Source organism: Coenobita brevimanus, chromosome 42, assembly GCF_032717465.1.
Source record: "Coenobita brevimanus isolate Jiangsu-jjx chromosome 42, ASM3271746v2, whole genome shotgun sequence".
NCBI lineage: Eukaryota > Metazoa > Arthropoda > Malacostraca > Decapoda > Coenobitidae > Coenobita > Coenobita brevimanus.
In genome coordinates, this window is record NC_136995.1 from 1,256,627 (window position 1) to 1,328,715 (window position 72,089).

The following is a 72,089-nucleotide window of genomic DNA, read 5'->3' on the forward strand; positions in this document are numbered from 1 at the left end:
GAGTTCAAAGTGTCTACAGGGTTTACTCAAGCTGTTCATGGTTAAAACCAGATCCCCACAATTTACCTGAATGCTTCACAGCTTAATCGAGCTCTTCTCGGTTCAGTTGAGCTCTTTGGAGTTTAACTGAGGTCTTTAAGGCTCAATGTTTAACTGAACTCATCACAGTTTGATCGATCAAGCTCCTCACAACTTAAATGAACTTCACTCACTTTAATCAAGCTTTTCACACTTTTCTAAGCTCCTGAGGGTTTAATCGAGGTCCTCCTGTGCGGTGCTGATTTGCTCCTCCCCCTCCAAGCTAGATGACGATGGCTGTGATGATGACGAGAGTTGCGAAATGGATGATATGGACATGGGTGTTACTTCTTCCACTTCACCCCCTCCCGCCCCTCCGCTATCAGTGCCGTTCTCCTCCGGGGTGTGGGGTGGTGGTGGAGGGGGGAGGGGCCGGTGCAGGGTGAAGGGGGTGTCCCTGCGGCGATACAGGAGGAGGTATGCCTGTTCATTTACCACACGAGACTCCGGACAGAAGCTGACCCGAGAGTCGTCGAACAATCTCCAATCTGATTTGAAGAATGAGGAGAATTAGACCATACAATTAGATTGGCAAATGAGAGGAATTAGGGCATGCATTAAGACAGCTAAAAGGGAAAGTTAAGGAGCACTGTGGTATTGATGACAATATGCTGGAAAATGTTCAAGGCACACCGGGAAGGTTTGGCCATGCAGCAGCAGACCAGAGAATGATACTGACTAGGAGAATATATGTGACTGAGGTGGATGGGGCAATGAAAAGGGGAAAAATGAAGATAACATGGAGAGATATATGATGTGTGCTGGAGGAAGGGCAGCCTAATGGCAAAAGGACAAAGTAACATGGAGGCAATTTGTTTCTGGCCACCCCTTCCAGGATTATGATCTGGGTACTTTAGAGGGATGCCTTTCATTGTGACAGTGAGATAACCAGGTGGTGGAGCTACCTTGTTATACAAATGTCCCATAGGCTCTTCTCTATCTCTCAAAAGGAAGATGGTGGACTGCTGAAGGGCAATTTCAGTCTGCGGTCCACGAGGGGTTCAAGCGCAGATGAACCTGAAGCAACAATCTAAAAACAAGTATAAATTCTACGAGGAGCACATAACGTACCGATCTCTGGTATGGAGGTGTCGCTGGAGAGGGTGCGTGCATACGCGGTGTAGTGGCCGCCCAGCAGCCGACCCATGTGGTTAATTACGCCATACAGGTCATACTTGGCAGGGCCGTCCTCGGGCTCCACTGACATGTATGGCCTGAGGTTAAGGCCCCTGATGGTAAAACATTATCAGATTTCAACAGCTATAGAATTCTGATGGTATTTATACAGTATAAGGTCACGGTGGAACCCCTTCAATCCCAAGACTTATATTACCGAGCTTCAGTTACTGTCTTCATAGCATTTATGTACAGCCACAGGTTAAAATACTGTTACAAAGGCTGGCCAGAGAGCAGGCGCCAAGACCAAAGTCTGGGCCGCATGCAACAGGTTGGACACATTCCAACTCACGCGCCGCAAGTAACCTGTGTTCTTTACGTCCCTACTCATCATCGGGACCACCTACAGACCTGGGAATACTTTCAATCGCAAGAAGAAGAGTTGCTGAGTAATGTGGTTTTAAATTTTCTTCTCTAACTTCTGTACTTTCCGAGATAGTAAGGTTTGACAACAATCAATATTGGGAAAATTACCCGTACAGAAAGGCTGGCAGCGGTAAAAATCACCCGGCGCCCAGGGTTTAATGGTCATTCTATACTCAGTTCACTTTAACTTAGCATAAAATTACCATCACACCATCACCAGTACTGTGCTGAACCAGGAGACTAACCCTAAAATATCATGCTAGTTCTAAAGATTTGGCAACCCTTTTTAATGTGACAGCATTAGGATTGGCTTTATCAGATTGGTATATGAGAAGCTACAGAACATGGTGAAATTTTTGTAGCCTATCTGATGAAGCCAGGATTTCGAGGGCTTGAATGATGAGTGAATGGTGAGGCCCACTGAATTAGGCAAACTTTGGCTATCTGGATGTTGCTACTTCTCACTCTGCCCTACGATGGGAAAGGAGGTCCAGATGATGATGATGCAAAGATATGTTATGAAAAAGGATGCTGAGCCATAATACTGTCCTATTCTGTCACTGACCCAGGTGATATGAACTGCAAAAGAACGAAAATCAGCGCTAAGTTAAAATGAATGAACTAAAGCATATAAACCTCCCCCCTTCGAGCAGTTAATTCTGTCTGTAACACCCCCAGTGAATGACTACTGCCATATGACACCCACCTTATAGGATACTGCACAAATTTGTCTATCTTGTCGGAGTGGAGGACATACTTGAATGAGAAACGCTTTAATTGTATAATGAGAATATTAGGTAACCTCCACACACTCATCTGTTTGGTGGCCTCCACAGGCTTCTTGCACCTGAAAATAAAGTAAACAGGTGATTAGTTAACTGTGTGTGTGCATCCATGTGTGCTGGAGAGGGATATATCCATGTGATGGCACTTGAAAGACAGTCCCTACTTATTTTCCACACAGCAGTAAGATGATTATGATAAAGATGCATACTGTCTGGAGTAAAACAATGATGAACAGGGTTAGAATTAAGATGATTGTAAGGTTAAGATTATAAATAATGACAATGATGATGACAAGAGTTTGGGTTATGAATGGGGTTGCAAATGATGACAATGATGATAAAAAACAAACAGTGAAGGAAAAAAAAAGATGATGATGACAATGGTGAGGATGACAATGACCATGATGAAGATAACAACAATAATTAAGATGATGCTGATGACAATGAGGATGATGGTGATGTGCTGTGTTTACCTTGGACACCTCCAGGAGTCACCCTCAGACAGATTCTCAGGCTGGGTAAACAGTTCTATACACGCCTCCAGGGTTGTGGGCTGGTTCCTCTGTACCGAGTAGGACCCTTCCACTTCACACTCAACCTGCAGAAAATCATAATACTACAATATATGCTCATACTTCACAGAATCACACTGCCTACATCCTTCCTTGAATCCAGGTGACATACTTATAAGCTCACTTGCTGCTATACTCATTGGACATTAACTTAGTCTAAAATTCTCTCTCCATCTTCTATCCTGAGCTGTAACAAAAAATTACCACTAGAATATAATGCTAGTCTTAAAGATGTGCTATGGAACGGATGTAGAGCCATACTGCTGTCTTATTCTGCCACTCGACTATGTGAAATGACTTCAGTACGACAAACATCTGGACTGGGTTATGGTAAGGGGATGATACCAGTTTAAGTCAACTTATCAAAGGCTTCTCATATTGAAGGGGTTGTAATGGTTGAGTCTGATCCCTCCAGTCCACACAGTATAACCTAAATGGATCTAATTACCAGATGGTAGGAATATGAAAAAAGACATCCCCACCAGAAACAATGACTAAAAAAAAGGGAGGGGAGGGGGAACAGATTATTTTTTCCCTTGCTGCTTAACCCCAGTTTGTGTGGTAAAACAGACCCATTAACCACATGTAAGCAACTTCTTTGGTAAGGTCTATACACTCTGTAAAGGGAACTGGTGCCCTCTTGTGACAGACAGCATTTCACAAGGGCCCTTCCACACAGCTAGGTGTAGAAAAATATGAAATGTGGTTCATGGGTGGAGGTAGGAGTATGTGTAAAAATATACTGAAGGTATTGTATACTGTACTGACATCCTTATTCTGGACTAGACAGTGAACCGGCTGCTTCTCGTTTGTCCTCCAGTCCATGGCGATGTAGTATTTGTCTGTCAGGTCCAGAGGCTCCTCTCCTGCAATGAAAGATTATGTAACAATTTTCACCACAGCAGATGCACTGGGATATTTCATATATTAGACACCAACAAACAATTTATTCAGCCATCAAACAAGCACCACAGGGCCAATTTAGTCTGCTTACCTATACTTACTCATACAGCAAACAGGAACCATAAAGCTAATTTCATCTGTCTACCAAGACAACCATTTATCTATCCATCATCCAATCCTTTTTCTGCCCCATCAAGAATACAAAAACACGTGGCTGAGTTACACAGTCTCAACACTTATGGCAAGGATGAAAAGCCTCACTCACTCCAGAGGGGCATTATATGATCAATATACCCCAACCATCTCTCCAATATAAACAGGCTCAGTCCAGCTGAAGTGCTTTGACCCACTATACCACCAGACACACCTTTGTCCTGCAGTGGTTCGCCAGCTGGGCCGGCCAGATTCTGTGCCCGGTTGTTAACAGGCCTCATGATGAAGAGCTGTGTGGCGTGTGGCAGCTGCACACTGCCCCTTGGCTGCACCGCCCGCACGCTGGGTGACGTGGACAGCTGTGGGGGCTCGTCGTAGCTGCCCCCACTGCCCCCTCCCTCCCCGGAACTGTCCCCACCGGTGGCACCACATTCCTGGTCCACCCAGTTAGTCGGACAGTCTGCTTGCGGTGGCCCATCCCCAAACATCATCACATCACACGGCTCATCATGGTCGTCAGCTTCTACACTGTCTTCCACCTGGCATGGGGGTAGGGTTTTATATTTCTTTTACTTGGCCTATTCTCCATCTGGCATGTGGGGTAGGGTTCTATACTCCTCTACTAAAACTGGCCAGAAGTTGATATCTCTCCATCCCCAGAGTTGAGCTATAACAAGAGATGTATTCCCCTCTCTCATGTATCTCTCCATCTTCAGTGCTGAATATAACAAGAGATTAATCCCCTTCTGTATCCCTCTCTCCACATTAATCCCATTCTGCCTCTCTCTCCACCCCATCCCTCCATCTTATCCTCGGTTTCCCCCTCTTCCTCCTCACACATATATACACTCCAAGTCTCTTATTTTCCATCCTCTACACATGGCCAAACCATCTCAAATTATTACTCCTAATAATTATGGTACATCCACATCAACCAAGCAGAACTCTTTTTACCAGTACTTCCCCAGTTGTCTCTGTCTTTCCAAGTAACTTCACACACTCCTCTCAGATATCTCAATGTCCTTAGCCATCACCTGACTATTTTAAAAGAAGAGGGGAAAATACTGTATCATTAAGTAATCAGAATACAACCCCAGCTGCCAACACACCTCCATATCATCATTCTCCTCGCCAGACAGCTCTATACTGGACGTGGATCCCCGATGTGATGACGATGAGTGATAGACCGGGGGCTGGAAGACATCGACGGAGTAGCGTGCATAGGCCTCCATGATGCGTGCCAGGCGGGAGAACGTGGCGTGGCTCTCTGGAAGCGACACCACAAACGGGCAACCCACCGGATCTGGCACCAGCTTACAGTGGGCCTGGGGAGTGAGGAATGCATGTGACTTGTCTTCATCTGAGGGAACTGGATTACACATTAGGCATCAGTTTGTTGTATGCCCTAGGATGAGAGAACAGTGCACATGAGAGAGAGAGAGAGAGAGAGAGAGAGAGAGAGAGAAAAGGGAGGGGGGGAAGAAGTGGTGTTCACTCATACTTTCATGCATTTAGTTTTCTTAGTTTTAATAACAGTCTCACTGTCAGACACCTTATGACTGGTAAAAATGATGATGACGATGATGACAACAGATACGAGTGACAACAAAGCTCTACAAACACCACAAAGCACTCACCTTATGACTTGGCCAGTGGTTCTTCTGACAGACCTGGTGGCAGTATCCGGCCCTGAAGCACTTGGTGCAGCGGCGCAGCTTGGTGCCGGCAGCGGCATTGCGGGAGCAGTAGGCGCACCTCCCAGGCGGCCTTGGTGTCATCATCCGCTGCACCACCATCACCTCCACCACATCCTCACCAACCTTCAAAAAAATACCGTGTCAGTTTAGAGCTCATCCCAGGGAGGTACTGAACTACACTGAGAGTGAAGCACAACCTTGGTAACTAAACACAATCATCAGTATCAAGGGGGAAGCATTTTGGTGATTCTCTCTCATTCTTTTGTGACTGAACATAGTCAAGGTTGCAGCTGAGGCTCATATTGCTTCACATCCTAATCTATCTATGGCAAACGGTGAACAGTGAGGCACTTAAATGCTCTCTTCATCTGACACAACTGGGCCACTCCCACAAATTGAATACTATGTCATGGTTGCATGGAATTTGTAAGACTTACTACAGGATAGCTATGATGTACAAATGGGCCTCTGTGGTTACTAGTCAAATCAACCCTATACTCTGACTACACCTGGCCATCTACTGAGCTGGGAAGAATTATGGATTTTGTGTCAGATCAAAGTAAGCGCCTTCACATGGATATGGTATCGATACAACCAGGCGGCTCCAAGGCTTCGTTATACAAACGTCCCTGAACTCCCTCCCTATCCCCTGAAAGGAGGGTAATAGGCTGGAGGGGAGGGACAACTTCAGACTACTGTCCTCTGGGTTCACACTTCAGATGAACCTGGGCTGCAATTACTACTACTAGCACACCACACCATGAGTTGATACATTTGTTAACGGGACAACAAAGTGGAAAGGGGGACACTCCTACAGTGGCACCAGTACGACAGAAACGTCTTTACTCCTTCTCTATCCCCAGGTAGGATGATGGTGGACTGCAGAAGGATGACAACCTCAACCTGCAATTCATCAGGTTCAGGTTCAGATGAGACTGCAACTACTACTACCACTCCTTCTACTACTACTATTACTACTGTTGCTGCTACATTAAGTATCTTTTCTCTATATGACCACTAGCCATTCCATTTTAATGATAAAACTGGAACACAATACACACCTGGAGGGAGTTGTAAACTTCAAAAGCCATTAGTGTATCATTCGGACTGACTGACGACAATGATGATCCTTTGACAAATGTCTTGTGGATCTTTGACTTGAACATCTCAAACACCTGTGGAGGAAAGACAAAGCGTTGGGAGGTTATGAGAAGGATGGGGTTGGAAGAATATTGTACGTGAGTGCAGGTTAATCTACTGTTACAACTCGGCATTCAAGTTGCTCAGATAGCAATTTCAGGCCAAGTTAAACTAAATAAGGAATAACAATTGGTCTGATAAAAATAAATGATGGGTTGGCTGCAGCTTTTATAAAACACATCAAAATACTGTACATGTAATAATCACAGTGCAAAAATACCAGTGAAAAGTAAGTTCTGCAAACAGTACAGTAATAAATTAACGCTGTGCAGCCATAATATTTCTCTCTTTGGCAGATATCGGGATGGGAAAAGAAGTATGGGATGGACGATGACACTGACGACAATGGTGATGATAATAATGCAGCACCCGTCTAGCAGCAAACTCTCACCTTTTTTTCTGTCCAACTCTCTAATGCAAGAGTTAACCGTTACTCCCAGTCCTTCATTTATGCAACAGGTCAACTCTGGAACTGTCTCCCTCTGTCTGTATTTCCTGCTTCCTATGATCTCCAGTCTTTCAAACGCAGTGTGTCCAGGCATCTCGAAATGAATGGATCTTGAATTTGGCTCTCTCTTGTATTTTGTTTTTCTCTTGGAAGGAACATTTTTGCGGGCTCATTGCCTTTGGTTCCTTCTTCCTCAGATTTATATTAAAAAAAAAAAAAAAAAAAAAAATGGTGTCTTACTGGATGTACAAAAACTTTTACTGATCCATTTTTATTTTTTTATCACACCAGTCTCAATATCAGGATTCCAGGGGACTGAATGGTGAGTGAATGAATGTGTGGCTCATTCAACTGGCCAGGCAATGGTTCCTAACTCTGTCAATTTTTTATTCCTTTCCTCCAAAGAAATGGCAGATGAATACAGGGCTTAAACAGAGGAGGAGTTAGAAGCAGCGACTTAGAATGAAATGGATCCGGACAGCCTGCGGAATGCATGTAGAGACTGCTGAGTTAGGAATGCTGAAGTGGTGTGTGGTGTGGCACAGGTAACAACAAAGAATAAAGGTACGGCATGGTGGGATGAAGAGGTTAAGAGAGCTGTGGAGGAAAAGTGGATGACAGGGGTTCAGTTGATATAAAAACTGAATATACTGAGTGCAAGAAGCGTGTAAAGAGACTGGTGAAAAGGAACAAGAGTAAATGATGATCTTGGAAAAAAAATTAATGAAACTTACTCAGGAAATAGGAAGTTATTCTGGAAAGAGGTGTGGAAATGTAAAAGTGACAGTGGAAAGAAAAGTGACGGTGTGAAGGACGTAAGTGGTAGATTATTAACCCATGGGGATGAAGTAAGGCCCAGGTGGAAAGAATATTTTGAAAGCCTGATGAATGGGAATGGAGAGTGCAAAGCGACTGTTAAAATGACTTGGTTTTGGGGGTGTACAGAGAAGGAATGCAGTGCCAGGACACGTGACACTTGCACAGGTAAAGAACGCTGTGAAGCAGCTGAAAAATGGGAAAGCAGCTGGGGTTCATGAGGTGTATGCAGGAGATGATTAGGTGTAGTGGAGAGAGTGGAATGAAGTGCTTGTTGAAGATATGCAAGAAGGCATGGATGAATGAAACTGTGCTACCAGAGTGGAAAAGGGCAGCGATTGTACCCCTGTACAAAAACAAAGGTGTGCAAAGTGACTGCAAGAATTATCTTGGCATAAGTGTGCTGAGTGTTGTAGGGAAGGTATATGGAGGAATTATTACAGAGAAAGTAAGACAGTTATACAAAGGCCTAGTGAGTGACAAACAAGATGTTCGGATAATGATATATACATACATACATATCTATATATATGTAAATATTACCTGGATGCAAGTTTCATGTACGCCAGTTCTTTCACACAGCTCGTGTTTCAGTTCCTCGATGGAGGCGTTGGCCGGGACTCGAATGAAAAACTTTTTTGGTTTTTGGTACGGGTCCTTCCAAAAGAATATCACCTGGATCACCTGTGGGGAGGATGATGGAGGATGTTATGAAGATGTTTATCAAGCCCAGAGTCAGACACACACACACACACACACACACACACACACACACACAAAAATATGGCCTCCTTAAGTCACAAAGATTTTGGCCTATGGCTGTCTGACTTATCTGGAACCATCATATCCCTAGGATGAATGAGAACCTTTTTGCTATAGAAAAATCTGTTGGGGGAAAAAAAAAAAAAAAAAAAAAAAAAAAAAAGCACTCCTAGGCAGCTATTTTGGGAAGATTACAATATTTTTTTTACCGAATGGTTATATTTGATGCAAATAATGAACTGTAACATGAAAACAGAGTTACAAGCAAGCCAAAATTGCGTAACACTTAAGGGAGTTTCCAACGCATAGAGGTCCAACTTTAGAAGGTCTTTCTGTAACACCTAATTTATTATTTAAAAAAATAAAAAGTAAAAAAGCTGAATATACATTTTTGAATGAGGTGACAAATGACATATGGCAGTATGGTAGAGAAGGTAATGGCTGGGAGGGGAAAGGTAAATTTAAAGGTTAACTAAATAAGATATATGAAATAGACTGGTAGATACGATTTATAAACTGAAAGGATATTGACGTGCTTGTGAAATGACATAGGATAAGGAATAGAAAAGGAGGGAGATTCACAAAGAACATCACTGATTATTATGTTAGGGGTCCTACAAAGTCAAGCCAGGTGTGGGATGAACTTGTGTCGTGAAGGCAAACCCCCTTAAGGTAGAGTTGTTATGGTGGACAAGCACGGTCACATACATTTCCACAGCAAGTAAACAGAGTCCTACTCAAGACACCAAGCACGAACACAAAACCTTACCAATGTTTGTTTAGCTGCCCTTTCTTTGCTTGCTGATTGAATAAAACATTATGTTTGGTAAGCTTTTTAGACTGTGAAAATTGATTTGGTAGTTTTATCTCTCTATTACCAGACACCTTAATCCCATAAAGAGTGCCCACAAGCACACTCTCCACATTACCCCGTTCTTTGCCATTTGACTGCCCTCCATCTAACTCACCCCCCCTCTCTCATATATCTCTTCATTCCATCCCTCCATTTTATCTGTTCTCTCCCCTTCTCCCTCACCCATCCACCACACCCACATACACTTGTCTAGTACAAAAGCAAAGTGCTAAATTCTTATTTCATACTATAAATATGCTGGATAACCCATTATAATGCATATCCATCTCCATTTAGTCCACCTTCAAGAAGCTTTACTTATCCATATCATTCTTCTATCTATCTATCTATAGCCAGACGCCCTAATCCCGCAAAGGGTGGCCGCAGACAAAATGCCTCCAAGTCACTCTGTCACCCACCATTTGACTACCCTCCCCCCAACTCACCCCCCCCTCCCTCATATACCTCTCAACTCCATCCCTCCACCTCATCCTCGGTCTACCCCTCCCTCTCCCTCCCTCCACCTCACCTACATACACCCTCTTAGTCAGTCTTTCATTCTCCATTCTCTCCACATGTCCAAACCACCTCAGTGTATTTCTCCCAATCTTCTCAACCACATCCACATCTACCCCACAACGTTCCTTCACTTCTTCATTCGTCAACCTGTCCCTCCACGTCACTCCACATGCTCCTCTCAAGTAACTCATTCTTACATGCATATGAGTACACATCACCTTCTGGTCTTTGGGTATGGGTACGGAGAGGCAGCAAAACTCGTCGAATTTGACGGACACCTTGCCACACTCATGGCAGGTCAGGGTAGACTTGAACTGTCCCTTAAACAGATCGTCGATTATTGAGTCATTGCGCTGTTTGTGCAGTCGCCACCACTCGTCTGCCGCCCGTTTGTCAGGCCACCCATCCAAGTCTGGGGGTTCTGCCATGTATGGCTTCTTCTTTACACGATTCAGGTCCTACCGAGTGGGGAAGGAAAAAAAAAATGCAATTAACATAGCTAAATACATAAATACAACACACACAAAAAAATGACAGCTTTTCTTCTTAAAGAATCCCCACAATGAAGGTAGACAAAGTGGCAATTACCACAAACAAGGACATTTTCTGGGAAGAGAAGGGTTATATTCCTACGCTGTCCTTTTGCAGATCACATAGTTCAGTGGCAGAACAAGACAATGTTATGACTCTCCATCCTTTCCATAGCACTTCTTCATAATTAGCACCATATTCTAGAGCTAACATATTACTGTAATTGCGCACTAAAAATAGAGATGTTAATTTTGGGCAGTCCTGGTGGTCTGTAGGAGGATGGCAAATTAAACGTACAGTCCTCTGGGCGTGGGGTTGCAACAACAATTACTACTACTACTACTACATACTACCACCACCACCACCACTTACTTCATGCAGTCCATCCAGCAGCTCCACCATAAACTCCTGTGCGTCGTGCTGTGCAAAGCCGGAGAACTGATTGGCCTTAACAGACATCATAGACTTGAGCTTGGTGGGCGCGTGGGAGGGCAGCGTTCCCGACCACAGCAGCTTCATGAGGATGGCGAATGAAATGGCCAGCTTTCCTCCCATGCCCAGCGGGTTGTCTTTGTTGATCTCCTCTTGAAAGTTGGTGTCTGACGGGGAAAACGAGTGTTAGTAATCATCATCATCATCAACATACAGAGTATTCATCTCCTGGAGGCGGGTGTCTGTCCTCTTAATTCTGTCCCTCAGTGAGGCCTTACCCATCCACCTAAGTAATCAACTTCAACATACTCAAATCTGCAGACACCTATCTTTTGCAGCTTACATTTCACCATCCATCTACCTATCAACTAATCCTTTACTAGTCAATAGTGTAGAGGACTGAGGTCAGGCCACTTAGTGCTGACATCAAAGGCAAGAGAACCAGTCCTTCGTCCCTGGGCCATGTTCCTCACACATGACGAATAAACTCATTCATGCCTCCCACACTTGAAGCCATCTACCAGTTATTACAGGTACCACATTTGAATCACAATTTCCCTTTTATGCATACAGTCGACTAAGATGCCTTCATGTGGTAATACTGATTTATCCAAATAGATCCATTGTTCAATTATATGAAAGTCCTTCACCTCCCTCCATACCCACTGAAAGTATGATGGTCAACTACAAGAGAATGACAGCTTCAGCCTGCAGTCCACCAGGCTAACATCCAGTTAAGCCTGGGGCCACATCAACAAATAACACACACAGATGGTGTGGACCAACTCACCTAAGAAATACTCGCGAAGCTCGTATGTGTTGACGAGGCACTGTAAGACACTGTTCATGAAACATGTGTTGCCGATGTTGTCCAGCCCCGTGGTGCCGCGGGGAATCATGGGGGCGGCGGCCGCGCCCTCACACACACTGAGCGATGACGAGGACGAGGAGAAGGAGGATGAAGGTCCTCGCATCCCTTTACTCACTGGAGACACCAGGCACATGGGTTTCTGCAGATCAGTACAATGTAATAAGAGACTATTTTCAGTCCCAATTTCTATGGTGCCCTTTTCGCCATCATTCATCATCCAATCCTATGTTGCCCCAAGAGAAGCGTAGAAGCCCAGGGTTAGGCAAGTTGGTCCTGATATTTAAGATGAGAGTGACCAGCCTCACTCATTCCTGAGTAGCATTACATAAGTAATAAGCCCCAACCACCCCTTGGATATAAACCTTCAATGGCTCAATCCGACTGGAGCACTGTAATTACCCACTAAACCACCAGGCACCATAGTTTGGTTTTATGGTTACCACCCAGCACAGTAAATGGTTTCCTGGTGAACGGGAAACCTTTTAGCTTATCACTTAGTGTAGAGTCACCTGTACACAAAAGGAAGAGAAAAGAAAGAAGGAAAGAAGGACATTAGAGGAAGAATGGATAGAAGGAAAAGATTATTATTATTATTATCATAAACAGACAGCACCCAACGCTGAGAAGAGAGAGAGGAATCTAGCCCTCTCATCTCCGTACTCTCGGAGGCGCCAAGGCTATGGGTTTCTGCACAGAGTGAATCAATATAAAAGACAGGAGTTTAGGTCCCAATTTCTTATATGTTATTTTTTCCAGTGCACTTTTTTTCATATACCAAAAGAAAGAACCCAAGGCTGAGAGCCTTCAGTATCTGCCCTTTCAAATGGTTAAAAAAATAAAAAAATAAATGGGCATTTACTTCTAGAAGCCTCAACATTTGCATTTAAACTAACTGTACCCTCCCTCCTTTTCTCACACACACATATATACTATACCCCCCCCAAACACACACACACTCTCTCTCACCTTAGACTCGAGTGCCGGTGGTATAGGTGGTGCAAGGGGGATGCTGGGCAGACTAGGGGTGAAGTTGTCTGTCTTACTGGCGGTCATCCATGTGTTCTTGGCCACCTTGTTGCTCACCGCTGAGGGATCAACACAGGTACATACACACATTAACTAATGCTGTCCTTGCACTGATATGGCTGGTTTGTTTAGATAAGGAAAAACAATTCTTTTATCATCAATAAAGCATCGTTGGGTCTGGTTAGTACTTGGATGGGTGACTGCCTGGGAACACCAGATGCTGTTGGCATCCCTACGTGTCAAGTGGGGTTGGTGGAGGATTAGTGCCCCTCCCTGTAAAACAATTAACTCTAAGCCCTTGGCCACCCTGTTTGGGATACATGGTGTCTGGCATTGGATGGATGGATGGATCATTAAGTTAAAGAAACAGTCACGCAGTTGTTCTTGTTGAGTAACCCCAGTCTCTCTAGATAAGCAGACCCATCAACTGAAGGCATGCAACCACACCTGAAGGGCCATCCCATACAGTGAATTAATATTCCCTTGCAGCTAATACTGCCTCGCCACAGCAAGGCGCAGGGAAGAGTATGGGGGTTTGGTTCCCTGACGGACACCGCAGCTGCATCTCTCCACCCAGGTAATAGGGGCACCGTAGTTAGGCTCCACGTGAGCCTGTTTTTTAGTTATATGATTATCACCCAGAGATGTCAATGGTTTCCTTGGTTATATACTATGTAGAAACCATTAGGCTTGTTACTAGTGTAGAGCCACCTAAGAAGAAATAGGCAGCACAAAATCTAGTGAATGTATTGATGGTTGCCTCCGCTTACTGTAATAAGTAGTTCTTGAGAGTCCCCCACAATCAGAGCTAAGGCTAAGACTTACCAGCTTCGGGTGTGACGGGAGTGAGGGCGCCCCACTTTTTATTGGTCTGCTTCTTTAGCTTGATTTCCATGCTGTTTGGGGTGATCTTGTACTGGCACTCCCCAAGCACCACCTTGTCCTTCAGGCTCAAGTCCCACTCAAACCAGGTGTCCTCTGTGCTGTCTGGGTGCTGCTGTAGGAACTTGGTGTCACTGCAGGAGCAACACAAGGGATCTGGTCAGTGTGGGTGTGTGTGGCATATCATCACCAACATCTCTTGACACCCTCTATCAATCTATCTATTGCCAGATACCTTAATCCTATAAGAGGTAGTTGCCTGTATGTCCTATGTTGTGGCTGTCCTCACTCAAACTCACACACTCCTCTCATATAACTCTTCACTCCATCCCTCCATCTTACCCTTGGTCTCCCCCTCCTCCTCACTCACACTCTCCTTGTCAGTCTCTCATTCTCCATCCTCTCCATGAGGCAAAATCATCTTAAAGTATTTCTCTTTACACTCTCATTCTGAGATCTTGCTTCCTCACATACCTCTTTCATTCTCTCAAGCACTCTTCCTCCTCCTTTCTCACTAGTAAACTACTAAACTCTCGTATTACATAAGGTCTGCCTCTAACAGTACTCTCGATCTCACTTTCAAAAACTTCCTCCAGCACTCTAAGTGCAATCTTTTTTAGAGCTATGTCCATACTGACTCAATGTATTTCTTTTTATCCATTCTGTAATTCCACATCTCACTCCTATCACCCTTTCTTCCATTCCAAAATACTCATAAATTCCTTTATTACTCTTAAGGTAATTAAAATAAAAGTATCCAGAGTGAATTTTGCTGTAACTCCACTAAGACCATGACCTACTCTCACAGCTGAGCAGAAGTGTTCTTGATGTACCGTAACCAAAATAAACAACTTCAAAAGAAAGATGCCTTCACACAAAAGCACTGGTATAACTGACTGGCTCTGTCACCCAGTTATATAAATGTCCCTCAATTCCATCCCCATCTCCCAAAAGGAGGATGTGGGACTACAGGAGAAAGGAAAATTTCAGCTTGTAAAAAAAATTTCACCTGGTCTGAAATCTGGCCGATATGGAATCCTCAGTGAATTTGACGGAGGATGCTTCCTTGCTGATATTTTTTATGTATAGGAAAACAACCAAGAGGGACTCGGCGTCGCGTTCCACAAAGTCTATCTTCACGTTGTTCGTCGACATGGCCATAACCTCCTCGCCGGCCGCCTTCCCATTGTCCATCCGGTCATTTATGTTATTGTCCAATATGCTGTTCTCCTGGGTCTGGTTTTTCTTCTCTGGGGTTCTACTTGCTGGTGACGGTGATAGAGACTTGTTCTTTGGCGAGATGAGCTTCTCTGGGCTCGGCTTTTTGGCAGGCTGACATAAGAGGAAGGAGCAATATTAATATACTGAAACGAGTGTGTTTGTGTTTTATTTATAATGATTAAGCTTTTACTTTTCATACCAATTCATCACCATCACCTGTAACATCTCTCTTATCCTTCCACCTCAACCACAACATACGGTACTTTTAAAGGTTCCAAGGTATGTTTGAAAGCACAACCAGAGAAGCACAGGAAAAAACTGTGGAATTCCCATTTCAACTTGATATTCAGTGACATCCTATCTCCTCCCTTCTGTTATCATCCAGTGCCTCATCATCCAATCTTCTTTTGTTCTATCGGAAGCATAGGAACCTTGGGCTAGGCTACTCAGCCCAACATTTAAAGCATGGATGATCAGCTGGACTCACCTGAGTGACATGATGTGAGTGATGAATTCAAATACTGTATCATGAACTTGTCTTTTTTCATGAAGGGATCAATTAATGGAACCTTCAAACATTTGGTTCCTTCTTCCTTGTAAAAAAAAAAAAAAAATCACCAGGTACCTTTGCACAATTACCATACCTCTAAATGGGGCCAGTGTATTTTTGGATCATTTTTAAGGAGCTTGACGATACAGCGGGAGCCCTTGTAGGTAACCGAGGTGATATCGGGTACGACGGGCGCAAAGAGCTGGGTGGAGAACTTGCGGCCATCGTGCAGGGACACCGCCAGGGAGTGCTCATCAGTGTTTATGTTGACAGTTCGGTTGTCGTGGCCTGGACCCACCACCACAAACACTATCACAAACTCATTCTTCTGGTCCCAACCATGAACCAGGTCGTTGGAGATTGAATTTCCTGAGAAGTACAGTGAGGGTAGGATTATTGAAATCTGGACTACAAATGTCTATACAGGGCACCAAATTTTGACATTACTTCTGCAGCATGTTTTAATTTAATTCACAAAGGTTCCAACACACTTGCATATGTTGGTCTTAGTCACCTAATGGTGGCTCTCCAAGCTGCTCGATTTCTTGAAGTCTCTCTGTTCAGGCTCTTGTCCCTGAGGTCACACTGTATGACTGTCACAATTTACTACTACTACTACTACAACAACAACCTTTCTGTACTGTCATACTAGTAGCAGCTGTTGCTGTTGTAGCCCCAGGTTCATCTGAAATGCGAACCAAGTGGACTGCAGAATTAAGCTCTCCTCCTACTGCAGTCCATTATCCTTCGAGGGGTCAGACAAGGAGTTATAGGGAATTTGCAATACCAGACAGCTCCACAGCCCAGTTATCTCAGTGCCACCACATGAAGGTATCCCTCTCCAGCACCTCTGTAGCAGTGCTAACAGCACTCCATAAAAGGGGATTCGGGCTGATCATATCTAACAACTACAGGAATGCCATAACTGACCATCAAATGCATACAAGTGCGTTGGAACAATTAGCTATAAACGATATGGTAGGCTGACCAACAAATATCAGGGACTTGCTTATACTTCCACTGACTCAGCTTCGATAAATTAACCATGAGTAGCTACAATATCATTATCATCATCCCCTAAAAAATGGTACAAGTATTATCTATGATGGGAAATAGAAAGCACAAAACCAGGAGAATATTCAAATAATAGAATTACACAGGTTAAATACACCTAACAAGTCAGTGACACATACGCAAAAGTGCCAGCAGTATGAGTGAGTTTTCGTCTAACTGGCTGTGTATTTTCGTGTAAATAAATAAAGTAATTAACTAATAAAACTTACTACAGTAAAACTATGTTACTGCTACTAACAATAACAATAACAACAACAGCAACAATAATAAATACAGGTACTGTAACAAAACAAAAATAAAAACAAGACCCACTGTTTTCACGGTCTTTTTTCTTCTTGGTGGACGATCCGACATCCTGTTTGTTTTGATGGTGTGTTTTCTTGCTAGCGGGCTCCATGCTGCCGCCAGAGGTGTCGTCAGCTGGCCTGGACGAACACCCACGCTTCCTCTCACCACTGATGTGCACTGTGACCTGGGGGTACCTGCAGAAGAAATACATAATACATATACAGGGTGATCCGTTTACAACACTCCTCTTACACACAGCTGGGTAATTCCTCGTGTGGCGTGGGGATGGCCCAGTCAGTATTATTAACATATATCCTGCACCAGTTAATCATTTCCTACTCCCACTGCCACATTTATGCCCACACCAGCACATTCAACTATCCCTACAACACATACGACAGTGCCAGCTGAGTTTCTCGTGGAACCCTATTTACAGATCACCCTTTATAACACTCTTCTACTCAACTGGGCAAGTTCTCACATGTTGCATGTTGGTGTTGTCAATACCAACATGGGGCAACTTAGGACTGGATGATGGATGGATGGATGGAATAAAGCTCCCACCCACCCTTCAGATATAAATCCTTATCAGTCCCACTTGGTTGAACACCCTGCCTTGCTGTGAGCTGGGGCAAGAACCTGCACAATATGGGGTACAGATATATGTCTATCTATCTATCTATCTATTGCCAGACGCCATAATCCCGTAAGGTATAAGTCAACTTTCATTTATTTTTGTTCAAAATTTTCCTTATTACTACTGTATTATTTTTCTAATGTGTCTGTCCTATAGCAGTGGTTTTAAAAATGTTTAGCCCTCATACCAAGTCAGCCTGATGCCTCCTCTTTAATATTACTATCCCTTTCACTTTCAATTTCCTGTTAAATGGGAAATGAGAATGGCTATGAACAACTAGAATTCTATTGATTTTTTCTCCCAACGAAATAACAATCATACACACATTTTTACTGCCAGTTAGCTGCAGTTACCAGACACAAAACTTTAAAAAAAATTTTCTGGATGCCTTTCTTGTTACCCCCAAGAACCCATTTTGGTAAATTTTTACAAGTGGACAATACACCCCCCAGGTAGTGCAATATATTTTTCTGGCAGTTTTTGATGCGATTTGAATGTTTCTGACCTTCATTTTTGTCGGAAATGCCCCTAATTGAACACAATAAAACTAACCAAACCAAACCCAACATACCTAACCTATCTTAGGGGAGTAATAATCAATTTCCAAATGGGGTAATGGGGGTTATTTGTGATCCTTAGGGACTATATTGTACGATAATGGTGCTAAAATTCCAAAACTGCATATTGTCCACTTGTAAAATAATACCCCCATTTTGATACCCCTAAGGGGTATCAGGGCACTACCATGCTTTCATAACACCAGTGCTACAGGATTGGGGGTTCTAAATTTGGCTATGATTCCACTGCACAACCTTACAGAAAGATACTGACCAAACCAAACCTAACCATAAAAGCCACTGCTGCAGGCTTCACTTTTTCCTTATAAGCCATGATCCAGGTTGAAGGATACCAAGGTTCTGACTAAAGCATCACACTCCCCTGGTTAGGTTTGGTTTGTATAATACCCATATACAAGGCTTACACCTAAAATTTAATAACCTAGATTTTTCACTACTATGTTCAATGGTTAATTGCAACTCATCCAAGCCAACCTGAATGTCATCCACAATGATTCATCAAACTCTCCTTCATTCAGTATCCTGGGATGGTTCGCATCACACTTTCCGATGCATAATAAGACACGAAGTTTTATCACTTTGTTAATTTTCTCACCCCAGAGGAATTTTCTTGCTGTAATTCACTATGGACTTGACTTCATTTACCCAAGTTCCATTTACGTAACACAAACTGCCGCATGTTTCTACTATTCAGCTGCTAAGTTGGAGTACTATCTGTCTGGCTCTGAGTATAAACAACAATTTCCTCAAGTACGTGTCACTGCATCAAAACGTTTTGGGTTAAATACGCAAGTCGAACAAACCCACAAAACAAGTCCCCCCAAGCTTTTCCTATATCATATTTCTCCTCTTCTGTCTCGGCTGAAGTCAAAATGGCCACACCAATGGCATCCTCTTGATGTAATACAACTCCCAAACCCACTCGAGGGATGATTTGTGACCCACCTCCGGCTAAAAAAAAGGAAAATTCAGTAATAACGCGCTGGACTTTCACCGTAGCACAAACACTCTCGTCTGGTGGTCGGCTTAGGGTTGCCATGGCCATCCTGACAAATACCGCTAACTTGCCCTCAAAAACAACTAGAATGTAGCTCAATACAAAATTCTCCTGGAAATTTCTAGAATAATCATGGAATCTCTGTAATATATGAAAGTCTCTCTGGAAACCTCTCGGATATGGCTGAATTTCTTGGCGTTAGACGAAAAATACTGTCGCTAAATGTTAGTGGAAAAATCTCACGATTAAGAATAAAACTGCTAACCTGGCAACTTTGGACCGTCGGCTGCGCTCAGTGTACGCGGGGTTACCAAAAAATCATGAGTCATCTTCATTTAACGCCTTCAACGCTATAACTTAATATTTTCACTTTATTCATGCTGTCTTTAGTCGGTTTCATCCACCTCACGGTAAACTTTCCAATCTCGAGGGGTTAGGTAGTGGGTTTACCGGGGTTCGTTTTCATGACGGATCCCAGACAGTTTTGCGATAAATAAATCTCCGTATCAACTAATAATTATCATGAATCATTATCTTTTATAGTTTTTCACATTCTTGTTTAATCTAGTTTAGCAATGAAATGTTTCGAAGCCACACAAGTTATGATAAAGAAGCAGTCATATACAACAAAATCACAAGAAAGTTTATGAATACCCGATCAAAAATGTTAGTCATCTTGCTTTGATGGTTAAAAATATGAATCCCTTTGTCTCTCACTCACCATTAACTTCTCTAGACAGGTTTGTATACCATTCTTTCCTGAAAATCAAGATGATATGATGCCAAACGGCTTGGTTATAGACTATGGTTTGAAGTTTGTTGCTATAGCACACAAAGAGAGCATAGGTTTGCAACTTTTACTCCACTTTAATAATTTTAGTGGATTTTCTTCATGTCTTAATGTTCTGCATGTGTTTATTTTTTTTTCCATCAACTAATGAAATATAATAAACCAGGCCTCTTTATACCAAGAAATTTCGAGATGAAATGTGTACTAAAAAAATTCTGTATGAGTCCTACTTCACATTATTTTTTTCTTCGCAAATTCAAGCGAATGCCATCTGTGTGTGAAGTATAGCGAGTATATGGCGATTTATCTAATTTGAAAGCATCAAAATATAGATAGGCAGTGTCTGCAATGGCGACTGGAAGTAGGACGTAAATGGAAATCGCTGAACTTATTAACCAGTATTTTCCCGGAAGCCACGCCTACTCTGAGGTTAAATGTGAGTGAAAAACATCTCAGCCGTCATGTTGTACCCTATATTACGATTCCCGCCTGCCGAATGAGAGGAATATGAGTGAAATTGAGGTGTTGATAGGCGGAGGTAGAAGGGTTGTTTGGCCTTGGCTGAGACGAGGTGTGACAGATGTCGAAATAGGAAGTGATGGGGTTTTGGCTCATCCTCCAGTGCCATAGCAGCCCCATGCCCACCGGGGAAATACGGGAGGGGAATATTCACCGGGGTGCGGGTCCGTTTTGGCCAGATAATGGGGATTAGGCGGTGAAATATAGGACAGGGTTGAGGGCACCAAGGCCATGAGAAGTGGTATATCAGGATGGCCCACTTCTCTATTCGTCTTTTAATTTTTTATGCATCTCTTATGAGCACAAGGTCACCAGGTGTCATTAGGTGTGGGCATTGCTTGATGATGACAGTTAAGGTGTGGGAATTGCAGCAGTGTGGGAAATGCCAGCAGAGTTCTTTGGTCGTGCTGAAAATACCAGGTTAGGTTTTTTCTTTTTTCCTTGCTATTATTAAGACATCTGTGTATTGAGTAGTTTTTGGAATTTCACCCAACTAATGGACACAAAATTGATATGCTTAGAGCTGAACTTAAGCACTTTCTTTTCCATACGCATCCGTTGCAAATGCTTTTTTATGTATTTAATATTGAGATGGGGGGAGTCTCCTGCTTCTGCCTCTGTCATTTATTGCATCTACCTGTACACTTAAATCATCTATTCTGGCCAAACCTAACCTAAATAATTTTCTATCTACCTGTACTTCATGGGAGTGTGTTTGTGATGGATGAACTGAAAACTGCTCCTGTGTTTCACTTGCTTAATTTGAAGCATAGCAAACTGACATTAGTAAATTGCATTTGGAGACAACTAAGTAGGTAACAGGATGCTGATTAGTACAAATATGAGTCAGAGAAGACCACAGGAAACAAAAGAAGGGCAAGATGAAAGACAGGGAGGAGGCAGGTGCGTTTGGGGGAGACAAACATGGCAATGGTGATGTGAATGTAAACAAGGAGGCAGATGTGGCAAAATAGTTTAGATTTAGGATAACGCAATCATCTGTGAGGTATGCGAAATGTTGTTTCATATTGAATTTGAAAATATGCCAGACCAAATGTACAGGTATAAAGTGAGTGCAAGAATTATCGTGGCATAGTCTGTACTGCTTGCAAGTACCGTACAAGAACTTGGTAAGCTAGTGTAGAATTTTTCTGTTGTCTGTGAGTGTCGTGCCTTGAGAGTAAATGTAGAAAAGAGTATAATGATGACTATTGAGAGAGAAGGTGACTCCCAGTGTGATGTTACAGTACAATGAATGGAGAGAGACTGGAAGTGGTGAGAGAGATCAAATACCTGAGTACAGTGATAGAAAAGAGAGGAAAATGTGCAAAAGAAATGGAGAGTAGAGTGAAACAAGGAAGGAAAGTAGTTGGTACTATGAAGGCCTTGATAAGAAAGAGAGGCTTGAGTGTTGCAGCTGTATGAGGCTTACAGGAAGGAGTGTTAGTGCCAACTTTAACATGTGGATGTGAGACTATGGTGCGGCGTGAAAATGAAAAGTCAGGAGTGAGAGCAGTGGAGATGGGACTGCTGAGGAATGTATATGGAGTACAGAGAGTGGATAGGATACAAAATAAAGTGATTCGTGAAAGATACGGAGTGAGGAAGTCTGTGGACAACAGAAACGAAGAGAGTTTACTGAGATGGCATGGTCATATGGAGAGAATGGATGACAAGGGAGTGGTGAAAAAGGTATATCTGAGTGAATCTGAAGGGAGGAGGATGCGAGGTAGACCAAGGAGAAGGTGGAGGGATATTGTGGATGAGCGTGTGAGGAAGAGAGGTACGGAAATCGATGAGGCTAGGAGACTGACAAGAGATCGAGCTGGCTGGATGAATTTTGTGCAGGGAAGCACATAACCAGGGATCTGGCACCCCCTTTTTAATGTGACAATGTTCGGTTTGACTCGGCCAGATAGGAATATGTGCAGCTACAGAATGTGCTGTTTTTTTTTTTTTTTTTTTTTTTTTTTTTTTTTTATTCTGATGGAGCCAGGATTCCGTGGGCTTGAATGATGAGTGAATGGAAGCATGGCCCATTGAACTGGGCAAACTTAGGCTGTCTGGACATTGTTAGTCCTCATCCTGCCCTAGGGTGGGAAAGGTTGTCCGGATGATGATGATGATGATGATGGTGTTGAGTCGCAGAGACTTTTACTTGATAACCTAAATATTGTGGAAAGGAAGAGTATGGTATTTAATGTGGCAAATTGGATGAAGAGGGAGAGCAGGGATATCATAGGTGAGCTGTATGTGAAGAATGCTGAAAATTGGTGAACAGTGGGGATAGTAAAGATGCATAGAGAGAGCATTACAGCTGGTTGTTGAATGAGGAGTTTGACTGGGACAGGGAAGGTTTGGAGCCAGCAGATTCAGTGTTTGGCCCTTGGCCTTTGATTGACACAGCCACTGTGGGTAGGGCAATAGGCTGGATGCAGGTGAGGGAGGCAGCAGGTGTGTCTGGGTTGACTGCCAAAATGTTGAAAGCCTCAGGAGTTTTAGGGGTAAGTTTAGTCACTGACCTGATAAATACAATTACATATGAGTGTGTTGGCCCCGATGATTGGCTGAAGAGTGTAATTTTAAATACGTACAAGGGGAAGGGTGATGCCCTGGAAAGAGGAAATTATAGAAGCATAAAGCTTTTAGACCAGATAATGAAGGTAATGAAGAGAGTTCTAGAAGGTTTGAGTAGAGAAATTGAATATTGATGAGATGCAGTTTGGCTTTATGCCAGGCAAAGGGACCACTGATGCCATATTCATTGTTTGACATCTTCAGGAATACTATATAGGAAAAAAAAGGGAACTGTAGCTACTTTGTTTTTGTTGGTTTTGAGAAGGCCTTTGACAGAGTCCCTAGAGAGGTGGTGAAGTGGGCAATGAGAGAGCCTGGGATTGAGGAGTGGCTGGTTAGGGTGGTTATGGCCATGTATGTGGGTACCAAATGGTTTCCTGTAAGCCAGGAAACCATTTATAATGCTGGGTGGTAACCATATAACCAACCCATACATGTTCCCTACATGTGGGCAGGTGAGATGGTGGAGGGTTAGTGCCTCCTTGTAAAACAACTAACTCAAAGACAAACAGCCACCCATTATGGGATTATAGCATCTGGCTATAGATAGGCAGATAGTAAAGCAGCAGTATATTTATTCATTTCTGGCCCCTGGCTCATCTGAAATGTGAAGCTGGTGGACTGCAGGCTTAAGCTGCCCTTCCTCAGCAGTCCAACATCCTCCTTTGGGGAGATAGGGAAGTAGTTACGGGGCATTTTTATAACTGATCATTTGACCACCCCAGCTAGCCTTCACGTGGAGTTAACCACTTCAGGCTGAAAACGTCTTTGTCATTTTATTTTTGAACCAGACAATTTTATTCAGCCTAGGAGAGGCTTTGAACTGGGAGAGGTTAGACTGAGCCTTCATTAACCACTTCACTGCTGCACCCTTTGTATTCTGATGTACCAGTACCGTACCAGATTTTTGTTCTTTTGCAGCTTATTTCGTAGCTATGGCTCAGTGGCAGAAAAAACACTACAAGCATAGTATTCTAGTGCTACTGTATTTTTGTAACTCAGCATTCATGATGGAGAGATGGAAAGTTTAGACCAAGATAATGTAGAAAAGATTATTGTAGGCTCTAGGGTGTTCTGAAAGTAAATTCATCTGGTAACAGCAAGAACAAAATAAAAGTTACTGACTTGTGAAGAAGAGGTTAATCCCACATATTTTCTCCATTTCAAAATGTGGTATGAAGTGTGTAAGTGTGGATGTGTATGCCTTTGAGGTGGAGTCAGGATTCCTTGGGCTTGAATGGTGAGAGTAAGAGTGTGTGGGCCATTCTGTTGGAAAGGCTTTTAGTTAGTCTCTCTCTCTCTCAACCTTGCCCCACTCCATTCAAGGGTAGGAAAATAGGCACTTTTTTTTTTTTTTTTCTGAACCTTGCCTTACAACATCCAAAGGTGAGAAGATAGGTGTAGTATCAGCATGGATGATGATGATTCGAAATGCTCTGTTCTTTTGGTAGGATCATTAATGATGAGATAGGAAAAAATATTATACCTTGAAAAGCAAGTATTTTCCCAAGAAAGGGTCATCATCGAGTAGTAGGGCAAAAACTGGTCTAGCCAAACCTGTGTAAGATGTAATAATTTTATACTAGGGTTGTATTTATAAAGAATCTTTGCCAGTAGTAGTAGTTACCACAGGCTCATCTGGATGTGAACCCAGTGTGCTGCAGGTTGAAGTTACCCTCCTCCAGCAGTCCACCATCCAGCTTTTGAGGGGATAAGGAAGGAGTCTAGGGATGTTTGTATATCCGAACAGTGCACTTGCCCAGCTTTAACGATACCGTCACGTGAAGGCATCCCTCTTCACCACCTCATAAGCTAAATGAAATCATTTGAAAGAAGCAAGAATAAACTACAGAAATGCAGGGTGATCTATATGTGGTTCTTTATGAGAAATTCACCTACTGTAGTGGTATGATATGTTACTGTACTGTATATGTTTGGGGAATGGTTCTTTCTGCTGGTGTGGGCCTGATTGAGGCAGTGGGAGTTGAAATTGAATAAATGATGCAGGATAGACATTGATAAGGCTGACTGAGGTGTCCCAGCAACACATGAGGAATCACCCAGTGGAGTGAAAGTGTTATACATGGACTACCCTGTACATCATCAGCTTGATAGAATGTTATTCACTTTAATATGAGACTGAAAAACTTCATTTGGTAGCTGCAGTAGTAAACACATTCATCACCATCATCTGATCGCTAGTTTATTATTCATTCACCTTAACTTGGCACAGATTTTCATCTTTTGCAGGTTATTTCACGTAGCCCAGTGGCAGAAAATGGCAATGCTTCAGCCCTGGATACTTTCCATAGCACTTACTGTAACTAGCAACATGTTCTGTATTCATTTTGCTTTAACCCGTCACGTCCCGAGCTATTTCGCACCTCCGACACCCCCCAATCCTGAGGTATTTTCGATTTTTATTTTATTTTTTTTTTATTTTATTTTTTTTTATTTTTTTTTTTTTTTTGCTAAAACCTCCGGTTTTGGTGAGAAACATCGAAAATTCATAGAGAAATTGCTCACCTGAGGTTTAAAATACTCGATCCAGGTAGCAGTACCTCCTTACCTTACAGGGTTTTCTATCAGGCTGGCTGCAAAGAAAACAAGTTCTATGGGAGGGTAACTATTTCACACCACTCATAAACGGTATTTATATATTTACTTGGTATGAATTTATATGTAGTACGAGAGTATATTGGTTTTCAAACGGTAATATAGGCATTATAAGCATTGTTTCACTCACTAACTCATCACCATACCTGACCTTTTTTTTTTGCTACATTACCTGATCATCATTTCTGACTGTTTCTTCCTCTAATGCTATGTAAACTTTGTCCTCCACATTGTCATCGACTGGGGAATCACTCTGGCCCTGAATGTCTTTATTGGCCAGGTCACTGGTAACAGGGGAATTGCCGAGACAATGGCGTGCAAAGGGGGGGGAGGTTATGTGGTGTAAGGCATTGTCCCTGCTTGGCATCTTGTACTGTAGAGGAATAGAGGAAGCTGTCCCGTGTATATGTATGAAAAATCACGCGCGAAAATTGAAAATTATTTAAATTATGAACCTTGCAATTGCGCAACGTACCAGTACGTCGTCGGGACTGGCAAATGCAAAATGTTGCAACGTATCCATACGTCGACGGGACGTCTCGGGTTAACTTGGCCTAGAATTGCTCAGTCTTCATCTTCAGTGCCATGTTATAACATCAAATGAACATTAGAATGTTGTGCTAGTCAAGAATAAGTGCTATGAGAAGGGTGCAGAGTCATTGTGTGTCTATTTCTGCCACTGAGCTCTGAAATATGCTCCAAGAGAATAAAAATCTGGCTGAAGTTAAGGTGAAAAGAGTGTACAGGTATTGTTTATCTGTTGTTCCAGCTTATTACAGTATTTTGGATGTAGAGCTGGCAGTTTAGGACAGGTTAGAGTAAAAGAACAAAATCTATAGCATTCTTAACACTGCATAGCATACAAGAGTTTATCAATAGAGCCCTTGGTCTTTTGGTAATACTGTAATAGGTAGATTATGAGCAGTATTTTTTTCAAGAAATAGTTACGCGAAATGCTCAAGCACTGAAAATAGCAGTAGTTGAGGATGTCATTTTTTTTTTTTTTTTTTTTTTTTTCAAGTTGTAGATAAATATGTGTAATTACTGGTGTCTTATGTTTTTCCTCTTGCTTAAGCCTTTGACATGAAGCAGTGATCTGGAGCCCCAGGTTTGTCTCTGTGTGAACCCAGTGGATTGCAAACTGAAGTTTCTCTTCTCCTTCAGTCGACCATCCTCCTGTTGGGGACAATGGAGGAGTTGAGGGACATGTGAATAATTAGGCAGCAGAGCCACACCATTATATCAATTGACCACATAAAGGTGTCCCTAGCCACTACCTGACAACACTGAAAACCCATATAGCAAGTAGTTAATTCATTTTAACTGGGAATAAATTTTCATCCTTTTGCAGCTTTATTTTCTGCAGCTCAGTGGCAAAGTAAGGCAGTGCTCTGGCCCCACATCCTTTCCATAGCACTCCTTGTCCAGCATCATATTCTTTTGTTAATCTCTTGGTACAGCACAACATTGAAGGTAGTGAAATGGAATTGTTACACCCAGTTAAAATGAACAGAATGTAGTGTTTGCCACCACATCATGATTGTGAATATTTTGGTACAATCTCTCTCTTATCATCATACAGTGAAAGTACTGATAAATTGTATAGATAGATATTTCTTACTTTTTTTTCAGTAAGTTATTCCTGATTTGTGGTGCAGATGTTTTTGCACTTGAGGTGTCAGACTACCAGTTTCTGCTCCATTACAACTCATGCCACCAGAAATCCATGAAAGTATTGTACAGTTGAGTTCTTGTTATAAATTGCTTTTTGTGACATTCATCTTTATAATTAAATCCACAATAAACTAACTGCAGAAAAATTCCCTATTAACATTCCACTGGTACCAATATTTACATCCAGTTTGCTATTTTCTCCCAGTTCTGTCCACCATCAGGCTGCCCTCACCACATCACACCACCCTCGCTCATATAGTGCTCCATTCCAACCCATCCCTCCCTTTCGTCCTAAGACTCTCCCTTCCCTTCCCACCATGCATCTCAGTCATGCACACTCTCCTAGTCAGTCTTTCATTCTCCATTCTCTTGACATGGCCAGACCATCTCAGGGTACAGTATTTCTTGGTAATTACTGTATTTTGATTAGCTAGATACTCATGTTAATCAAAATAATAAATGAACACTTAGACTAAGCTAACCCAGCCTAACCTAAGAATACAGTGATGAAGGTACAACTTTTAATCTGAATGATAAACATCAAGAAAGCAACCTAACCATAAGTACAGTGATGTATTGCTATTATTGATCAAAATAATAAATAGCTAAACAGTCTGAAATAATACAGTGTAACCTAACTAAACCCAACCCACCTTAACCTAGAAGAACAGCGATAAAGTACTCCGTTAATCAGAATGTAAATAAACAGGCAGTAACCTAAACTAAAAGTCCAGTGATAAATTGCCATTGTTATCATAATAATAAATATTGTAAGCACTCAGAAAGTCACCTAATCTAACCCAGCCTAACCTAGGAGTGCTGTGAAAAGGAAGTTATTAATCAGAATAATTAATAAACCCAGAAAGTAACATAGCCTAAAAGTAAAGTGGCAGAGTACTGTTGTTGATCAGAATAATAAACATTGTAAACACTCAGGAAGTACGAGATGCATCAGATAAATTATCAGGTTCTTGGGCATTGGAAAGTGAGTACAAGGTCACTCAGTCACGCAACAGTGAACTAGGATAAGTGTACTGTACTGTACAGCAAAGAAACTATGCTGTACTGTGTGACTGTGCAGCTAAGTGTACTGTGTGACTGTAGGAAAGTGTACTTACTATTTGACAGTGCAGCAACCTTTGAAATTGATCTAAAAGATTATTTGAATCTTGCAGTTTTTTTGTTACATGTAAGTTGGAGGGAGGGCAGTGAAATGGCTTGGGACAGGATGAGACAGTTATTATTATTATTTTTTTTGTATAAAGGTTTTGAGACACACACACACACACACACACACACACACACACACACACACACTACAGTATACAATAAATACAGTAACATAAAGTGCTGTAGAGTACTATGGCAAAATGTGCTTGTATAGTTTTCATATTATTTTTTTTTTTTAATTATTATTATTTTTTCCCTTGCAGTGCTGTAATGTGGATATTATCAGATTATCTCTTGTGTAATTTGGTTTCATAACAGAGCTTAGGTATACAAGATAATGTAACTTCCATTGTGTTGAAGGTAACATCCTCAGTCATTAGCCTGTGATGGGTATAATTGTCTGAAGAAGAGCTATAGTTCATTAATTTTACTCATCTTACTGGTAAAAGAAGACAATACTACATCTCTGTCTCCATTCTGTAGCACTCTCTCGGACAATTTTTATATTATTCCACAGTTAACATCTTGTTACAGCATAGAATCCAGGATGGGGAGATTACAGTTTCAAACCAAATGAACTTGGACAGAGCAGCAGCAGCATGATGTTGTAGAGAGAATAGCATCATATTCTAGTTTTTATCTCTTGTTACAGTTGAGCATTGAGAGTGGGGAAATCATGATTTTATGTCATGTTAAAGTGGATGTAGTTATAGTTTAATTCGAGTGTGTCTGGCTGAGCAGACCCACTGAGTTACTGTTGGGCTGTCCAGCAGGTACACGGTACTATATATACACTGTGTTGGAATCCAGTGTCCCATAGTGGTAGACAGTGCCTCACCAGGGTCAGATTAGTGTCCCTCCTCTTGGGGAGGAACAGGGAACTATGAGGAAGTTTGACACCTGGGTGAATGCTGCAGTTGCTTCACTTTGGTTACACAGTGTCACCATGTGTGGGCACCCCTTTAGTGTCAGTGGACATACTATAATACTGTATACTGTTGTAATGACAGTTTGTTGTCTGCCTACAGGATCTAGCACAATGAGTGAGCCTAGTGGCCATGTAGGGTGGGCAGTGCCGGGAGGGGGCGGCGTACGCACCCGCTCCCACCCTCCCCACGCCCCCACGGCAGAGAGAGGGGGTCGGGGCGGGGGCAGCGGCAACAACACAGCCTCCATGTCGTCCTCTGCGTCGTCTTCCTCGTCCGGCTTCCCAAGAATGTCCCTCCGTTCCCTTCTGCTCAACAGTCCGTTCTCCCTCCGCAGTCGACCCAAGAGGCCACGCACACCAAGCTCCTCGTGTAAGTGGCTTAGTAGTAGTAGCTCCATCTTCATTTGAAATGCAAGATGAAGGTCCCCTTCTCCCGCAGACCCCCATTCTCCTTTTGGGGGATGGGGTGGGAGGTGAGGGATGTTTGTACGCTGAGACATTGGAGACTCATGGTTATAACGGTGCCACCTCAGAGTTGCAGAGAAATAGTACTGTGGGCTGTGTTCTAGATAGCGTATGACACATTATGGCACTTGTTCCTTAGTTATTTATTTTTCATGTCACACCCTTTTTATCCTCTTGTACGTTACTGAGGAAAACTGTATGGATACTAGAAATGTACAAATAACTTAGAGAATACCAAGGTGTAATATGCATATTAAATCATGTGGGTGGTGCAGAAGCTGGCTTAATTTCAAGAGTCAAATGAAGGTTGGAGAAATATAGCAAACTGTTGCCTCTGTTGATGGTAAAAGGACATTACCGGTATATATGAGAGGGAAACTAGCTTACCAGTGTATGGTTTGTGTCTGTATGGTGTAATGGTGTCTGGGAGTGAGATGTGGGCAGTAGAGGAGAAAAATGCTCTCATAATTGAGCATAATGGTGAGATGATTAGATGGATATGTAGTTTCATACTGAGCGACAAGTGATTTAGGATGATGCTTGTATTTTGCAAGTGTTAGTGAAGTGATGCACATGGGTAGGCTGAAGTGGTTTGAGCATGTGGAGAAAATCAGAGAATAACTATTTGAAGCACCATATAGACCTGAATGTGTAAAGGACAGCCCTCTGGTAGACCAAGGAAAAGTGGGATGAGTGTCTGTGTAGGAACCTCATGGTTAGGAGACTTGGCTGGAATGCTGCAGGAGATCATGCAACGTGTAAAGAACCATCAGATGAAAATGGCTAACCTGTGCCAACATGGAATACCGCATTACAGAATGTATGCATTTTATATATACTATATCTATAAATTGTACTTACTTATAGACTTTAGATGAATTTGATATGTATTTTGGTGCCATTGCCATATCACCAGAATAAGTTTTGTTTAGATGAATGAATGAATGAATACCGTATTTTTTAACAGTTGTTGAAGCAGAACTGAATTGTTCCTAACTTACAAAGATACTTTTCAAGACCTGTTTACAGCTCATGTTACAGAACTGAAGTTTTGCCCTGTTTTATGGTGGTGTTTGTGTGGTGCCCTTTTTTCCTCTGTCTTTTCTTTTATATGGAATTTCTTAGAGATCTCTTAGTCAGTTGTAATAGCTGTTTTTGCTCCACACAGACAAGCTGACGATAGAACCGGACAGCAACACAGACTCTTCCGCTGGTGTGCTGAGTGATGCGGGTAGCGGCAGTGGTGGTGGTGAGGTTGCAGCAGCGTCATCATCAACAACAACATCAGCACCAGCAGGGTCCAACAACTGGTCATCATCCATCCGTCGCCACCACCACAGCGGCCGCAGCCTCGTGTCCAACCGCCGTGGCTCTGTCAGCTCCAGGGGCACAACCAGGGGGGACTCATGCTCCTCCTCCGATGGCGTGAGTATTGATGTCCCAACAGAGTGTTTTTTGGACTGTGGAAGCTCCAGGGGGCACCACCAGGAGAAACTTAATCCTTCAGTGGCATGAGTACAGTAACTGTATTGGTGGGTGAGGGGAGTATATTATTATGCACTTGATAAACTTTCTGCTGTTTACTCACATTCCAAAGGTGATATAACCACTGGTCACCATTAAATCATTAACCAGTTACTGGTTGTGTGTTCATTAATACAGTTTACCTTTGAGCTCCCCTCTTATCTATTGCTTTTACAGAGTGTCATCATTTTTATCTAGTGTAATAATGAGTGAGGCGAAAAGTGGATCAAAAGTGGTTGTTGTTATTGCTCTGTCTCAGTCTGTCAGGTTGCGCAGATCCATTGACCACAGGTAAGCAACTGCTTCTGTGGGGCCATCCTACAGGCACAGTACAGTACATACACTGTATAAGGATCCAGTGGCCCCTGTGTGTAGTCAGTGCTTCACCAGGGTCAGACCAGGTTCATTTCCATGGTGAGGTGCAGGGAAATATGATGTGGCTTGACTCCTGGGTGAACACTGCATTGCTCCCACAGTGCCACTGTTTGTAGGTGCATTTCCAACATCTTGTTCTTAAAGCTTCTGTTTTTTTTTTTTAACCTTTTCCATGTTTGTGAATATTAAGGTTGGGATCCAGCTTGGGGCTCACATAACCTCCATCAGTGAAATTGGAAGGAGGTTAAGTATTCACCAATGTCTGTTTGTTGATTTATTTGCTTTTATTAAATTTATCAAAAGTTACCAGGTTTCAGCGAGATCTGGTGGATAGGTGGGCAGTGGGTCAAAGATCATTTTATTAGGTTTTGAGGTGGATTTGAATCCAGGAATAAATAGTAAATTGTATTGGCATCAGTGGAGTTATCCACTCAGTGACATTGTGTAACAAGGCAAACTAAGACTGTGGCTGTAATTGTGTGTGACTGTAAATGTATTTGTCTGGTAGCAATGAGGAAATGCGGCACCAAATTATATATTTTATTAGTGTTATTGAAAATCTGCATTTACTGAGTGGTTTCTAGTTCATTGTTGTTCTAAAGGGCTGTTTATTGACTTCTGAAATTCATTCTGCTGGGCGAAGGTTGTATTTTTCAATTTATTCTTACTATTTCTTGATTTTTGGCATAATAAAACCTGCAGGTACTCATTCATTCATTCATTCATTCATCATCTAATCCAGTGCTGCCTCATGAGAAACGTAGAAGCCCGGGGTTAGGCAAGTTGGTCTTGACGTTTAAGATGAGAGTGACCAGGCTCACTCATCCCTGAGTGGCTCTACATGAGCAGTAAACCCCAACCACTCCTTGGATATAAACCTGCACTGGCTCAATCCAAATGGAGCGCCTTAATTGCCCACTAAACCACCAGGTGCCATAATTTGGTTATATGGTTACCATTTAGTGTAGTAAGTGGTTTCCTGGTGTACAGGAAATCATTTGTCTTGTCACTAAGTATAGACAGGAGGAAGTGGAAAGAATGAAGGGAAGAAAGACAGAAGAGGAAGGATGGAAATAAGGAAGAGAGGAAAGGGTAGACTCCCGAGAGCAGCACTACATCGAGTGAGTGCTGGTTCTACCGGTGTATAATGACTCCAGTCAGATGACAATATTTTTATTGTATTAATCTTATTTGCAGATGATTCAATTCAGCTTTTGAGAGTGCCGTAAGAATAAAGAGGTAAATAAAGACTGTATCTAACCCCACCGGTTCAAAAAGATTATCCTAATATGAATCACATCATCATGAGATAACGGAAATTAACTGAAAAATGCATCATCAGATAGAAGGGCTTAATACGGGCTGGATCTAACCCTCCAATTTCAAAAGTCCCCCCAGAGCAGTACAAGAAACACCAGTAACACAGTGATAAAGATGTCATGGTACTGAAGGTGTTTTACTCTTCTTCTCGACTAGGCCTAGATTTTTGTCCTTTTGCAGCTGATTTCACGTTGGTTGGAGGCAGAAGAAGACAATGCTGTGGCTCTACATTCTTTTTGCAGCACTTACTCCTGACTAACATCATGTTCTGGTGTTAATCCATTAATACAGCTCAGCATTCAAGATGGAAAGATGGCAGTTCTCTGCCAAGTTAAAGTATAAAGAGTATAACACGAAGGCAACATTTTATTCCAGGGTGCTTGTGGCACAAGCCTACCCAGCAGCGATGCGGCAGTGTTGGGTGTCGGGGACAGCACTGGCACATCCCGTGATGCTGGCAGCACCTCCTCCGACACCAGTGCCACCACCACTGAGGGGCACATCCCCGGCAAACGGGAGTGTCCGCTGTGCTTGCAAGAAGTATCGGAGGAGCTGTTCCCCACGTTGATATCCTGCCCGCACTCGGCTTGCCGGTTTTGCCTGCGTCAGTACCTGAAGGTGGAGATCACAGAGTCACGGGTCAACATCAGCTGCCCCCAGTGTAGCGAACTTATGCACCCAACAGGTATATATAGGACTGATAGTGAACTGTGTCTGTAGCCATAAAGTGATTGGTAGATTATGGATAGTAAATGATCTGCAGTGAAGTTGGATTGTTTATAAAGTTGTGGATATACAGTATTATGGATACTATTACAGTACAAACTGTAATTTGACGAGCCATGAAGTGCTTGGCATATTGTATGACATTGTATAGTATATGTATTCTACTTTACTCTGCAATGCTCTTCTCTGTTTTCTCCCCTCCTCTCCTCTCCTCTCCTCTCCTCTCTCTCTCTCTCTCTCTCTCTCTCTCTCTCTCTAAAACTCCTTTCCCGCATGTTCACACAGATATCCACAACATCCTACGCAACGCACTGTTATCGTATAAATATGAGGACTTCATGCTTCGGCGGGTATTATCGATGGACCCTGATACTCGATGGTGCCCCGCCCCTGATTGTGGGTAAGTTGCAACACTGGGGGGAAGGAATAAAGGAATGGCAGAGTTTACGGGATACTGTAACGCCACACTTAACCCTGTCAATCCAGTCTTCTATTTTGTTTCGTTCTCGCCTCCAACCGACAACAAAAATTTAGGGAAGACTTGTGGTAGTGTAGGTTTTAACTAATATCAGTACACTGTTCTTGTATGAGACAGCCTTAGCATGTATTCAGTATGGATGGTGGGTGTTTAGTGCCGTAGTGGCAACATTTAGAGATCTGTGGTACATAGGAGGACTGTTAGGCCTCAGGGAGTGGGTGGTTTAGGTTATGCTCAGGGTCAAATGCATAAAAAAGAAAAAAAAAAAAAAATGCCAGTTTGAAATGTCTGTCCAAAGGTAAATAAAAATGTCTGGATTTAACAAGAGTAAAACAAAAATAGCCGTTTGGATTGGAAGGGTTAATTCTGTGGATCAGGTTACTTTTTTTTTTTTTTTTTTCTATCATCACATGATATTGATCAGCGTTGAGAGGGTGTTTAGTAAAGAAAGGAAAGTGAAGTTATTTGTAACCTCTTCTCATTGAAAAGTCTTTCCTGAGCTGAATAACATCACCAAGAAATGGCAAAAATAGGCTATAGAACGTCATTGGATTGAAGGAGTAAGAAAATGTAAATATACAGAGCTTGTATAAGGTGACTCAGTAATGCTTCTCTTCCTCTTCCTGGGAAGTTCTTTTGTATTGTGGGAACAACTCATTCTGCATAATCAGTGTCTGTCCTGCATCATGTACTCATTTCGTGCTTCCATTGCCCCACCCGTGCCCACACTAGTGCATTGAGTCCTCTCTGCAGCATATAAAATTCCATCAGCTGGGTTTCTACTGAAGTACTGTTTATGGACCACCCTGTATTCCTGAATCCTGCTGTGTTGAGTGAAAGCTGCAGAAAGTGAGGGGTATGTTCCAGCAGTAAGAGGTATCATCTCAGAAATTGACAGTACAGGTAATTGTAGTCCCAGGTTCATCTGGAAAGTGAACCTGGTGGACTGCGGGCTAAAGTTGCCCTCCTCTGGAAGTTCACCATCCTTCTTCTGGGGGATAAGGAGGCAGGTGAAGGACTTTCATATAACTGGGTAGCACCACAGGTCAGTTATACTGGTATCACCCTGTAAAGGTATACTTCTCCAGCACCATCTCAAATATTAGAATATCACATTCAAGCCTACGTATAAGAAATGATGTGACAGGATACATAATGCCACCAAGGAAAGTAAGCTGGTCATCTTGCAGTAATTCCTTCACCACCTGCCCCTTGGTACATAGCTGTCTCCCAGTGCCAGGGTATCAGTCCCTTTTTGATATCATATTTATTCATGTGTCTGGCCCATTGCATCAGCTGTGTTGTTGATTAATTCTCCCACTATCATTTTCTTTTGTTTTTCTGGCTTTCTGTACTTTCCCTCACCCCACCTGCAGATGGGAAGAGGCTGCTAGTAGTTCATGATGATGATGATCAAGAATCGTTGGTTGGGAACAGGCACATGTGGAATCTGTAATAGAAATCCTATCACATTATCGGGTTATTATAGCTTGCTGAAGTTGTCCGTATGGAATCCCCACATGGCTTGGCAGATGTGTGGGGGAGACATACAGGTGTCCTGAGGTGGTATTGATGGTCTGGGTGCATACTAGGGGACCCATATGAGGTGCCAAATACCTGTAATCGCTGGGATACATCATGCAGTTTTTGGTAACCTCATCTAAACTGATGCTTTTGGCAGTTTCAGTTCATTGCATCTACTAATGAATTCAACAAAGACAGTTTTTCTTTTCTTTTTTTTAAGCATATAATGAGACTTTTTAATATCCACTTTGTTTGTCAGGTATGCAGTGATAGCAACAGGATGTGCGGGTTGTCCCAAGCTGAAGTGTGAGCGTCCTGGGTGTGGCAGCCACTTCTGCTACCACTGCAAGGCTGAGTGGCACCCCAACCAGACCTGTGACATGGCACGTGCTCAGAGGTCGGCCAACATGGCGTTATCGTCCCTACCTTTCCTTCATGAAATTCAGACCAGTAGGTGGACAGTGGATTTCTGTTTTAAGTGACTTCCAGTGTGATGTTATGGTGAATGAAGAATGTCTTTGATTTGGTGAGAGAGTTGAAGTACCTGGTTGCAGTGATGGTAGATAGGTAAATGTGCAGTAGAAGTGGGATGTGGAGTGGCACAGGGAAGGAAAGTGGCTGGTGCTATGAAGGCATTGATGATGAGCAGAGATCTGAGTATCATGCCTGTGTGAGACTTGCATGAAGGAATTTTATTACCTACTCTAACATACATAAGACTGTGGTCTGGCATGAAAATGAAAAGTCAGAGGTAAAAGCAGTAGAAATTGGGGTGTTGAGGAATGTGTGCGGATAGTGGGTAAGATGAGTAATGTGATCGTGAAAGATTCAGAATAAGGAAGTCTGTGGACACCAGAGTTGAAGAGAGAGTGCTTAGATGGTATGGGTATGTGGAGAGAAAGGGTGTGAACAGAGCAGTGAAAAGGGTATATAGAGCAAGTTGTGAAGGTGGGAGAAGGTGTGGTAGACAAAGTAAATGGATGTGAGGAGGTGAAGTGTAGAGAGTGATAAGGGCAAAGAACCGGCATTGGATCAAGCTGGGTGTAAGAATTTTGTATGGAGTATACTGTACATTAAGAGTTTGGCACCCCTGTTATTTTGCAGTGATGTGATAGTCATTAGATTAACTATGGCTGATTGGAACTGTGGATATTTATGCCTGTGAGGTGGAGTCAGGATTCTGGGGGTTTGAATGGTGAGCGATTGAGAGTGTGATTCATTGACATGGGCAGATTTTTGCAAGTTCTCCATCTATTGGTGTTTTTCATGCTCTGTAGGCCCTACCTCACCCCATCCTGAGGTGGGAAAAGCTGTTATGGATGATGATGATAATGAAGGTGATGATGATGATGATGTGAAGGTGAAGATAATAATGATAATGTTGGGGGTGTGATGATGATGATGGTGGTTGTGGAAATGGTAATGGATGGTGATGGTGGTGTTGGTGATAATGGTGGTTGTGGTAATGGTAAAGAATATGATGGTGGCATTGATGATGATGATGATGATGATGATGATGATGATGGTGGTGGTGATGAAGGTGGTGGTGGAAATGATGGTGATGATGATGAAGTGTAGCATTGCCTACCATTGCAGGTGAGGACGTGAAGGCGTGTCCGAGGTGCCAGGTGCTGATAGTGAAGATGGACGATGGCTCCTGCAATCACATGACCTGTAGTGTGTGTGGCGCTGAATTCTGCTGGCTGTGTATGAAGGAAATATCTGACCTACACTATCTAAGGTTTGTGAAAGATCCAGTTTACACTATATTAGGTCAGTGAAAGATCACTTTACACTTGGGAGTAGTAAGTGGCGGCAACCATCATTCACTCACTTGTAGTGCTGCCTACATCTTCCTCAGATGATTCTAAACTGAATGACAAACCTAATGGTTTCCTGTAGCCTAGGAAACCATTGACAGCACTAGGTGGTGATCATATAAGCTGTAGCAAGATGATACGGAGCCAACTATGGTACCTCTGTAAACTGGGTGGAGACACAATGCAGCATTCTTATAGAAATGAAACCTTCACACTCATCTTCTCGCCTCACTGTGGTGGGACAGTGTCCACCACAAGGGCTGGTACAGCCCTGCTGGGAGTATTACATGCCTGTGGTTGATGAGACTGCTCAGCCAGACAGGCAGGGGTTACTCTGCTGCTACTACTCTATCTCAGGTTAGTGAAGTACCTGATCTTCACTCTTTCAGGGCAGTGAAAGATCCAGTTTGCACTATCTCAGGTTAGTGAAATTTCCATTTTATGTTTGGGTTAATGTTTGTGTTGTTATTGATAAACACAGTTTATTTAGACAATGTTACTTTATTTTCAGAACATCCAATTTTAATTTTTGTCCATGCCTGCAGTTGGTACCGTAAACTGGAGAAAACTGACAGATATACTTGCAAATCTTCATTATAAATCAGTGATGTGTGGCACTAATGAATACTTTTACTTGTATAGGATGGTTCTGTGATGCATACAAGGAGATCAAGGGTGGCCTTTGTTCTGTTTCCTGATGTAATGCATAAGACTTTGCTCTCATAATTTCTTGGACGGATGTAGCCCATGTGAGTTGACTTCCAGGGAGCTCACATGGAGATCAAGGGTGGGCCTGTTTGGTGTACAGTACTTGTGTGCATTAAGCCTGTTCGTTTTGTTTCGTTTTGTTTTGTTTCATTTCGTTTCGTTTTTAAAAGCTCCAACATGCTTGCATGTGTCGGCTTTGGTCACCTAATGGCGGCTCTCCACGCTGCACGATCCATTGCAGCCTCCCTGTTCAGTCCCTTAACCCTAAGGTCACACTTAATGACCTCGTCCCATGTCTTTCTCGGTCTACCCCTCATAACCCCACCCCCAATTCTCACCTTCCTCACCCAATTATCATCCCCCATCCTCTCCACATGTTGCCCATGAGAGTCAACTTCCATGAGATGGTTGGGGTGAATGCTCACGTAATGGCACTTGGGGGAAAAGAAGCTGGCCACTCATATGTTAAATGTCCAAACTGGGTATCTTAGCCCCAGGCTCCTACTCCCCGGATGAGGTGATGCTGGATTGAAAAGTGGATGGATGTGTTCAGAATATCACAGAGCCTTCCATACAGTAGTCACAGTAAATAGGGAGAACCAGCGCTTCGTGGGTAACAATTTACCTGTGATAGATAATTTTTCTGTATTTTACAAAGAGCTTCATACTGTAGCATAAAAGAGTATCAGAAGAGGTGACATGTAACAAAGACTCATTGTATTTTCTTTACAGCAGTGTTGGTGTGAAGGTTATTGGTGATAAGATAATGATTATGATGAACCTCTTGTTTCCACTGCCATAGGTGGGAAAAAAGTCAGGATGATTATGATTATCATGAGGAAAACAACAATTTTTAAGCTTGATAGTGATGCTGATGACCTCTATCTTTCTGTAGCTAGATGCCATAATCCCATAAGTGGTAGGTGTTTATCTTAAAGTTAGTGGTTTTACTGGGAGGGGCACTAACCCTCCACCAACCCACTTGTTGACACACAGGGAACACGTATGGGTTGGTTATATGGTTACCACCCAGCATTGTAAATGGTTTCATGGATTACAGGAAACCACTAGGTTTGTCACTCAATGTAAAGCCATCTGAAAAGGAAAGAGGAGTAATAAAAAGTGACAGGAAAGATGGGAGAAATAGGAAGAGTGGAAGACAGGCACAGAAAAAGTATGATAAAGGTGGAGGATGAAGTAGGCAACACTACATCAAGTGTGTGGATGATGGCTGCCACCACATACCACAAATGATGATGATGATTAGTATTATTATGATTACGATGACCGTTTTGTTTCTCCTTCCTTAGGTAGGAAAAAGAATTAACGATGATGTTGATAGTGATGATTCAGAAGCATGATGGTGATGATATTATGATTATAATGGTGATTTTGATGATCCCAAATGCTCTTGTCGTCTGCATCCCTCGTACAATTTTTATTAACTCACATGGTCAGGGCAACTCTAGTACCGGCATTCTATCCCAGCAGATCCCTAATGATTATATCATGCTATGGGTGGGTTATTGGGGACAGTGTTTACTCAATATATTCTTCCTCAGTAACCCTAATTATTTTTCTGTGCTGTGGGTGGGTCGTAGGAGCCCGAGTGTTAATCCAAATATATTCCTCCTCTGCACAGTCCGTCTGGGTGCACATTCTGGGGTAAGAAGCCATGGTCACGCAAAAAGAAGATCCTGTGGCAACTTGGGACGTTAGTGGGGGCACCGCTGGGCATCGGTTTAGTGGCGGGACTTGCGGTGCCGGCCATGATCATTGGTGAGTTATACCAAGTTAAAACCTTCAGTCTGTTGATATACTGGTAGTACAGTACAAACCCTCAGTGCAAAAATGTTTGCTTCCACAGGCTTTATGGGAAATGGAATATCTTGGAAAATGGAATCATAATGATAACCATGAGGAAACAATGGAATGAAGCCTACAGTCCTGTGAACAGTGAACTGAGTGGAGTACCTTACATTAGTAATGTCATCTGCTCTTAGACATGTCTACAAAAAATCAACTGTGTGAAGACATGTGAGATCAACACCTCTTGGTGGCATGAAAAAATATTTTGGAAAGTGGAGGTTTCCAGAAGTTGGATGTTTGGCTTCAGGAATTTGTACAGTACTATGTAGTCTTATTACATCTCCAGACAGTGCTGGATAGGGACACCTTTGTGCAGTAGAGCTACTTGGTTATATAGACATCCCTTAATCCCCCCCTTATTCCCCAAAAGGGGGATGATAGACTATAGAAGGGGCATCTTCTTTCTGCAGTCCACCAGGTTTTCCTTCAGGTGAGCCAAGGGCCTTCACAACAACAACAACAACTTCATACAGACAATTTTCTTCAGTTTTGGAGAGTGCCTCTGCAGTGGAGGAGATAATGGAGGCTTTACTTAACTACTGCTGTTAAGCACAGCCGTCATATGGTGGAAACCATGTAATGAGATGGCTGGCTGGTGGTCCAGTGGTGTGCCAGCTGGATTGGCCTGTAAGGGTTTTAATCCAGTGGGTGGTTGGAGTTTGGAGTTTACCACTCACATTAATACCACTCAAGGACAAGTGACATAATTTTCTCCAGAAATTTGTGGAGTAAGTAGCTTTGCCCTGGACTTTATGCTCCTGTTGAGGGAATAAAGGATTGAATAATAGACCGACAGCCTTATCCTTTTTGTTATTCTTTTTATTATAATCTTTGTCACTTTTTTTTATAATTTATCACTTTTTTTATACTGTCACTTTTTTAAGTCCTTTTGTCAGAGGGTGATGTTGGCCTTATCTTTACCTGTTATCATGTGGTGATGTGCTTGGGAGGGATGCCTTCATGTGGTGGCACTGATATAACCATGTGGCTCCAATGCCCAGTTAAGCAAATATTCCTCAGTCCCCCTCCTATCCCCTGAAAGGAGGATGGTGGACTGCTGGAGGGCAACTGCAGTTTGCTGTCCACTGGGTTTCTTCTGCTGTTATTACTAGTACTACTGCTAGTACGACTACTATTAATGTTTCAGCGTACTACTACTACTGCTGCTGTTGCTAGTACTATTACTACTGCTACTTCTACTACTATTACTACTGATACTGTTACAATTGCAACTTCTATTACCATTACTACTACTACTGCTACTACGGCACCACCACCACCACTCCTGCTTATCGTGTGGCGGTATGTTATCACTGAGTCAGAACGCAAACAAGGTGATGACACGCTCTTCAAATTTCCTCTGGGTTATCGGTTTATCTCTCCATGCTTTCCTCTTTTCTTATCATGGTGTCTCTTTTATCAGTTTGTTTTCACCTAATGGAACAAGACCACTCCCATAACTAGAGTACTGATTGCTTCATTTTCTCATACTTTTTTTTTTTTTTTCCCACAACTTGAATGTATAAAATTGTGGTTGCTTGAAATCTGATGAGTTAAGAGGTAGGATGAGTTCTTGGTTACTATACAGCATTTTCTTTAACTAGGCATAAAATTACCATCCCTCCATCTTAATGTTAAGTTGTAACAAGAGATTAACACTCGAATATGGTGCTAATTATGAAGCGGTTCTCTTGAAAGCATGTAAAGCCATAGTGTTGTCTTATTCTGCTATTAAACTCCTAGATATAAGTTGCAAAAGGACTGAAATTTCTGCCAGGTTACAGTGAATAAAGTTTAGTCATATTTACCCTCCACTCTGACTATACATGGTCATCACCTGAATTGAACAGGGAGTACGGATCTTTGCTCGGGTAGAATAAATTTGCTATACCCTGTATTGATCCGCTCACTCGATGTAGCACTGCCCTCAGGTGACTGCCCTTTCCTTTCGTACTTCGTTCTTTCCTTCCTTCCTCTTCTATCTTCTTTCGTTCTTTCTTTCCCCTTCCTTCAGTCTACTGGTGACTTTACACTGAGTGACAAGTCAAACGGTTTCCTGTACACCAGGAAACCATTTACCATACTGGTTGGTAACCATATAGCCAGATTATGGCACCTGGTGTTTTAGTGGGCAATTAAGGTGCTCCAGTCGATTGAGCTTGTGCACGTTTGTATCCAAGGGTTGGTTGACGTTCATTGCTTATGTAATGCCAGTCAGGGATGAATGAGGCTGGTCGCTCTCATCTTAAATGTCAGAACCATCTTGCCTAGCCACGGACACGTACACCCCCTCATGGGGCAACACTTGATTAGATGATGGTGATGCTATTATCAGTATCATTTGCTAAGAATTGGCTCTAGAATGACCTCCCTAAAATTTCTGAAATGTCTCATGGGAGACTTAGTATACAGTATTTAAAAACTGTTGCTGTGTCCCAGTTTACAGATGTACTAACATAAGGAACTCATGTGATGGTTCTGAATTTATGCTTTCTTATTTCTGTAATTGAATCTTACACACCTGATGTATTACTGGGATGCTGATGCTGATGTAGATGATGATGATACAGTAATGGAGTTGGCAGTGATGATAACAACAGCTGGTAATGATGATGATGGTGATGGTAAGGATAATAATATTAATAATAATAATGGAGATGATGGTGGTGGTAAGGGTGATGTGATGGTGATGATGCATGGAAATTAACTGTATTGTATGTATGTTTTGCAGGTATTCCTATCTGGGTGGGTCGTAAGCTGCACGCGCGTTACTCTATGAGCAACCCTCACCGGCGCAACCTGGCAGTGGTCGGCGGAGTTACAGCCTCGGTAAGCTAAGGGCGCGTTCACACGTGCCCTCGAACATGTGTTGGTAACACAGCTGGCAGCATGTTTGGATACATGTATGCTGAAGTATTTGGACAGATGTATGCAAACAGGTTTCAGTGCAGCTTCAAACACTGGCAGCAGAGGCGATGGGATAAGTGTGTCCATACCAGGCAGCTGAGACTTCATTGTGATGTTGCCAACATGATCTGGATGCTGCTGTTCCCCACATGCTTGCAGCGTGTTTGTTACTGTGTTGCCTACATGTTGCCAGCACTTGTTCGAGCACACGTGTGGACGCGCCCTAACACAACCCCACACACATTGGTACACTTGGTTTGTTTTCATCTGATGGAATGGGAATTACACAGTGTCATCACTGTCAGGGCTATGGTCATACATCTGAAAGATGTTCTAGGAAAAATGATGAACGTAAATGTGTCTTTCGTGCTGGAGTCCATATATCTGAGGTTTGTAGTAACAGAAATTCTCCCAAATCCATCAACTGCTCTTCTTTATGACATCAAGATGCTAATTCAAATTCACAGACGGTTGCCCATTTTGCATATTGTAGTGACTGTCCAATTATGATTTCTCATAAGAATAGATTGATTGAAAACACCAATTTTGACCATTGAAAAAACTGACTACGTCCCTCTTGAACCAGTTATGGATGGGTCTTTTAAATATTCGTTCTATCCGTAATGAAATAGACTATATTAATGAAACTCTAAATCAACACGAGCTTGACATTTTGGGCTTGACTGAAACCTGGTTGTATGAGTCTGATATCGATGTTATTCGTAATGCTTTGCCAAAGACACATTCTATTATTAGTATTCCCAGGCCTGCTGCTGACTGTCCGGGAAGAGGCGCAGCACTCATATACTTGGCAGCACTTGCAGACGTTTCTCTCATTGACTCATACCTGACCCCATCTTCATTTGAATTTATGGAGTACAGTAAGCTCGCCCCAAACACATTCTCGCCGAACAAGCTTGCAATTATATGCGGTTAGTGCTGGGATACGTATAAGACAACGTAAGATTAAAGAACCATTACGAAAACTATAAATTTACACAAGAGAGGCGGCCTTTGAAAGACCAAATCCTCGAACACCAGCTCAGCACCACGCACGGTTTGTTTTGATCACGTGATCGTGTCCTGCTTTTCCACGGTACTGTATTTGCAAGTTAAATATTTACATTACTGTTCTGGTAAGTTTATGTAGAAGTTAAAGTACTTTTAAATAATGTTAAAGCAAGAAATAAAGCCTTATAACCAGTTTACCTGATAGGCGTCGGAATATTGCCTTTTTTATTTGTTCGTTAAAGATTTGCTACACTGATTTTCCACAGTACTGTACTGTTATGGTATGTAAGTTAAAGCACTTAAATAAAGTTAAAGCATGAAATAAAGCCTTGTAACAGTTAACCTGATTTATATGATTACCCATGATCGGCGGGTTCCTAGACAATTCGCCGTCAGACAATTCCCCGTCAAAACATGGACGATTCCCCATCAGGACAATTCGCACCCTGAACGATTCCCCGTCATTCTATAAATATACTTATTTCACCTTTGAATTATATTTTAGCATCACCCACAGCTGTCATCATTAATGACGATGAATATTCTTGTTATTGTTGTGATGGCGAACTGAATTGACGACAAACTGTCCCGAAACCAATCGGCATCGGAATGTTGCCTTGTGTTTACACATTTGTGTGTTGAAATTTTGCTGTGCAGTACTGTATTTGTAAGTTATAACTTTAAATAAACCTTCTAACCACTTCAAGTGCTTCATATTGATTGCCAATGGCAGATAACAGCAAAACACCACATTTAGGGGGTCTAGGGAGCCAGATAAGGAGTAATTAAAACTTACGCGGTTTCGCGCCGAATGCGCCTTGGTTGGAACCAAACCCTCGTGTTAGGGGTGAGCTTGCTGTATTAGTAAATTTTCATCATAATACCATTAGAATTGCAATTGTCTATTGACTAGGTCATCCGGGCACAGATCGATGTTTGATGGAGGAGTTTGGGCAGTTTCTTGAAGGATTTTCTGTTAAATCTGGAGGACTTCTTGTTTGTGGTGATTTCAATTATTGGGTTGACAGTCCGGAGTTAAAACCGTTTTCTTCAGAATTCCTTGAGTTGATCACCCAGAACAATTTTTTCATTCTTGTGAGTAATCCAACTCATGTCTCAGGACATGTCCTTGACTTGATCTTGTCCCCTGTTGGTTGCAGGTGCATATCAGATGTGGAGGTTGACTCATTTGACCCTCTCATCTCTGATCATGCTCTGATCACTCTTAGTTTTGATGTCCCGAAATCCCCTTCATATAAAAGGTCATCAGGTTCAGAAATTACAGGAATGTTGACCACCAGTGATCTGTCTGTCTATCTATTGCCAGACGCCACAATCCCGTAAGGGGTGGTCATTTGACTTTGAGTTATTTGTTTTACAGGTAGGAGCATTAACCCTCCACCAACCCACTTGCTGACACGTAGGGAGCACGTATGGTTTGGTTATATGGTTACCAGTGGTGTGTCTTGAAATTGATCAGCGTTTAAACTACATTGATTCTTCAGATCTTTCTTCTGATGAATTGGTTGGAGGTCACTTCAAACTGAGATAAATTAAAGATTGAATTTATTAACTACAACCAGATATCAACCCTAAACTGACAACAAATTGTTTGTGGATATCAAGAATAAGATGAAAATTATTCTTCCAGTTTCTGGTACAGTTAAGTCGGCTATGGCACGTACTTCTATGCCACGGTTTTCTATGATACGGCAAGGTGTCAGACCCCCCCAAAATGAACCATGCACATAAACGACCTATGGTGTGGGCGCGGCAAGGTTTGAAACGCGCGGGCAAAGTCCCCTGGCGGCGCGCTACCCTGTTTGTAAACAAAGATGACGACCACTTCAGCTCCATGCTACAAGTGCTCCAACTATGGACTTTTTTCTCTCTTATGAGGAGGTTAAACTTCACCAAATTTATTGTTTTAAATAATGAAACATTAAAGATTATTTGGGTATTGTGAGGTTTATAGGTTTGTTCGTAAAACTGCTACAAACGGGTTAGTGATGAAGCACTTCTCTCTGAGCTAAGACGAAGTATAATGCCTCCCAACATCATCATCATGTATATAAGAATGATTATTAATGTCGTAAATGTGAGTTTTGTTGACACTTGTGCATACAATCTTCATCAAATAAACTTCAGTCAGTGCTTGACCAGGCAGCTTCCGCCATCTTTACTGTGTTGGTTGGTCAGCTGATCTGTGTCTACTTGGCCGAGCTTTTTTTCGTTCGATCTGCAGTGCGTGGTATTGCCAAGTAGACACAAGGCTGATCACCCTCCCGTTTTTTGTGCCTATTGTTACATGTAATACATGCATTGACTGATTGCTTGATTGTGTGTGTGTGTAAAGTGGGGAAACGTGGGGTGAAAAGGGGGACTTTGGGCGAACGTCTAGAACCAAATTCCATTTTTCCCATAGGTTTAGTTATTTGTATGGCACAGGCTCGGTCCAGAACCAATTAGCTGCGCCAACTTGACTGTGATTCAGTAACATCCTTTGAAGATAACAGAAATAAAATACGAAATAAATCACCAGACAAAACAGGCCCTGTAAGTGATCTCATCATTCAGACTGATTACAAAGTAGTGTTACATGCTTGTTGATTAAAAATAGTATCACGTCCTGCTCTGCCCGTCACCCTCATACTTGGTACTTAATCCTGTGTCTTTATTCATGGCAAGCATAAATTATAGACCATATCACCAGACTGAGCAGGTAAATGGTTCATCCTTGAGACTGTGATTAATAAGCCTGTTACTTGCTTATCTCCCCCTATCACCTTCACAGTACCAACTTAACCCTGTGTCTCGGTCCATGGCCTTATCTCTAATGACCTTTGCTCAGAAGGTGTGGCCTGGGCATATGTACTGGACTTTTCTAATTTATTTTTCCTTTGGTGCCGGAGAGGGGTGCCTTCATGTGGTGGCACTGATATATCTGGGCGGCTGAACTTCCTGGTTATGTATATAGCCTTCAACTTCCTGATTCTGTGAGAGGAGGATAGTGGACTGCCGGAGAAGTGCAGCCTAAGTCCGTAGTCCACTAGGTTCACAGTTCAAGTGAGCATGAGGTTGCAACTCTTACTACTACTACAGCTACTACTACTACTATTCTCCTTTTTCTTTTTGTGCTTTTTTTTTTCTTTTGTTTTTCATTTTCCTTCATTTTCTTCTTCATGTCTTCTTCTTTTTCATTTTTTCATTTTTTTCTTTTTTTTTTCGTATATTATCTTTCTTCATCTTTTTCTTCCTTTTCTTTTTTGTCTTCTTTTTCTGCCTGTTCTTCTTTTCTTTTACTTCTTCTTTTCCTTCCTTTCTTCTTTTTCTTCTCTATCTTCTTCGTCTTCATTTTCTTCTTCTTCTTCTTCTTTTTCTTTTTCATTTTCTTTTCTTCTTCTTCCTCATTTTCCTCTTTTCTTTTTTTTTCTAATTTCAGTGGCACTTCATCATGACAAGCGTACATTTTATTATTATTGTTACAAGTCATTATTCAAGATTGAGATGTAGCAGTTGTTGACCAAGTTAGAATAGGAAGCAGATTTAGGCCAAGGTAGAGTAAAAGGATTGTATATATATATATGTTTTTAAATTAATTAAGTAATTATTTATTTTTTTTTAATGCAAGGAGGAAGGACCTTAAATATCAGGACCAACTTGCCTAGCCTCGGGTTCCTACGGTTCTCATTGGATGATAGTATTGGATGATGGATGAATGGATGGAGCCTTCACTAGAAACCAGAAGCCCATAAAATTGTTCCCTCCAAGAAAAATTAAAAACAAAATAACAGAGAGCCAGATTTAAGATTTGTCCATCATCCTGGCGTATATTTATGGTATAACCCTTTCTTTGTTTACCCAGCAGCCCATAATAACACATGCTGTATTGGTTCCGCAGGCTGTGATCTCACCGGTATTAGCAGGGTTGGCAGTGAGTATAGGTGTGCCCATCCTCCTGGCCTATGTGTATGGGGTGGTGCCCATCTCGCTGTGCCGGTCGGGGGGCTGCGGCGTCACAACGTCGGCCACGGGGGTCAGGATCGCATTTGATGATGAGAATGACATGGTCTTTGGTATCCCAGGCCGACAGTCAGGTATGTTTGTGCCGTCATCATCATCATCATCATCATCATCATCATCATAATCATCATCATCCCAGCCTTTTCTTCTGACCTTATGTTGGTGTGGAGCAGGGTCCAGAATGATCATCATCATCATCATCATCATCATTATCATCATCCAGTCTTTTGTTCCTCAAAAACTCTAGTTCTTCCACAGGGAAATCACTAGTGCTTGATATAGGGAATTCACTTTTGCTTGAAAAAGAATATACAATTGGGGGAGGATCTAACCAGGTCTTGTGAAATGAGCCAAATGCTCATTAGTCTAATTCCCTCACCATTCAAGTCCCCAGAATCCTGACATGACGTCACAGGCATGACCATCTGGATTTTTTATATATTTGTGTTTTTTATTTGTTTCCTGTAAGCCAGGAAACCATGTTCAGTACAACATTGGGTGGTAACCATACAACCAAACCATACATGTTCCCAACATGTCAACAAGTGAGTTGGTTAGTGCCCCTCCATGCAAAACAACTAACTCAAACAGCCACCCATTGCAGAATTACTGCATCTGGCTATTGATAGATAAATATATATATATATATTTTTTTTTCTCACAGATCCACCACATTTTTCTGTTCCTATACTGGTAGTGTCCTAAATTTGGTGGATTTGTGTGTGTGTGTGTGTGTGTGTGTGTGTGTGTGTGTGTGTGTGTGTGTAGCTTAGGGACAGAATAAGACAATACTTTGGTTTTGCATCCTTTCCATTACACTGTCATGAGTAGAACCATATTTTAGTGTTACTGGTTGTGGCAGTAGTTGTAACCCAGAGTTTATATGAAAAGTTAACCCATTGGAGGGCAGACTGAAACTGTCCTCTGCAGTCCATCATCATTCTTCTGGAGGATAGGGAGGGAACTGAGGGATATTTGTAAAACTGAGTAGTGGAGCCACCCACTTATATCAGTACCACCGTGTGAAGGAATCCCTCACTGGTACCATATATCAGTGTTCTTCTGATGTTACAGCTCAGCATTCATGTTACAGCGCAGCATTCAAGAGGGAGGGAGAGAGGGAATTTTAGTTTTAGTTAAAGTGGAAAGAGTAAAACATATACCAGTGATAGTCTCTTGTTACAGTTCATCATGCAATATTGTATTCTGTAATCAGTTTGTTTTCGTCTAGCAAAGATCTTGAACCCCATTCAGGTCAGTTGAAGACCACGTGTAGTCATATTGGTGGATAAATTTGACCTGAAACCAAGGCGACTTATTCCAACCTCATAACAAAGACCCCTCACAGAACCTCAACATAGAGTTCAAATTGTGAGAGAGGCCCAGTTCTGTCAGAAGGAAGAAAGTCAGCTACCGTATAGTGTTATTTTTACAGCTTTGCATTGATGTTGGAGAGATGGCAATTCTAGGCCAAGTTAGAGTGAACCAGAGTATAGTATCCTGTACCGTACAAGTGAACCTCGCTGTATGATTGACTGTCATGTAATCATTTGCTTATTCAGTCTTAACATTTTAGCAACCCTTTGTTACCTCCACCAAGGAGGTTATGTTTACCCCACATTGGTTGGTTAGTCTGTTTGTGTGTTTGTTGGTTAGCAGGATTACTCAAAAAGTTAAGAACAGATTTTGATGAAATTTTGTAGAAGGGTGCGCCAAGGGCCAAGGAAAAAGTGATTAAATTTTGGGCTGGATCTGGATCTGGATCCTGAGTATCCCACACAATATCTCCAAAAGTTCTCCATGAATTACATTAAATTTTGTGGAAAGGGGGGCCATGGACCAAGAAGGAACTGATTCAATTTTATCTGGATCCAGATCCAGATCCCTTTTAATGGCAGTGGCATTGGTGGAGGTATGCGCTCTCTGAACGCTTTGTAGTTTCTTTATGGGAATCATTTTTGATTATATGATTGCACTGACCCCCTGTGAACCACCATTTTTCACCATATGATTGTTGATTCTGCTTATACAGTTGCCATGATCCCTGTGTTTGAAGTACAATTGATGGTCATCTGATGGGTTTTCCTGGAATGTAACCCAGTTGTATATTGAGGCTGGCCTGTAGTACAGTTACTTTAACCCCACTAATATTCCCAATCCCTTTCAGCTCATCTCTGCCCGATTAATATGAATTAACCATAGTAACCAAGGAGACCAATTCATACCATACCTCATAAGTAAGGCTCATTGAATCTCATGCAACTGTGACAGTACTGTATTTAAGGTATGGAAGTGGCCTACTTCCTTGAATTAACCCACCTCATGCCAAAGACGTACATGTACGTCGGCCCCTATTTGCGCGGACAGTGCCATTGACGTACATGTGCATTGGCAATTTGATATACCTTATTTTCAGGCATATAAGGCACAGCCCAATTTTGACAGGCCTAATCTGGGAAAAATAAAAAAAGTGCAGCTAACCCCAGACCCCCTAGCTGAATGTCTCACGTTTTGGCGCACGGCCCGTTTACATATCACTACATACCCATTCATGTGCTGGTTATAAAATTTTCATGTACAGGAATCATGAAAATTTAGACTGACACTTTGGTAAGCTATCATGGCAGGCTAAGTTACAATACTTATGTTAACATTATCAAATATCACCACTGACCTCCACCATCACCAGTACTGGCCATCGTTAATAACTAACCACTATCAACCAACAACACTAAAATTATCAATCATCACCAGTGGCTGTCAGCTCCACTGGCACCATAACCACCAAAACAAACCGCTACAAGTTGTTAACAGCTGTTTACACTTTACATCCCTTGTTGTTCTTTTTATGCACTGAATAACTATATTTGTGATTTATTACTACAATTACACGTGTATAACTAGATTTGTAATTTATAATGATTAGTTGCTAAGCATTCTAAAGAAATTTGGGACACACTTTTGCAAGGAAGGTGTTTGGATTTCGTTTAAAGTACCGGTAGGCCAACTGCATCACTGAAACAACCACTTGCCAATAGCCCAAGCCTACCCAAAGAGCCTGACCTTGAGCATGTAAGGCACAGGATGATTTTCTGGGATTTTTTTTTGGAAAAAGAATGCGCATTTTATGCCAGAAATACGGTATTTGCCAAAATTCGAAATTCGAATTAGGCGCCAGATAATCAGCTGGGATATTCCTGCGCCTCCCTAGGCCTCTCTAGGCCTTCTTATATCATCTGTACACCCAACAAGAGTGTTTTGGGCTCGAATAGCATAGTTACCGATGAAGAAAATGAAGATCTACCTCAACTCAGTGGTTGGCGGATGTGGCCGATAAAGTCTATGGGCGTTACTCCGAAGTTTTCAGCCTCTTAATCAGGGAGAATTAACCTAAATGGCTTCTGTGAGTTCTTTTATGGTTGTTCTCCATGTTGTCTCATCATTTCTAACCTATCTAGCAAAAAAAAAAAAAAAAATTGGCTGGCACCACAGCTCCATGAGGATCCAAAGTCTGGCACTTGGCGGGTTAAAGACAAGCTTACTGTAATCCTATAAATTCCATCCTTTTCCTCCACAGAGTCAAGCCATACTGGGGGTATTGGTGTTGGGTCAGGAGGCCTTTCCGGGGCGGGAGCAGGGCCGGGTGGGGCAGGGGGCAGCATAGGGGAGGGATGGTGTGGGGCGTCATTGTCTTCAGCACACAACCACCTGGAGAGTGATCGGGAGTCTGCCAGCAACACTGCCATTGCCCCTGCATCGCTCACTGGGTCCATTGCATCATCCTGCATCTCGCGCACGAACAGGTAATCATGTAGTCAGTGTCATCATTTTCATCATCATCATCATTGAGAAGATTAGGAGAAATACACTGAGGTGGTTTGGACATGTGAAGAGAATGGAGAATGAAAGACTGACTAAGAGGGTGTATGTAAGTGAGGTGGAGGGAGGGAGAGGGAGAGGTAGACCGAGGATGAGGTGGAGGGATGGAGTTGAGAGGTATATGAGGGAGGGGGGGTGAGTTGGGGGGAGGGCAGTCAAATGGTGGGTGACAGAGCGACTTGGAGGCGTTTTGTCTGTGGCCACCCTTTGCGGGATTTGGGCGTCGGGCTATAGATAGATAGATAGATAGATCATCATTGTCATCATTATAGTCATCACTATTATTGTTATTGTCATCTAATCGTCCAGTAGTAGTAACACTGTGAGCTGCAGAATGGAGTTGCCTTTCTTCTGCAGTCCAGCTTCCTCATGTTGGGGGATGGGAGGGGATTTAGGGTTGTTTGTATCACCAGGCAGTTCTTGCACCTAGTCATGTCAGTGCCACCACATGAAGGCATCCCTCATCAGCACCTGGTATGGTGATGATGTAACATTTATCCTCATGATATAACTAATGATAACGTTAATAATACAAGTTTTATTATCACCACCAGGTTGGAAGTTCATGTAGACATTGCCCATGGTAGTCGCTCAACAGCAAGTGGAGACACAACCTCCCTGGCCATCTCCACCAACACCCTCGACACGGAGAATGCATCAGTGAGGGGTCTGGCCGGATCCCTTCTCCAGTATAAGGTGAGAGAAAATAGCCTCCATCCCTGACTTCCTTCCCCAGTATAAGGTGAGAGAAAAATGCCTCCATCCCTGACTCCTGTCTCCAGTATAAAGTGAGAGTAATAAAAAGCTTCAGTGGCTCTCTTCTCCAGTATAAGGTGAGGGAGAAATGCTCTGTCTCTGGTGCCGTTTTCCAAAATTAGATGGGGGAAAAAATGCAACATATTGGCTACCTTCCTTAACATAAGGCTGTGGAAAAATCCCTCCATCACTGGATACCATTTCCTGTACAGGGTGAAAGAAAATGCCTATCACTGGCTCCCTTCTTTAGTATCGGGTGTGAGAAAAATGCGTTATATTCCATGTTTAACAGTAGGGTTGTGTTTTGGAAAGTTGTAGTGTTGAAAGTGCTATGGTTAAGCCGAGCGGTTATAATGTGGGCTCATTGAGGATACATCATGAGGCCAGTCAGGATTACATTTATATGTTCTTGCCTGATTTTACCAGAGTCCAAAAATATCCCAGGCTAAGTTCATAGCAACCTAAAACACCACATACTTCCACCATAAACCATTGCAAAAAGAAAATCAGGTATGGACCATGGTGAAGCTATATTATTGTCAGCACACAGTAAGTCCAGGCTACAGTTCATTGTTCTCTCTGTGGCTGGAAGTCAATTGTTGTGGGATTGCACTTTAACCAAGACAGACACTGCAGTTATGTTGTAGTCTTATGTGTGCACACCAGAGATTGCAGCATCACCATTAGTGGATGTTGTATACTGAATGTCAAGAAATTAGAATATACAGTATATCCGGTTCTAATAATGACAACAGTTTTTTGCTTTGGTTGGCAGGTGTGTGAATACAGTATTAGGGTGGCATTGGTGGACACAGTTATGGAGTCACCTCTTTCTTACTATGTTAAAATTTCCCATTATGTTTTTCACTTTGGCATCTTATTATACAGTATTTTTCATTTTGGTTGACAGGAATGGGAGGGTGGCATTGATGGAGACAATTCTGGCATTTTCTGATGTTCAGAGTACCTAAATTCCTAACTATATTTTTCACTTTGCTTGGTTTGTACTATTTTCAGTGGTTGGCAGGTGTCGGAAAGTGAGGGTGGCGTTGGTGAAAACAGTCTTGGGGTTTCCTTGTGTTGAATGAACTTAAATTTTTCGCTAACTATATTTTTCACCTTGGTTGGCTTCTAATATTTTTCACTCTGGCTGGCAGGTGTGTGAGAGTGAGTGTGAGGGTGGCGTTGGTGGAGACAGTGCCAGTGGTGTGCTGGAGGCCGGGGCAGGGCTGACCAACCCCCACGTGACCAACCTGTACCTGCACGGTGGTGGGGCTGGACCGGGCGGGGCGGCGGGAGACAACTGGACATATGGGGCAGGGGTGGCTGGGGCTGGTGGAGAGGGGCCTGGTGGGGAGGACCTGAGGCTGGACAGTGTCAGTGCCATCATCACAGCAAGGCAGTTCTCCAGGAAGGGTGTCACGTTCACCCCTGAGGGACAAGAGGCAGGAGATGGGGCTGGTGCTGGCCACATCACCCTCACACTGGACGATGACTCCCCCTTTGAGGACGAGGAGGGTGGGCAAGGTGGCATGGGGTACCGCAAACCCAGGTCCCGGTCCCTGTTGACCCGCCCCGCCCTGCCCATGGTTCATATGGGCGGGAGACGGGCATCCAGCGCTGACGGGGCGGGACGGGAATTTGAACGCCCCGCCCGCTGTGAGTCTTTCCCCCGGCTGGAGTGAATATGTCTGGCCCATATCCTATCCACATCCTGTCCCTATCCAGCCTTTGCCGTACCCCATCCATGTCTTATCTTCGCCCAGCCTTTGCCCAGTCCTTTACCTTCCACCTACACCTGCCTTACTGTCAAGTTGACACACTGTTTTCCTGTACTCAGGGTTGAGGAAAAAATAAAATCATGATTTTTTTTTTTTTTTTTTTTTTTTTTTTTTTTTTAAGGGAATCACTTTTCTAATAGGATTGTTTGGATTTGACAAAGCATTTTTATTTTTTATTTTATTTTTTCTTAAATCAGGTAGTTCTTTTTTTAATTTGTATATGAGAATGTGTGTTTTCTATATCAGTGACTTTTTGAGGGATAAAGAAGGAAGCTGGAGTTCAGGTGTTAATCATGAATCTATGAGAATATGAAATTGTAGCTGTCATATAACTGATGACGTGAATACAGCATAACAGCTAATACTGCTGCAGTGTCACAACCAGACACATATGCTAAATGTTACTGGCTACTGTACTGTATATGAAAATGAAGTTTACCAGATGATGAATGATGATGAAAGTCATATAAAGCTTTGCTGTTACAGTTTATCTAAATCCATGAAAAGGCTGTGTTATATAAAAAACTTATGTATTTTATGAAAAAAAGCAAACCAAGTCTGTAAATATTAATTTTCCATGGAACTTGCTAATTTTTTGTGTGTGTATCATTGAAATATGAAACTAAATCTGGAAGAAATTAAAATTTTCTATGTTGTAATGCACTTGATGAAGAAGAAAAAAGTTTTTAATTTCTTAATTAGAATAATGCTTCAGTTTATTTTTAATGAAAGAAGAAAGATGCTTTATTTGGTCTGTTTATTACATAGTGACTAATCATGAAGTCTTTTCATAGACAGTTTTTTGCATTGAGTTGAAAAAATTCTTTCAGCTCCTATTGATGATGAAGCTTTTGATAATTGGCCAGGAACATTTATTACATTTCTGTTATGTACACCATTTTTTTACTTACTTAAAATTACCAGCTGTCTGTCTTGAATTCTGGGTAATAACAAGAGATCAACACTGGAATATGAGATCAGGCATGAATATAGTGCTATGGGAAGGTTGTAAAGTCATAGTATTGTTTGTGCCATTGAGCTGTGTAAAATAAGGTGCAAAAGGACAAATTTTGGCTAGTAAGGTTAAAGGACTCTAAACATTTTCGTGACAGAATTAGTGTTAAAAAAACTCTAAGCTCTGCACTAAGTCGTACATATACCCAGTACTTAAAAAATCTTGACCTGGAAGTGTTAAGATTTGTAAAATTAAAAGAAACATGTATAGTAAGTTACCTGTTAAACAGTTATATAATATCCACATGAGCCATATTCATCCTTTTTAGCCCCATTGGGAGTATAGAGGCTCAGAGTTAGAATTTTTATTCAGTCCTGACATTTGAGGCAAGGGTAACTAGCCTTGCCACTTAGTGGCATTATTTGAACACTAAGCCAACCTCCCCATGAATGTAAACTGTTTTGGGCCTCATCCAGTTGGAGTGCCAAAACCTGCTAGTTGTCCAGGTGTCTTGGTTACATGCATACCACCCAACGTAGTAAATCGTTCCGTGGGTAACAGGAAACCATTTTCCTTGTCACGTAGTGTAGAGGAAAGAAGTGATTTTTTTTATTTAGATCATGATTTTTAAAGGTGTTATTTAAACTGATGATTTAAATCATATGATTTAAGTAATTCAGTTTAAATCATAACAACCCTGCCTCTACCCATAGCTTTGTTGCCCTCCAACACTTCCCTCCTTCCCCCATTCCCACTCTTCTCCCTACCCTTGCACCTCTGGGCCAGTGCACTCCTGCCCTCGACTGTGATATGACAAGATTCTTCCCTTTGTTTCCACTTCCTCCTCAGCCGTTGTACCATGCAGACGTAATATCTGCAAAGCTGAAATTCCGACCGCATAGTGTATTCAATGGAAATTGGCCTTTCTGTGACATTTTTAAGGGGAACAGTAAATGTGTTGGTGTATGTATGTATGTATGTGGGGTTGTAAAAATCAGGAATTTTTTTTTTGTTTTCCCCCCAGTAAAGATACCGGTGTGTAAGATGTGAAATTGTCAGTTCAAAGTATGACCAAATTTAGCTTTTGTTTATGTAGTTATTGGTATGGAATTATGCTGAGGGTTGTATGCTGGACAGTTTAGGAGGCTTTCCAACACCACTTCCTTAGCCATTTATTCTGCATACCTTGCATTTCAGTTCTCTTTTGTATTAATTAGGATCCTCCAACATATTTTGGTGCTGGAGAGGGAGGCCTTCACCCGGTGGCACATATAAATGGGTGGCTTCACCTCCCAGTTATACAGACATCTCTCATTTCCTTCCCAGTCCTCCCAAAAGAGGATGGTGGACGGCAGGAGGAGGGGAATTTCATCCTGCAGTCCACTGGGTTCAATTTCAGATGAACCTGGGGCATCAGATACTACTATTACTAAAGTATATCACACCAGTAACATAAAGGAGAATATTGAAATGCCACATGCCTAAATAAAGTACTAAGAAAATGGTGCTGGGGGCAATATAACTCCAATCCAATGACATATTTTATATTTAGTTATTTCTATCACGTGATTCCTCCCCCCCTCCAGTTTAGGGTAGACTTTACAAACTGTATGGGTTACATGTTGCCTTCATTAACTCCATTACTAATACAGTAGTTTTCTGTCCTATGTTGAGTCAGATTTTCTGGTGGTAGCAGTTTTATTCTTGCTTTCACCTTTTTTTTTTTTTCCGGGTAGACTGTTTGAACGAGAGTAGTTACATATATCCTACATTAACCCTCTAATAGAATTGGCCTCTGTTAAAACTGTTGGATGGTAACAAAAATAAAATATAAAAATATGTCATGGGATTGAGAGGGTTAACCTAAACGGATACAACCCTAAGGGGCATTGTTAAAACTGGGTGTTTGAAGGTGTGGCCAGACCACTAGAGTTTGATGGCAATTTCTGAAGTCTGCAATAATGACAAAGCAAGTCTGGCCTTTGTGTATCATTGCTGATTGTGTTCCGTAATGTGGGATACAGGTTGATCTATCTAAATTCACAGGTGTTCCATTAATAATCATAAAATATCACCTCAGAGATGTGGACAAATGCACAAATTTTTTACATCAGTTTCTAAGGTTTGTGATTATGGTAGAGCAAGTCCGATCTTTCTTTATTGCTGACTGTATCCAGTGATGTGGGATGCTGTCTGGTCACATCTAACTGTACAGGTGTTCCATCTACCCATTTAACCTGGAGGTGGTCTTTGTCATTAAAATCTTAGCATCTGTGGGTGATTTTATTCAGCTTAGGATAGACTTTTTGTGCTGGGGGGTTTGAATATAGCCATAATATACTCCTTCAGTATGAGAGGCCTTTCCTAAATTGAAAAAAATCACCTGGCAGTAGCACAGGTAAACTCAAAAGGATGTCACCCAGATAGAAAAGGTTGATAATTGTAAGATATCAGTGGATTGCCTCCACCTTTACACACTCAGTTTTGATACTATGCCTGTAAGATTTTATTCACTGTGCTGACTTTTCCCACATGCTTTTTGCTATCAGTCTCACTCCCCTTTTTTGTACAGACATTTTTCAGACCTCAGTGGTAAGATAGTGAACTAATTCTGTGTGATAATCTCGCCAAGGGAAGCTTTACTTCTAGATATACTGTATTAAGCTAGTGTAAAGAAAGGACAGGAAAGTTTATAAGCGCATAGAGAACGTACCGATATATGTATGCTGTAAATATATATATTGTAAATATATATCTGATGTTTGTACTGAGTATGTGGAGTGTAGAAAATTCAGCAATGGAGTGAGTCTGTTCATAGTATTTGGTAAGGATTTTAGAGACAAAGAACTTATAGCAGTGAGGCACATGATTCTTAAGGTATTGATTCAAGAGTTGTCCATTTTGCATTGTATGTCCTGAGAAGAAGAGACTTGACTGCACCTTGAGGTGTCAACAGGAAACCAGAAACACTGATTTAAGGAACAAAAGACCTTGATATTTTCTACTGTGATTTCTGAAGCATACATGTTGCAAATCCCAAAGGAATGTGCTGGTTTGTGGTGGTATGCAAGGAAAATACAGTACAGAAACAGTAATTGGACAGAGCTTTTGAAGAGTGTTGAAGTGAAGAATATAGGATGTTTTACACTCTTTGGTTGTGGTGAAAAAGACATACAGGCACATACAAACAGTTCTCGTTATGTTGTTGTTGTAGCCCTGAATCCATCGGAACCATGAGCCCAGTGAACTGCAGGCTGAAGTTATCATTCTCCTTCAGTCCACTGTCCAGCTTTTGGGGAATAGGATGAGTGTTCAGGGACATCTGTATTACCAGGCAGCAGAGCCACTTGTTTATTCCAGTGCCACCACAAGAAGGCATCCCTCCTCACACAGATTCCTGTTACTGTAAATGTCACCTTATTTTTAACATTCTTTTTTGCTGTTAACCCCTCACTTCAGTAACGTATTTGTTAAGTTATCGATCCTATCATTGGACAGTTTTATTCCGCACAGGACAGACTTTTCAAATTCGATGGATTACATATAGCGTTCATTAACCTCTTTGCTGCTAGAGGTCAGTCCCAGGTTGAACAGAATTGTGTGGTGACAGGAAGAATAGATTATAAAATCATGTCATCAGAGTTGAGGAGTTGGGTCCATTTACAATAACTACCTGTTAATTCCATGGCTCTAGTGATGTCTTTATAGTTTACCTCTGCTGCAGAGAGGAGCCTTCATGTGATAGCACTGATATAGCCAGGCTGCTCTGCTGCCCATTTGTACAAATCTCTCTCATCTCTCATCTAGTCCCCCAAATAAGGGATGGTGGACTGCCAGAGAAGGGCAACTTCAGCCTGCAGTCCACTGGGTTCATGTTTTAGATGAGTCTGGGGCTGCAACTACTACTATTGCTATTTCTGAACAGTTTTATTTGACTTAGGAAAGGCCTCTCACTCTCCCTTTCCCTGGAAACAGGGATGGATGGTAAACTGTTGGAAAAGGCCAGCTTCAGCCTGCAGTGTGCCAGGTTCATGTTTTATATGAGCATGGGGCTGCTACTTCTACTGTTCTCTATTTCCAAACAGTTTGATTCAACTTAAGAAAAGCCTCTCATAATGAAGAGGTTAATGAAGGTTATATACTATACCTTCAGTTTGAAGAGCAACTCCTTTGCTGAGTAAATTCATCTTAAGTAATGGGAATAAATTAAAAAAGGACACCAATATATTCAAGAGGGTTAAAGTTTCTTAGTTACCTGTAAAGCTGGTTTGTTATAGTTGGTTTGTTTTCATCATAAGGAACTGGATAACTTCAACAACTTGAATAATAACTTGTGGTTGACTGAAATTCAATGAACCTTAATTATGAGGCAGGAATGAGCCTCCTTGGTTACCGGCCACATCAACCTTACAGTCTGAGTACACTTGGCCATCGTATAAGCTGGGAGGGGTTAGGCATCTTTATCAGGTGAAAACAAACCAACTACTGTACATGGTTGTACCCCAGGTGACAGTACTAGTTGTGTGGACAAAGTTGTGGTGTTTTGGAATATATTACCAACATTTAACAAGAGCTTATACCTGCATATAATAACTTATATCAGTGCAGAGCAAGAGCGTATGCCAGCATGTAAGGAGACCCTGTATCAGCATATAGCAAGAATGAGAGCATAATGAGGAATTACAATATACCAGCTTATAGCAAGAACACATCCAGCAAATGACGAGAACTTACTGTATGGTGAAAAAGTTATGGTTTTGTGAAGTACATTGGCAGCATATAATGAGAACTGACAGCTTTGTTAAGAAGTGCAAGTCAAGGACACACAGGCTCGTAATCAGCCTAATAAGTTCTGGAAATGCTGCAGAAATAAAAGTGCCTATAGCCAGTTTGTTTTCATCTGACTGAACTGAGACACTCCCACAGCTTGAATACCAAGTCATGACTGCATGAATTTCAATGAGCCATAGATATGAGACAGGAATGAGTCTTCATGGTCACTAGTCAAATTAACTCTCCAGTTTGACTACACTTGGCAATTAGTTGAGCTGAAATGGGCTTTGGAACTTTGTCAGATTAGAACAAACATGCTATAGTCGAGTGGTGCGCTTAATGCAATTTATCTTTACGAGACGTTAATTTGAATACCTTTCTTCACCTCTCACTTGTGTGGATCCGACGATATTTGTGCTACATGAATGTTTGGTAACCAGATGCTGTTTTTCTTGGGAGATCATGTATAACACCATCATTATGAGGCACCTAAGCCAAGGAAAAGAGTAGGACAAAAATAGTGTCCTCATATTGAAAGTGTGTTTGATCCCATCACAACGAGGCATCTTAGCTGAAGAAACTTCTCTGGCGATGGCTAGAATAGAATGATGTCGTCGTGTTGGGTTTAATCATTAGTCCTGAAAGATCACAAGAAAGCTGAACCATTGCCAAATATGTACTTCACCTGCTGGTACTTCACCCGACAGTTGAGTGGGAAAACCAGGTAGTCCCAGACCATAATAGAAAAAAGAAAAAATACAAGGTTCCTAATCATCCCAGACCATAATGGGTTCCTCATCATATCAGATCATTGTAGACAAAAACAATCGCTAGGCTGTCATAATCTTCCTAGACCACAGTAGGAAAAAAAGAAACCACTTGAGAAGAAAAAAAAAGCTGGGTTCATCATCCCAGACCATAATAAAAAAAAAAATCAGTTGGCTTCTCACCATCCCAGGCCAGAATTAAAAAACAAAAAAAACAAAAAAAGCCTAACAGGGTTTCCCATCTCTGGTCCAGCGAATCACAGGCCAATGAAGTTAAAGATCGGCAACTGGTGCATGGGACGGCTAAACTCAAGTGTTGAGCAGTGAAGTGCTCAGTGAACAGCAGAAGCTATTATTATTATTATTTTTTAAAGATAGTTTTGAAGGTGAGTGTGGAGATACTGAAAGATTTGCTCAGTTTACTAAGGCACAAAGAAGATAATTACTATACCCTACATAATGCTGTACCTTAACTGAAATTTGAACTGTCCATAAGTCTATACTCCATACCACAGTGTCAGTGTTGTGGGCATGGACATGTGATACTGAGTGAGTGGGAAAATGGTCATGTGAAAACTGGTTGCAAGGATGCTGTTTGTTTAGGCTTGGGCAGGCTTTATGGCACCTTTTTCCTTGTGACTTATTCCTGCTTAAGTCATGTTGATTCCGTCTTTACCGATACATGTGCGGTGCTGGTGAGGGATGCCTTCGTGTGGTGGCATGGATACATGTGGGGAATATCGCTGCCAGTTTCTACAAATGTCTCTCAACTTCTTATCCCCCCAAATAAGGATGGTGGACAGCAAGGTACAGGGCATCTTCAACCTGCAGTCCACCATGTTCTCATCCAGATGAGCCTGAGGTTACAACCACTGCTACTACTATGATATTTATGTGCACTGTGTTGACATTAAAGAAATGCCAATAGTATTCAAAAGAGAGATCAATAGAATGCCCAGACAGGTGTCAATGGAGTGCAGAAGAAATAATAGTAGAATGGTAAAGGGATATTGATAGGATGCAAAAAAGGTATTGATAGAATGCAAAAGAGAGGATATTTAAGTGTACTGTGCAAAATAAATCATTAAGGGAAGAGGTTCCCTAGAGCCACCCTAGCAAACAGATAGTACAGGTGCAAGTGTTACAGAAACTAGCCAAGTGTTGGAGTATTCTGTCCAAAGGCATTCTTAGCCATTAGATGTGGTGCAGGCAACTTTTGTGAAAACCAATTGTGTTACACTGTGCTTTGTTTGTAATATATATGTACTGTGTGGTGACCAGCCTGATGTGGCCGCTCAAATGTTGCACACACTAGAGACACAGCTTTGTATTCTTGGTGGCTCAGAAGGTAGCATATTTTAATGACCAGGTTTCTTCATATGGCACACTAATATTACTTTGTTTTACATATCTATTTGTCTATCTCTTTGTCTATCTGTCTGTCTATCTATCTATCTGTCTATCTTTACACTGGATTAGATGAAGAATGAGTGAATGAATTATATATATATAGAGAGAGAGCCTCTGTGGTACGGTGGTAAAGTGTGCATTTTCGTACACTGGAGAACGAGGGTTCACGCCCCGCCAGGGTAATAAACTTTGGGAGCATTCTTCACGCCACGTACTGCATTGGCGGACACCCTGGCTCACCCGTGTACAAAACACACACACTACCACTGTACCACAGAGGCTCCATATATATATATATATATATATATATATATATATATATATATATATATATATATATATATATATATACTGTATATATATATATATATATATATATATATATACACATACATACATACATACTGTACTGTGCAGTAATCTTCCCAATATCTGATGTAATATAGCCAAAGGCATCATCCAGGAAGTGGATTTGTCCGGATACTGGGACCCTGCCTCCTAGACTGGTACTTATTGATCCGAACCCAGCCTAACTTTGAAAGCTACCTAAATAACTCCCTACTGGACATGCATAGCACCTATTATAAGGCCCTATTCACACAAATAAGGGACATAAAGCATGAAATCAATGAAAAGGAACCAGAGAATGAGGAATTAGAAGTGAGTATGGAAAATATTAAGCAGTGTACAGGGTACTTACAGCACGCCCATGGCTGCCTCCTGTAAGGCTCTGGCAGTGGTGAAAATGCTCTTGAAACTCGTACAGTAATCCAATGTTGTGCTACACTAATTCTTCGTACTGTGAGTTATACTTGTTTAACACTACACATTCTGTTCTCCATTGCACCATGCCAGTTTCAGCTGCCAGTTTGCACTCCACACTTACCGGTAATCCTTTGCAATCTAAATTTTAATTTCTTAACACCACAACACTGTAAATTCCCATGTGGTCTAGTGGCGAAGTATTGGAGTTTATTCAATGTTTATTCACAAAGACGAGCACATGTAGCATCTGTTCCGATGAGTGTCTAGTCAGGATGGTAGGTAGGTGGTAACTGGGGAGGGGGAAGCAAGGGGCGCACATAAACACAGCTGTTCGGCACTGTGCGCCAAGTTCAAATTATGGGTGAGGGAAAATTCAGATTTTTTTCTTGGATTTTTTTCATTTTTTGGCCATTTGGGGGTTCCAAAGGCCCAGATCAATAATGTCCGGGTAGTGGGGTGTCTGGTTTTGGGGCGTCTGGGTAATAAAGGGATTACTGTATATATATTGTCATCATCATCATCATCCAACCCTGTGTTCCCCCATGAGGATCGTAGGAGCCCAGGGCTAAGCAAGTTGGTTCTGACATTTAAGTTGTGAGTGACTGGCCTCGCTCATCCCTGAGTGGCATTACACGAACAATAAACCCCAACCATGTCTTGGATATAAATCTGTACTGGCTCCATCCAATTAGAGCGCTTTAATTGCCCACTAAACCACCAGGCGTGATAATTTGGCTGTATGGTTACCACCCAGCATAGTAAATAATTTCCTGGTGTACAGGAAACCATTTGGCATGTCAGTCAGTGTAGAGTCACCCATAGACAGAAGGAAGAGCAAAGAATGAAGGAAAGAAAGACAAGAGAAAGAATGGAAAGAAGGAAGAGAGGAAAGGGCAGGCATCTGAGAGCAGCACAACATTGAGTGAGTGGATGGTGAGTGCCTGCACCAACTACTATATATATATAGAGAGAGAGAGAGAGAGAGAGATATACATATATATATAATGTCAGGTATATTATCATGCCATTTGAGAAAATACACCATTAGAGAGTCCAATGCTGATGGGAATACACTTGAAGGAGGGTTTAAGATACCAGTACCGTACCACATTGCTTTGCCCTTTTTTTCCATGTTTATAATGTGAAATTTTAACTAGTGTTGTATAATGGTCTCCAGAGTAGAACTGAATGATCATGTAGCAAGAACAAACTATGTTCATGATTGAAAGGGAGGTGGCTTGTACAGAATGGATAAATGAAGGCTGTATCCATCGCAAAGCTGAGTTTAAGAAAAAAAAAAAAAAAGTAAAGGGTTAACCACTTCACTCCAATGACACGTATTGTCTGGACTTTTTTGGGGGGAGGAGCGAATTTTCAAATGGGGAGGGTCAGATATAAAGCTTCCATATCTTTTTCTTCCTCTTTCTCATGCTTGGATTCATAGATGTTTGAATAGGATGCAGTGGACAAAGGTGAATATTATCACCCACAGATAGCTGATAATTATACGTACCCCAGTCCATGCCATATTCTGGTGTCTGTGAATCCAATGATGAAAGAGAAGCAGGAAAGACAGACAGAGGCTGTAGTATCTGCTAATAGGCTTATGAGAGGCCTTTCCTGTATTTGAATAAAAGCATCTGGAGGTACAAAGAATACATGAAAAAATATACTGTACAAAAAAATACATCATGAGATAGAAGGGTTTGAGTTTGTGTGTGCTCTTTTGACCGGCCTCTAAGTCATGTTTACGTTTATGGGCATCACCGATAGTGACGGAATTAATGTTGGTCGAGTTTTTATTTTTATAGCGAGAAATGTTAATCTGTTCCCTCATTATGAGAGGTCACATACAAGGTGAATTGATTTGTTTATGCTGCCACCTTCTATATGGGCTCTATTCTGGCCTCTCTCTCCTCTCCCATTTATCTAGTTAGTGATCTTTTCCACTTTTTTACGCCTTTTTCCTTGTTATAACAGTGTAACAAGAAATAGTATCCTGTCTCTTTATTAGGAGACGTCATATATGCAGTAAAAGAATTTGTCCGGTGGCAGCAAAAGTAAAGAAATTTGTACTGAAAAGATGATTAAACCTGACAGTGAAGAAGAATGACTTAGAGTTGGGTTTTTAGTGGATTTGGACATTTTATAACACGTCTTCCTTTGTATTTTATTCTGCCAGTTACACCCCAGCATCCTCTTGTTTTATACTAATGCAGTCTTTGTTGATATTGAAATGAAATACCAGAAATAGATACAAGAGAGTGTTAAGGTGTAATATACAACATAGAAGAGAATATTAGGGTGTAATAGGCAAGATAAATCTCTAAGTAAGAGGTGCTACAAAGCCTCCTATTCCACTTATTTATGGCCCTCAGTCTTGTATTTGGCCAGGAGTGCAGAAGGCATTGAATTCCTGTCATAGCAATATATATTATACTGTATGTGAGGTGTTGTGTTTTTTACTGAGCTCACAATAATAATAATAATAATGGAGTTTGATTGATAATGGCTTGTAGTTCTTGGAGAAGTTTTAACCCCTTGAATAAGGTGATGTATTCATTTGGTTTATTCCTGCAACATCCCAAACATGTAAAAAATTTTGTATTGAAATTTATGTCATTCTCTTTGTGTGGAAAGTCTCCCATATGCTAAATAAAATAATCTGGAGGTAGCAAGAATGAAGTAAAGAATATGTCATCAAATTAAAGAGGTTAAGAAGCTTTAAGAAAAAAAAAAAAAAAAGCATAAATGATGAATTTTTCATATTTCTGTTATGTGTTGAATATGTACAGCCATGTGCACAAGTTTGCTGACACTTCTTTGCTGGCTGTGACTGGAGAAGGTGTTACATGATTTGTTTTTATGTGATGACTATATGAAGTACACAACAGAAGGGTATGAGAAGGAAGAATATTCCCTGGTATAAGAAGGATTGAGAATTATGGAAGGTAGAACACAATGCTGGCAAAGGATTGACAACAAACATGGCTGTACATGATTTTGAGTAGAAAGACAAAGCACAAACATTTTCTAGCCTGTACTTCCTCTCCGCTGCTTTAGTATGATTCCTGCCACCAGAAAATGCCAGTGATGGTGTGTGTGTGTGTGTGTGTGTGTGTGTGTGTGTGTGTGTGTGTGTGTGTGTGTGTCTGTGTCTGTGTCTGTGTGTATGTAACCTTTCTACTCAGTATTTGGCACCAGTGATGTTTGTATAGACTCTAGTAGGCCCATTATGTACTGTATTTGATGTGAAAGTCCATGTGTAAAATAATAATAATGCATTTGACTAGGAAAACAAATACCCCCATGGTTCTGTTTGCCCTCGAATATAAACTTAGATAAACTTGGCTTCAGTTTCCTCTGATTGCTTGGGTAGGCTTTTGGGTGCGGGAAGAATACAAGTCATGGGAAGCATTTGTACTCGCTGTTCCATCTCCTTCCTGTAAAAAAAAAAGAAGAAACAGTAGGTCTTGATGATGTTTCTCGTGATTAAAATATAGAGGGTGATTATATAATGCTCCTCAACTGGACATGTGGAGAGAATGGAGAATGAAAGACTGACCAAGAGGGTGTATGTGGGTGAAGTGGAGGGTGGGAGAGGGAGGGGAAGACCGAGGATGAGGTGGAGGGATGGAATTGAGAGGTATATGAGGGAGGGGGGAGGGCAGTCAAATGGTGGGTGACAGAGCGACTTGGAGGCATTTTGTATGTGGCCACCCTTTGTGGGATTAGGGCGTCGGGCTATAGAAAGATAAATAGATAGATCCTCGTCTACTTTGCTGGGAGGTTTGATGTTTGCTGCTGGTATGACTCAGTCCCCTTTATCACTCTTCACTGCATAGTCATTCATTTCCTACACCCACAGCCACCCCCACACCCACTGGACTGACCCATCCCCACAACTCAGGATGCCGCCAGTGAGTTTCTGGTGGAGTGCTGTTTATGAAGCGCCCTGTATTTTTGCAGAAAGGTATATGGTAAGGTTGTAGGCTGTCCTTTCTGCAGATTTAATTCTTAGTTACTGGGGGATGTTGGAGAGAGCCACCTTCATGTGATGGCCCAGGCATAACCAGGTGGCTCAACTGCCTGGATATACAAACACCCCTCAGCTACTGCCCTATCCCCCAAAACAAGGATGGATTGCAGGATGATAAATCTAAGCCTGTGGTCCACTGGGTTCACATTTCAAATGAAGTTAGGCGGCAGCAACTACTGTATTACTACTTCCTAACTTGGCCCAACTTTTGCTTCTGTGTTCAGTATGGGAAAGGGTTTCTTTAGGATGGTTAATTTTTTCAGCAAGGAAAACTGAATTTATATATCTGTTGCTAGACACCGTAATCCTATAAGGGGTGGTCACAAACAAATTGCCTCCATGTCTCCCAGTCCCCTGCCATTTTGCTGCCCTCTCTCCAGCTCAGTCCCTCTTGTCGTATACCTCTCCACTTAATCCTTCTATCATATTCATGGTCACCCTTTCCTCCTCTCCCCCTCCACTTCACTCACATACACTCTTCTAGTCAGCCTCTTTCTCCATCCTCTCCTCATGGCCAAAATAAAGTTTGCTGAAAAGATTTGATGGAGAATGTTAGGCCCTTTAGTGTGGAAGGGGGTGCTCTTAACACTGTCACTAAGCTACTTATTTTTTATTTTCTTCAAACCACACCAGATGATGTCTGTAACCTTGGAAAAGCCTTTTGTTAAGGAAGGGGTTAACAGAGGCCCTAACTCCTGCAGTTTGAAACTCTCGTTCTAGGCAAGCGTCATCATTATTATTACCACCACCACCACCACCACTGTAGGTTGTGGTGAGGTAGTCTAGACTCGTGAGAGTAAAAGTATTATAGTCTGCAAGTAAATAATAATAATACAATTAGTGTTATTTTCAGGGAACATAAACCTGTGGACCACAGGCTAAAACTGACCTGCAGTCCACCATGCTCCCTTTGAAGGGATAGGGAAGGAAATTGACGGTATAACCACACAGCTCCACCCCCTGGTAGTATCGGTGCCACCACATGAAGACGTCACTCTACCATTAGTCATCATAGTGGAGAGGTTAACTATTGGGGGGTGGGGGGTACGGGCTGGTAGGGTAGCAAAACGTCATCGAACTGAAGCTATTAAGCTGATTGGGTGCACTTCATTTCTAAACCTCTTTTTACTCTAGCAAAACAAATTGTCAAAATAAACAGGTCTTACGCAGAAGCAGGTACTCTTGCGAATCCTATGAAGCGCAATCTATAATTAATACAATTTCCAGTTAGTAAAGTGTACAGCTATAGTGATTTTTGTTTGAGCTTCATGTGATTCATCAACGTATGGTAGCACATTTTCATCTTGTTTAACACTTTGAATCAAAGTAGCTTATACAGACAGCTTTGAATTTCCCTCGTTTTTAACGGATGAAATACCGAATCGGAACTTTTAATAAAAATAATATCTTTATCACCGTATAGGTTCATACACAATTATCTTGAATTCTGTAAAAAAAAAAAATCTTTACTAATAACAAAGGTGCTGATTCGGTAAGTTACCGCCGATTCGATATTTCGTCGCAACCATTGAGCTCTTACCGTTGGCCTGCTCTGTGAGTTTTTGAAAGCACCTGATGATTCCGGGACAGTGCCATGGTCCACTGTGCAGCTTTCGGATACAAAAATGCGCACAGGAATTCATCGAAGAGAGATGGCTTTACATTTCACAAGTAAGAACTATATCTTGGTGCAAATTCTGTAACATCCCTGGGGTGGGGCGGGAAGATTCTTCCTCAGTATCCCTGCATAACAGGCCACTAAAAAGGGCCCATTTATCTCCAGTCTTTCTCTCCATGTCCTCTTCTTTTCTGTTCCGTGCTCGGATGTTTCGGCCACGGACGTTTGAGCCATGGGCCACCACCCTAGGACGTTTTGGGCATAGGTAAGTTGCACAACAATTCACACTTTATAGCGTCCTTGGGTGGTGGCCCATGGCCGAAACGTCCTACATTCCTTCTGTTCACACTTTTGCAGATATTTCTATGTTTTTTCGGCCTTTATTAATTTGGACATTCGGTTTCATGGCATGGATAGCCTAAGGACTTACCACACCATTTCAACACCGTTACTTCGACGTAAAATAGCTTCAACATCACTATCATTTCAACGTTAATACCACACAATCTTTTGCCATTATCTTTCTCAGTCGTAGTGCCGTAAAGGGTAAATTCTGCACTGCAGCAACCTATGGCGATGTTTTATACTCATTGGCTAAATGTGCCCCATATAATTCGTTGAAATAGGCCGAAAAAAAGTCACAACCCATTCCTGTTTTTGTATTATAAGCGACGTGTGTAGGTGATTCAATATGGCGGCCACAATCATACGCTCGCGACGGAGAAGGCCTTTCCATACCCGCACTCCCTCTCTCTCTAGCTACCCCCGCACTCACCCTCCCTCTCTCTAGCTACCCCCGCACTCACCCTCCCTCTCTCTAGCTACCCCCGCACTGACCCTCCCTCTCCCGAACTACCCCCGCACTCACCCTCCCTCAACTCGAGCAACCCCCGCACTCACCCTCCCTCTCCTGAGATACCCCCGCACTCACCCTCCCTCTCCCAAACTACCCCCGCACTCACCCCCCCTCTCCTGATCAACCCCCGCACTCACCCCCCCTCTCCTGATCTACCCCCGCACTTACCCCCCCTCTTCCAAGATACTCCCGCACTTACCCTTCCTCTTCTAGAGCTACCCCCGCACTCACCCTCCCTCACTCGAGTTACCCCCGCACTCACCCCCCCTCTCCTGATCTACCCCCGCACTCACCCCCCCTCTTCCAAGATACTCCCGCACTCACCCTCCCTCTTCTAGAGCTACCCCCGCACTCACCCTCCCTCACTCGAGTTACCCCCGCACTCACCCCCCCTCTTCCAAGTTACCCCCGCACTCACCCCCTCTCTCCTGATCTACCCCCGCACTCACCCTCCCTCTTCCAAGCTACCCTCGCTCTCACCCTTTCCTCCAGCCCCCACAGTTACCCCCTCTCCTCCTGCTTTTAAGGGGGAGGATTTTATTTTTTTACACCATCTACAGTACAGGAAAAAGAAAGTAACATCAAGACAGCAAAATATTTATTAATCCTGTTATGCAATTGTAACTTCCAGCCTCTGAAAAAGAAAATATACACCAGTATGTTACTGAGGAAGGAGGAGAAGTGCAGGAGGGGGAAGGGAAAAGGTGGAGGCGGAAGTGCGGGAGGGGAAAGAGGATGAGGATGAGGATTAGGAGGGAGAGGAGAAGGGGAAGAAGGGAGAGAAGGATGAGGTGCAGGAGGGGGAGGCGGTGCGGGAGTAAGGGGAGGATGCAAGAGGAGGAGGCTCATCTGAAATGTGAAGAGGGAATAGCAGGCCTAAGTACTGCCGTCCACCATCCTCCTTTTGAGAGGCAGGGAGAGAACTGAGTACAAAGGAGCACTAAGGATAGCAAACAGCAACAGACCTAACGGACCTTTTAAAGCTGTTATGGAGCCGGCTATGACTGTGACATTGGTATCTAATTTATGAGCTGAAGGATAACAAAGCAGGAAGACAAAAGTGAAAATGGAAGTATGTTTGTGTTTCCAGGCAGCTTCACCGATATATCAAGACATCGGTGCCATCACGTGACGGCATCCCACTCCAGCATTTTTTTGAGTTCGAAAAATCTTTTCAAAAAGCCTATTCAGAGCTAAGTAAGATCGTACGTATTACTCCACTCACTTTAACTTGGCGCAAAATTTCCATCTCTCCATCTTCAATGCTGAGCTGTGACCACAGATTAACACGGGAGTATGTTGGTTAACATTATCACAAACGACAGTATACCAGTAGTGGCAGTAATTATCTATGATTATCACTACTCTCCCTCTTCACACACACACACAGCCACTACCAAATTACTACTAAATAATTGTCCCCTCCTCCCCTCTCTCAAACGACCCCTAGAAATGTCTCCAAAATCTCCCTCTCCAAAAATCTCTCCATTACTTAATAAAAATCGTCTGGAAAGTGTATAGAAAAAAAATAATCAGACTGAAGGGTGAAGGCCACATCTAATCCTCCCCCCCCGTTTGAAGTCTCCCCAAAGCTGGGGGGGGGGGGATGTGGAAAATTACTCGCTAAGGACGAGTCACGTAGCATACACGAAGTTTCACTGGCCCTCATAATTAGATTGTTTCGACGCACCTCTTCCTTTGCCATTTATTTTGCATTTCACACTTTCAGATTGACATAGTTAGTATTAGTAACAGACGTACGATACTGGGGTGCAATGTATAAAATAATTCGCAAAGAAATAGATACTGAGTACGAAGCCTCCCCTCTGGTTTTATTCTTACTACCTACATGCCAATACTAAGGTGCAATATATTGGATAATTCGCAAAGGAAGTGTTACGTACGAAGCCCATTCTCGTAAAAATTATACTACAGCTCTACACTACATTCTTTCACAGCACCTCTTCGTGACTATTGCTATAGTGCCTTCGCTAAGCATGCAAAATAGATGGCAATTTTAGGCCGTTTGAATAGTACGGCACTGAATGGAT

General features: G+C 42.1%; 2 protein-coding genes across 2 annotated transcripts in view; one reads left to right on the forward strand and one right to left on the reverse strand.

Moving 5' to 3' along the window:
- Positions 1 to 18,984, reverse strand: part of LOC145397626 (ubiquitin carboxyl-terminal hydrolase 19-like) — a 19,492-nt gene extending 508 nt beyond the window's left edge. Inside the window, exons 1-19 of the mRNA XM_080270666.1 lie at positions 18,893 to 18,984; positions 17,228 to 17,397; positions 15,936 to 16,210; positions 15,080 to 15,402; positions 14,014 to 14,204; positions 13,129 to 13,247; positions 12,082 to 12,301; positions 11,232 to 11,458; positions 10,547 to 10,786; positions 8,738 to 8,878; positions 6,792 to 6,905; positions 5,671 to 5,853; positions 5,143 to 5,358; positions 4,248 to 4,572; positions 3,746 to 3,843; positions 2,879 to 3,003; positions 2,327 to 2,467; positions 1,150 to 1,307; positions 1 to 566 (exon numbers count right to left, since the gene is read on the reverse strand). The exon at positions 1 to 566 is cut by the window's left edge and continues 508 nt beyond it. Of these exons, the coding sequence (XP_080126792.1) occupies positions 253 to 566; positions 1,150 to 1,307; positions 2,327 to 2,467; positions 2,879 to 3,003; positions 3,746 to 3,843; positions 4,248 to 4,572; positions 5,143 to 5,358; positions 5,671 to 5,853; positions 6,792 to 6,905; positions 8,738 to 8,878; positions 10,547 to 10,786; positions 11,232 to 11,458; positions 12,082 to 12,301; positions 13,129 to 13,247; positions 14,014 to 14,204; positions 15,080 to 15,402; positions 15,936 to 16,210; positions 17,228 to 17,397; positions 18,893 to 18,903 (3,591 nt within the window). The 5' untranslated portion in view covers positions 18,904 to 18,984 and the 3' untranslated portion in view covers positions 1 to 252. The remainder of the gene's footprint in view (positions 567 to 1,149; positions 1,308 to 2,326; positions 2,468 to 2,878; positions 3,004 to 3,745; positions 3,844 to 4,247; positions 4,573 to 5,142; positions 5,359 to 5,670; positions 5,854 to 6,791; positions 6,906 to 8,737; positions 8,879 to 10,546; positions 10,787 to 11,231; positions 11,459 to 12,081; positions 12,302 to 13,128; positions 13,248 to 14,013; positions 14,205 to 15,079; positions 15,403 to 15,935; positions 16,211 to 17,227; positions 17,398 to 18,892) is intronic.
- A 10,816-nt stretch (positions 18,985 to 29,800) lies between these two features.
- On the forward strand, positions 29,801 to 54,759 carry LOC145397655 (E3 ubiquitin-protein ligase RNF19B-like). Its single transcript, XM_080270695.1, has 14 exons — positions 29,801 to 30,059; positions 31,323 to 31,394; positions 31,452 to 31,579; positions 33,749 to 34,058; positions 34,385 to 34,499; positions 36,361 to 36,551; positions 37,698 to 37,842; positions 40,272 to 40,408; positions 43,230 to 43,327; positions 48,318 to 48,513; positions 52,017 to 52,034; positions 52,074 to 52,242; positions 52,873 to 53,014; positions 54,232 to 54,759. The coding sequence occupies exons 1-14, from the start codon at positions 29,801 to 29,803 to the stop codon at positions 54,757 to 54,759; spliced, it is 2,508 nt and encodes an 835-aa protein (XP_080126821.1).
- The last annotated feature ends 17,330 nt before the right edge of the window (positions 54,760 to 72,089 follow it).

Excerpts from the sequence above, each read along its gene's own strand:
- LOC145397655 (XM_080270695.1), top strand. The coding sequence starts at position 29,801 with ATGAGTGAGCCTAGTGGCCATGTAGGGTGGGCAGTGCCGGGAGGGGGC. Across the intron at positions 30,060-31,322 it reads ACGCACACCAAGCTCCTCGT|ACAAGCTGACGATAGAACCG; the intron begins GTAAGTGGCTTA and ends TGCTCCACACAG. Across the intron at positions 34,500-36,360 it reads TGCCCCGCCCCTGATTGTGG|GTATGCAGTGATAGCAACAG; the intron begins GTAAGTTGCAAC and ends TTTGTTTGTCAG.